Here is a 72089-nt window from a genome sequence, read left to right as displayed (position 1 = left end):
GTCTTCAGCCGAGGGGCCGTGTCAGCCTGCGGCGACCAATAAGCAAGCGGAGAGACCGGGCTGGAAGGCGTAGCATGGTGGATGTCCCTCTTTTTCGGCGCCAGGTGCCCATCATCTTCATCAGAGATCTTGAGACGAGCCCACGGGTCTAGCCCTAGAGCAGGTCGAGCCTTGTTCAGCCACAAGTGATCGCCAACGGTTTTTGGAGGGATCTTGTTAGGGTTTCCACGAAGCTCATCAACTTGTCCTTGTCCGATCCGGAGGAGAGAATCGCCCAGTTCCTCACCATGTTCCTGATCAACCTCAAGACCTGCGGAATGGAAATCCAGGAGGTGTTACTGAAAATCATAGCATTTCTATATTTCCAGAGGCACCAAAGGACAACTGAGCTAATAGTGTTTAAAACTGAGCACTTTTTGGTAGCAATCCAGAATCTGGCGATAGATTCAAAGGATGAGCCAATCTGACTAGAGAAATATTCCTCAATGTGGGCCCATAGATGTTTAGCAACTATACATTCAAAAAATAGGTGAGAACGAAACTCTTGTTCCAAGCAGTAAACACAATCAAGGGGTTTGATGATGTGTCTCTTCCTAAGGTTATCCCTAGTCATCAATTTGTTTTTGGAGAGAAGCCAGAGAAATACATGAATTTTAGGGGGAACTCTCAATTTCCAGACAGCAAGGATAAACACAGGTTGAACCCCTCTAAAGTTGATAACATGATAGAGGGAGCTGGAGGAATACTTCCCCTTATTGTCCAGCTGCCAAATCAGGGCATCCGGCTCGGCAGTAAAGGTAATGCTTTTGTTAAAGAGAGTTTTAGGCATTGACCATCCCAAACTTCATTGACACTTTTGTTAAGCTCATTGCGGACAAAGTAAATAGGCCAAAATTGGACTGCTAGGGGGGATGTGCCAAACTAACTATCTTCCCAGAATCTGGTTCTGCTCCCATCCCCTATGTTCCATCTGTAGCCAAATTTCACAGCATGCATAATAGATTTTAATCCTTTCCAGAATCTAGAGGTCTTAGGGTTGGAGGAAGGGACAAAAATATTAGGTTTATTTCCTAGGTGTTTATGGGCAATAAGAAGCTTCTAGGGTTTCAGGTCTTCCTCATAGAATCTTTTAATCCAAGACCCTAGAAGACATATGTTAATTTCTTGGAGGTTAGGTATGCCTAGGCCTCCAAAATCTTTTTTCATAGAGACTAGGGCCCAATTAGCAAGGTGTAGCTTCCTATTTCCCTCAAAATCATTCCACAAGCAATGAGACATCTGAGAATTGATGAGGTTCACTGCCCATTTAGGGAACTTGAAGAAGGAGAGGAGATACACTGGAATTCTAGCCAAACAAGCTTGTATGAGGATCAATCTACCTCTGTAAGAGAGAAGTTTGCCCCTCCACCCAGCAATCCTTTTAATGATTTTATCCAGAAGGGGTTGGATATCCTCTCTCCTCAGTTTATCATAGTGGAGAGGGATACCTAGGTACTTAATGGGGAAGTTACGTTTATTACAGACTAGAATAGAGAGGAAGTCAGCTAACTCCTGATCATCCATGTTGATAGGGATGAGTTCACTTTTAGAGTAGTTGATTCTCATGCCTCAGACTTGTTCAAACCAGGTTAGAACAATTTTTAGATTGCTAGCATGTGTGGAGTCATTGTCTAAGAAAAGGATGGTATCATCTGCATATTGAAAGTAGATGATGCCACCAGGGCAGACCTCAGGACAGAGCCCTGCAATCAGACTATGATCAGCAGCTTTGCTCAGCATTTTAGTAAGAACGTCCACTACTAAATTAAACAAAAGCGGGGAGATGGGGTCACCTTGCCTAAGGCCTTTACCAGCAAGGAAAAAAATCACTTCCACAGTTATTTAACTTGACCCCAACAGACCCCCCATGAGTAAGTTGCTGGATCCAACTCTCCTCTATGAAAGGCTTGGAAAAGATCTAAGAGATCATTTTTCACCAAGTCCCAAAAATGCTGGTAAAACAAGAAGGGAATCACATCAGGACCAGGAGCCCCATCATGATAATAGCTAAAAATGGCTTCCTTCACCTCTGTCTCTGAAAAAGGGGCTTCTAGCAGCTCATTTTCAGCAGGAGGGACTTTTTCAGAAGCAGAGAAAAAATTGTTTTGTAGAGAGAACCCAGAAGAGTTTTCTTTCTTAAACAGGTCTTTGTAGAAGTCACTAGCCACTTTCAGCATCTCATCTACCTCAGTAACAGGGCCATTAGGGCCATCAAGGGAGTGAATGAGGGTTTTGCTCCTCCTCTGGTTAGCTACTGCATGGAAGTAAGCAGTATTTCTATCACTTCCAACATATCTAGCAGAACTGTGGGTTTTCCTTCTGACAGGGCAATTCTCAACTTTATGGGTAACCATTTTGCAGATAAAACAACACTTGGGCTTGACACATTTATCCAAATGATGCCCGGGTTCCCCACAGTTGTAGCAGATCACCTCAGAGTATGCCATAAGGCCTGAAGCAGGGGCAGGAGCAGTTTTCTGGATGTCCTATCTCTTCTTTTGCTGATTCTTGCCTTGAGATTTCCCACTGATCTGAGAGTCAGAACCACCAGCACATTGATCTTGGGCAATTACAGGAGCCTGCCCAGATTGTGCCCCCATTTGGGGTGGAGGTGGGCCGTACCACTGCCCAATCGGCGCTCCCCCATTGTGATAGGGGAAATTCATCGGAGTTCCTGGTTCCTGCTCATCCTCCAGCCAGATGTTGTCTCTCAGGAAGCATAAATAACCACCAGACAGCTTAATTGAAGCAGATTGCAAGCCTAATTTCAATCTTCTGCAGGTTTAGGGAAGAGATAAGGTAGGGGATCTACCTGCTCCGGCTCCGGTGGCGTGCTGGTGGGCAGGAGTCCAGTCAAGCATTCCCATCTTGTAGCACGACATGGATCTCCTGAATTCACTTCTCCTTTCGCCCATCGAACGAACGCAATCGGCGGCTCACTAGGGTGGGCCATCCTGTGCTTCTCCGAGAAATCTCCTTCGAAGTAGATTCGCAGGGCTAGATTCAGCAGCTCCCAATCCACATGATCCTTGCACATCCGAGCATACCTGCGCGAGTGAGAGAATGGATTCGGTCCCTCCTCGGCTTCCTCCCTTGCAGCTTCCTCCTTGGCTTCCCTCCATTCGCGCGTGCACTGGGTCCAGAAGAGAGCATCGTTGCGGATCCGCATCGCCTGCTCCCTCCATCTCCTCCCTCGAGTCTCCCGCAGCACCGCCGGCGCGACGGAGTCGAGCGGCTGGAGCATCCGCGGGAAGGCTTTGTAGACATGTGGGAGATGCATCTTGTACATCTGCCTGTCTTCCAGCCATTCCCCCATGGATATGGCCGGCGACTCCATGGGGCGCGCGAGCGGACTTGCTAAGGGGGGCAGGCGCGCCCGGTGTTAGGAGGCGGGGGGTGGCGGCGAGATCTATTTGCCAATTACTCCCTCCTTTTCGGTTTATAGGGCTCAATTCAAAAATCTCACCAACCAAGGTAGATGATGAATGGTGGAATACTTTTTGTAGTTTGCAAAAACACCTAATTAATGCACTTGTTTTCCTCAAAAAATTATGTTTATCAATGCATAAATTGCAATGCATGCATGCATAAAGTACATGCATTGGTCAATTTTCTCTTAATACTTGCATGCAATGATTTAATGCACCTTGGAATCTGAACATGTGATGGGAAACAACAAAATTGAGCCTTATAAAATATTAAAACTAAAATTTTGAGATAAGCCCTATAAACCGAAAAGGAGGGAGTATGTGAACTAAACAGTCAACATATAAAATAATTTAAATATATATAATATAGTTAGAAGGGAAACATAAGTTGGACATGGCGTTCCTATTCTGATATAGAAAAATAGAACATACCTCTGCATTTTCTTCAAAAAAATACATAAATTGGGCTGCCAAAAATAAAACCTCGGATGGGAGGTCCATAGGCCGGTCGATACATGACGGCCCTAAGAAAATACAAACAGGCCTATGGACCTCCCATCCGAGGTCGTGGGCTGCGCCTGTTAAAAATAAAAGCCTAGACGAGGCAGCCCAAAACCACGCCCAACACTTGCCAAAACTTCGTCCCTCGTTTTCTCTGTGTTTCGCACATTTGACATTGTGTGGGCATTTTGACTGTGCATCATATGAAGATGTGCTATGCATGAATGTTAATCAGCATGATGTTAACTGGCTGGTAGTTCCATTTTCGACCATGAATAAAACTTCCAACATGATGTTAACCCTGTTTGAAAAGGCCGTGTTAATATAAATGCTCTACCTCTGAAAGTTGCAGTTTCTTATCTGAAACTAAACTTGCAGTTTCTAATCTGAAACTAAAACTTGTAGTTTCTTCTCTAAGAATCACATTGTCTGCACTTTTATACTCCTATGAAACTACATTTTTAAGTGCTAAAAATAGATCTCTAGAATTCATAAAACATTTCATATGCTCAATACTGCAAATCTGAAATTCAAAAGACATTCATATCTGAAAGTACTCTCAAAATACACAACACAAAACACAATTCACAACCTGCAAATACTGACAACCCTAAGCTCCTCCTGACAATTCACAACCTGCCCGACCATTGGGCTGGGGGGGGGGGGGCAGCCCCCTCCTATTCCTCGGCGGCAGACAGCCGCCCTGTGAGACGATGTGAACGGCGAGGGAGACGATGGCGGGGAAGCGTCGTTGGGCCAACTGCCTTTCTCCTCTTGCAGTTGGGTTCGGTCGACGAAGACTCCACCGGCTCGCTCTGGCAGGATACCCTCACAAACGGCACCCTGTAGATGCTCGATCCTTCAATCTCTGGTGGATGCTCCATCTGGGATCGATACTCCCACCACCGCTCCCTCACGATCGGATTCGGTGAATCTGTTTGCTCCATGGCCCAGAGGAGCAGCTCTATGTACTCCGGCGTGACTCCCTCCGGGAGTATCGCCGCCTTTTCGCTCTGTTGCAGATATTTAGCCATGGATGTCGCCGTCGCCGCTAGTTGGTCCTTGTTGTGAAACCAAGACTGTATCTCCAACATCCTAGCTAGCTTCACAGAGTCGCCGTCTGCAATCCTCACGTATTGGTTGTACTCCTCCATCGATCTACTTCTCCACAGCACCTTCACTCGCCGGCGGTGGTTTTTGAATGGAAGAGGAGAGGAGCAGCGCTGGTTTTGGATTAGAACGGGAGAGGAGCGACACTGGTTTTGGACTGGAACAAGAGAGGAGGGGCGGTGGTTTTGAAATGGAAGAGGAGAGGAGCGGCGCTGCATTTAGATTGGGAGACTAGTTAATGTGGGGTCGCTTTCTTAATTGAAGGGTAAATTGATTTTTATTTTGATCCAGTCAGAGCGCGCCGGCCCTCTCGTCCAATCCTAAATCGCTGCCGCACGCTCCTCTCCCTCTTCTCCATTGCAAAACCACCTCCTCTCCTCTCCATCATCTCCATTCCAAAACCACCGTCTCGCCTCTCCCTCTTCTCTATTGCAATACCACCGTGTCTCCTCCGTTTTCTAGATGCTTTGCTCCATGACGCGGGCGCAATTCATGGATACAAAATTAGTATACTGTATACTATTTAAAAGTCGAGGGCGGGGCTTTTCCTGCGTGGTAGGCGGCGGGGCAGTTCCGCCTAGTCGGTTCGACAGAGACGCGAGAAGACAAGGGAGTAGGCTGCTGCAAACATAGGGATGTGTGATTTGACAGCGAGTTACTGCTAGACAGGTGGGGCCCCGTGATTTGACTTGCCATTATCATTTTAACTGTGGCGCTATGACCGGCGTGAGTCTCCCAGATTCCTGACCACCTCCATATAGGTGCCTCTCCCAATGCTCCACCATGTAGTAGAGGCTGGCTCTTGCATGAGAGCCCACTTCTCCACTTTTTCCTTGCCTCTCTTTCCTCCACATATGCAAAAATGCCATGTAAAGCGCACTATTGTACTTACTTTTACTTGCTCCTACAGGTGCTTAAGCTTGCCACATAGGCATAAAGTCTGATGTGGCAAGTTAATCAAGAAGAGAGAAACTAGTTTGGTGACCCAAGGAAGAAACGGTGCTAAGCGCGTGTACCTAGGTGAAAAGACAATTTTGAGTCTATAGCTAATTAAATGAAGCAAACTTAGCAACACCATTTCATTAGAAGAGGTCACTCCTTGGCAAATGCAATAAATACACACACTTACTAGCACCGTTTCTTCCTTGAGTACGAAGAAAGAGATAGAGAGGAGTAACAAAAAATACACTTATAGCCAACCTTGTTGTAGTATGAGTGACTAAGTGATGACTATGTATGGCATGCCAACATCAGATAGCCTAACGCACCGTGTTAAATCTCCAAGGGCGCGACTGCGCGAGCGACGCGACGGTCGTGGTAGGCGCGAGCATGATACGGGCTGCTGGCAGCCCTTGGATCTGAGATCAAACGGTCGCATGCTAAGTTGCTGAAAATTTGCAGAATAACCCTCCAGGATAGGATATTCACCCATAGGTCTAGAATCACGCCATGCAACCGTTTGATCTCAGATCCAAGGGATCTTGGAAGCCCGTATCATGGGAGAATGGAAAGCCACTACCCTGCCGTTCGCACGCTGGCAGTTCGCTCCTACTCGTCCCCGCACGTCCTTCAATACTACGGCGGTTCGCTCCTAGTCGTCCTGTCCATTCACATTACGGTAGTTCCACTAATCCTAACCCTCCTCCCAAATCCATGACGTCCCAAATCTCCATGATCGGCGGTGAGTACAAGGTTAGAACCATCACCGGCGATGAGTTCGACGTCATCTACACCCGTTCTTCCGCGACGGTGAAAGGATGCCTTTCTCGCTTCAAACGCATGTTTGAAAACTCAGATGATGAGTGGGTCACTGGGCTAGATGTTGAGTACACCACAGTCCTGGGACGAGAGAAGGATCTAAAGGACGAAGAGAGGAAGAAGCCCGCCGTGATCCAGGTTTGCGTGCATGACTTATGCTTGGTCTACCACATATGCCATGCCGACGTTGAGTGCCAGGATTTTAAGGACTTCCTCGGGAGCAACCTAGTCAAATTCGTTACTGTAGACTTTGGTAACGACAAAGAAATCCTAGGTCGGATAGGCCTCGTTGTAGGCAACCCCTTCGACCTCCAGAAGAATCGGCTGGTGCCCTCTCGTCAGCCTTCAATGCTGACCCTGGCAGGAGCCATGGTTCATCCTTCGTACGGTAAACTGGTGAAACCTCCATACACGTTTCACCGTCATGCATGGCAGCGGAATGTACTAGATATAGACCACATCCAGTACGCTGCAATGGATGGCTACCTTTGCTTCAATATCTACAAGGGTTGGATGAAGAGCAACAACCAAGTGTGTAGTTCAAGCAAAGAAGTATCGGCCAAGAGGAAGAGGGACAAGGACGAAGTTGAGGACGTGTCACTGTCGTTGCTCATGGTGGTTCTAATGAAGTGTCTACCGGAACAGTTGCAAAGTTTAATTTCAGGTGTGCTTAATTTAATTTGAGGGGTGTGTTGTGCTGAGCCCCAGCAGAACTATGTTATGTTTCTTCTCGTTACTTTAACTCTTCAGTACGTACATACTAGTATTTCTTACATTTCATCTTTTAGTCGGTATAGTACTACCACTCGTTTCTTCACATTATATACGTACAATATATATGGCCAACATCATATAGCCAGCAGTTTAGTTGTCAAAGAATTTCAGGGTGCTTAGTTTTGTCAAAGAATTCCAGGATGCTTAGAGGGTGCTTGGATCCAAGGGACTTATTTTAGTCTGACTAAAAATACTCTCTATAAGAGGCTAAAGTTCCAAGCACCCCTGACTAAAGAGGGGCTAAAACTAGTCTTGAGACTAATTTTTTTAGTCAGGGGTACCCCTACTAAAATGTGGATTAGTCCTCTCTCTACTCATTTAACTCCTCTCCTTTAACACAGGCGAGTTCTGGATTGGAGGGTTTGGAGGATAATAAATGCTCATTAACTTGATTTTAGCATTTTTAGTATTTGGATCCAAGCATGGGTGAGGCTAGCATGTTTTAGTCCCACTACTTTTAGTCATGGGTCTAAAACGTATCCAAGCACCCTCTTAGTTTTATTTGAGGGGTGGGTTGTGCTGGACACCATTATTGTGACTAGCCTTTTTAATAGTACTATATGCATAATTTGGCAACGAGCGCTCTCTATATGTACCACCTTTTTTTAATTTCAAGTTTTGCTCCATGGCACAATCCATAGATACTACTGATGTACAAAAGTATACATTTTTTAAAAGGCTAGAGGGCGGGGCAGTCTAGCTTGGTCGGTTTCACGAGAGGCGAGGGCCTTTGTGATTTGACGGCTCATTACTGCTGGAAGGCGGGGCCTTGTGATTTGACTGCTCGTATAAATGCGCCGACGACCTGATCGAGGAGGAGCAAAGAACCGTGCGGTATACTCAAGTTTTCCACTGGAGTAGTACTGCGACGGAGGAGCACGAAACACGGCAGCCCAGTGCCATATGGCGATAAAAAATGATATAATTTGCTAGTCATCTCATTGTTAGCATTGTTCTATTCATTCCCTCAAAAAAAACATTGTTCTATTCATGCCTCGCAGAGAACGTGACACGTGCGGCGAAACACCCGAAGCAAAAGGTGAAACACAGGAGCAAAAGAAGAAGGAAGATTATCACCCCAAATGATCTAATTCGCCGCGGAGTCGTAACTGCGTCTTCATCGCCTACACGACCTCCATCTCCTTGCGTGTCTCCTTCGCCATCTTCATCATTGTGTCCATGACACGGCATTTCTCAACGCGAGCCTTCATCATCTGTTCCACGGCCATATTACGTACCTTGACAGCAGCCGGGTGCTCGATGCAGAGCTTCGCCAACTCTTCCTTTTGTTCCATGGCGAGGGCCTGCAGCATCTTCATCGAGGAACTACTATTCTCATGCAGCTTCTTCCAGCCGACGTTCTTCTCCTTCAACAGGTCAATCTCGTGGCAGAGCTTCGCATTGTCCTCCCAAAGTCGCAGGATTTCGCCGGTCGCCTTCTTCTCCGAGGCAATGCTCTTCTTCAGCAGCATCACCAAGCCGGCGGTCAACTCCCCCAGCTGATTGAGCTCAGCGGGCATGTCATCGAGGCTCTCCTTCATCAACTCCATCAAGCTTTGGATGAACTCCTTCTGCTTATTGAGCTGATCAGGCATGCCGTCGAGGGATAACGACTCCAGCTCCGCCGGCTCGGCATGTTCGCCTCCGCGGCTATGGCGCTCCTAGGGGCCATCGCCTGCCCGTGAGAGATCTTTCGAGGTCTCTGCGTGGCGGCGAGCCCTCTTTTTTTCCGCAGCCTTGGTTGCCGCTCCCTTGTTACGAGTAGTTCTCGACCTAGAGCTCCGCTCACCGGCCATGGCAACGACGGACGAAGAAGAAGCACTTATGAGGAGGAAAGGTAGAGTGATTTTCGGTTAGGTAGTTCCCCTTTTTATAACCTAAGTACTAGCACTAGTACTAATACCTGCATAGTGGGAACACGTTCAGGTTTGGTACGTACTACTAGTAGGTGTGAGCAGGCTTTCGAATGTGATGGGAACAAGGTAAAGATTAATTGATGGTTTTGGTTCAAGGCCTGAAATGGCTCCCGGTGAGTTTAGCGGAACATAAATTTCAAGTACTACACTGCTCAAATACGTAAATATTGAGTAGTATGTTACTGTCAAAAATTGGCACAAAATATGAAGGAGACCAATGGAAGTACTACTAGCAACCCACGATTTAACTACTCGCATGCGCGCAGTGGAGTAACAATGTCTTTCTTCTGCCCTCACGTCCACTCAATTTGCATGCGCTGTATTAATCGACCATCAATGAAGTGAACGACTTTACACGCGTCAAATTATCACATGGGCTGGATCTTGGTACAAAATTGCGTACGCCCGTGTACCCACGTGTGCGTGCGAGGAATGAGTGCTTGCATGACGTGCGTGCACATCTTCGCTTCGTGCATGTACCGCCAGTATGGCTCAGGGAGGACGAGTACATTCTTCTGGAACCAGCAGCACGTCACTGTGATCAATCCATGCAAGGAGGTCGTGACAACGCCTACACATGTGCCACGTGGCTTCATGAACTGTAAGAGAGACACTGTGTAGCGTGCCATTGGTATTCTAGTTTACGTGTTTTGCACAAACTCGAAATACTAGTAAGGTACACGTGCATTGCACGCATCAGATTTTGCAACCAAATTATGAATAAATACCACACTATAGCATGTAAGCTCCGAGTCATATATGCCTAATGTAGCCCTTCGTTTAATTCTTATAGTTCATCTCATTCAAAATCAATTAGTTTTTATAAAAAAGCTAAGAACGTGGGAATAGGAAAAACATGGGATTATAGTGGAATGTCGTCTTGAATCCTACAGGATTGTACGAGTGTTTGATTGTGCATAGAAAAAACGCAGAATTCTTTCAAAGAGGTTTGAGTGGATGGGATGTTTCCTATGAAATCTAGTGCAAATGAATCATATGGAAAAATTCCTATGGTTTACAATCCTACGAATCAAACAACCAAGATAGGAAAAATTCCTAATGATTAGAATCCTCCAAAATTCCTTTGAGAATCCTTTGAATCAAAGAAGCCTTATATTTTATGATTCATGGAATTGTGCGTTGTAAAGCATAAAGTAAAAAACAAATAATGGCAATTCAACTAGAAAAAAAGTTTGGGCAGTTATGATACGGAAGAATCTAGAACAAAAGAGAACCACTGTTGTTTTGAGGTTTGTGCATTATGCTTAAGTTCAACCATGGAGTCTGCTAGATTGTACATGTGGCAAAATCCGGTGGGTGGGCTAGAAGATGGTGCGAGGGGCCGAGTGGAGGGAGACTATGAAGGAATGCACAAGTGGAGATCGATATTTAGAGAGAGGGGGCGAACACGTGCGCTGATGCGCGCAGTGGCGGAGCCATGAAAAATAAATGAGCTAGGGGGCCAAGCATTGCTAATCCTTTACGAGGAGGGTCAATTCATGAACTTAAACCATTTTTAGCAGCAATTGTCTAATGATCACATTCATATTAGCCTTGATATATAGTGATGTTAGGGGGGGAGGGGGCAGGGCCCTTACTGCCCCCTGTCTTCGCCATTGTGCACGCGTCTGAGAGATGAAGAGGAAGGCATGGATGATGAGAGGGGAACGTTGGATACATAATTAATGTGGGTGTATTAGCTATATATGTTAATCCTATATAGAGAGATATAGATTGATCGATGTGGACGTGGGAAAGAGGGTGAGACCTCACTGGATATATCGATTGATCGATTTGTGTGGAAAACTATGAAAGACCTAGCTATATACACACATACATAGAGGAATATCGATCGTTGCGCATGCACGCGTGAGAGATAAAGAATGCCCGATATGATGGAGAGGGGGATGTGTGTTGGTGTGTGCCTTCATGGGAGACCGACCTGAAGAAAAAGATTGCATGCGTGCGATGGATAATGCCGACTAGTAGTGTGTGTGCATGCATGCACGAGAGAAAGTTAGTGGTACAATTATAAATAGAAGACTACTGCGTGGGTGTAAAAGAATAGCTGAATAGATGAGGCACAATCAATGTAAAGTTGAATTCAAATATTTGAATAAGAGATCCTGATGTTTGAAACCCATGCATGCATGAATATAACGGAGATCTGCGTGGTGTGGTTTGGAAACGAGCATGTTGTAATGTATACACATTGAACAAGGTCAGACTGATTTGAATTTGAGATACCGATGGCACACATCATTTGGCCATGTCGCATCCGTGCATGGACACACTATTCTAATTGGAGATGATGGGCGGCTTTTGCATCACATATCTATATCTATACCCCTATATATATTACATATTTTTTATTGGGTGCGGGTAACTTTAACTTTGAAAGATGGTCGTTGGATGAGGCGAATCCGATGGTCCAAAGATGGCAAATTTGAGCACTACTGGCCGTTGGATACCATCTAGATTCCACCAGATTTCACCACATGTATAATATAGAAGACTCCATGGTTGAACTTAAGCATAATGCACAAACATCAAAACACAAGCACTTCTTATTTGTTCTAGAATCTTCCGTATCAGAATTGCCCAAATGTTTTTCTACATGATTTGCCATTATTTGTTTTTACTTTATGTCTTACGACGCATAATTCCATGAATCTTAAAATAGATTAGCTTTCTTATAAAAACTAGATGATTTTGAATGAAATGAACTATAAGAATTAAACGAACATCTACATCATGCATATATGACTCAAAGCTTGCATGCTATAATGTGGTATTTATTCATAATTTGGTTGCCAAATCTCATGCGTGCAATGCACGTGTACCTTACTCTAGTCTAAATGGTGTTTGTGTGTGTGTTGTGCGTGTTGAGGTGCAAATTGTCTTTTTTTGGGTACACGTTAAGCTTGTTCTTCCGAAATTTCAAGCCGCGCCTTGTTCTGCCGAAAATTCAAGCTACCGTCTCTGTCTATCGTGCTGCAAAACTCCCGCCTCTTCAACCCGCGCCTTGTTAGCCCGAAATATTTAAGATATATCTTTGTCTCGTTGTGCTCCGGCAACTCCCTCCATGTCAACCCGTGCCTTGCTATTCCGAAATTACAACGCGCGCGAAAACTCCCACCTCCTGTGAAATCCAGACACGCGAAATGCCCATGGTACCCCTGAACCGAAAGAACCGTCTCAAATCGGTGGGGGTACTTTCGTAACTTACCCCACATTTCGGACAAGCGCGTCTCTAAGCCATGGTTCCCCACTGCCATCCCATCCGCCCACCCATTTGTACACCGAGGCCGTGAAAACCTGCGACGAAACCCCACACCCTGCTCCGTCCGCCACCCAGCCGGAGCCTCTTCCCCGACGACGTCATCCACAGCAACACCTCGACGTCCCTCATCCACCGTACCAGATGAGGATCCGTCGTCGATCTCATCATCCCGCCGGTTCAGCCACCCTGTCCTCCACCTCCAAGGAGCTGCCCCGACGTTCCCCTCGTCTTTCGTGCCACCTCCATTCCCACACCGCCGTCTTCACCTGCACCACCGGAAGAGCATCATCATCACCGTTTCCTCGGATGAAGCTGCGGCCTAATCGGCGCCACCAAAGAGGTTGTACACTAATCGCCGCATTTTCTTCTTGATTCGATCTCATGGTGTTGCCGGCGCTCGGTCCCGAGCCGACATGGCGCGGCTCCATCCACGGCGGTGGCGCCAGCCACTTCCTCCACGGCGTCGCTCCCTCGGCGGCGACATCCACATCAGTAGGACCTGCTGCTGCTTTAGCTCTCGCTCGCGCTGCTGCTCTGCTCTTGCTCTCGGTCCCCTGCCTGGTCTGCTCTTGCTATTGCTCTTGCTCGCGCTGCTGCTCTCACTCTTGCTCTTGCTTGCGATGCTGCTCCGATTTAGCTACACTTCAGTCGACTGAATCGACTTTTGGGTCAGTCGATTTTTAGGTGGTGGGGGGGCTCGCCGGGGTGAAGGAAGAACCAGCCGCAGCGGGGAGGGGGGCTCGCCGGAGAGATACCCCACTATCTATCTTAGGGTTCAGGATGGGGGCGGTGGTCATCGGCGGTGGCGGGGCATTGGCGGGATGGTGGCGTGGGGATCGCCGGAGAAAAAGCTCGGCACGGGGTGGCCTAGAGGGATGGCCGGGGCGGCGGCGGACCGGCGGTGGGGAGTGTTTTCGGGGCGGGCGGGGCGGTGCACCGCCGGCCGCGGGCGGCGGGGGGCTGCTGTTTGGCCGGCTCAGGGGGGTGGAGGTTGAAGATGAACTGCAGGCCCTTGATTTCGTATCCAACGGCTGCAAAATCGACTGACCAGAGATGGAAAAGTTAGTCGACCGACGTGTAGCTTCACCTTGCTAGTGCGTTCAGTTTCGACAGCAAAATTCAGTTTCGACAGTTAAGTTCAGTTTCGACAGTTAAGTTTAATTTCGACAGTTAAGTTCAGAGATGAGCGGCTGATGTATTTTACATCTAGCACTTTGTGGTTATGTATTTTATGTCATGTATTGGAGATGCTATTAGAATTCCACTCAGGTTAACATTGTTTGTTGTCTGTCTTGTCCTGCTTCAGCCTCGGCATCGTACAACTCACCGGAGCTGCTCCAACGATGAAACCCTCCATCACAGCGGAGCAGTACCTCGGGCTCCATCTCCAGATGCCTAAGATCTTCTTCCCCTCCTCCGACAGCCAAGTCAGTCAGAGCATCCTCACCGGCCAACCCAATCACGCTGAGATCGACATGGCTTCGCCAAAGAGGTTCTACACTTGTTGCATCTCTTTTTTACTCTACATGTTATATATATTATCCACTGAGCACTCGTAGTAACGGGAAATACGATTATTTTATCCTACTATATGACAAGCAGTGTGGTACCAGGCAACTTAGCTATCCGTGATGGACTCTCTTGAACGCCATCATTATTTATCTCTGCGCGTTTCAGCTGTGCATTTGTCGATGGGCCTGGGAGTTGAGCTAGTATGGCAGTGGCCTAGGTCCAAAGTAATAGAAGTAGCACAAAAACATTTTTTAGTGTAGGATTTGCCTTGCTCAAGCCTGCCTACTAGAATCGCCAGTGCTTGAAAGGAAAAGTGAATGAAAAACATCGGAATTGGAAAGTTTCCTATGGTACTACTTTTCATGAATTTGGTGCAAAGGAATGGAGCAAAGGAAAACTGTAGGATTTGTTCCTTTAGTGTCTCCTTGAAAGATAGTAGCATAATAGCATTATAACCGTACATTTTCTTGTGGTTTGACTTAATCTCACCATGCTTTTTTGCATCCTGTGATCTTCCAATTGTTGTGAATCAAACACCCAGATTGGCAGAAATCCTGTGTTTTTAAATTCTCTATTTTGCACGTGCATTCCTATCCTATTCCTGTCTATTTCCTATCCCTGCATTGTTAGAATCCTCAAATTGAAACAAGCCCTTACTCAATTACTTTTGTTACAGATATGTGTCAAAGAAAACCTTGTGTGATTTGTCCTGCTCCTGCGGCGCTGTGTTCCACCCCAGCTCAGCTGCTCCAACAACGGAAGGGTTCACCACAGCAGGGATCCCGCTCTCCAGACTGTCTTTCGCTGCCTCAGATCTTCTTCCCCGCCGCCGGCAGCCACGACAACTGCATTACCATCATCAACTAAGCAGATGACCTTGAGGACTACACGGGTCCGCAAGAGAGGTCGCACTCTTCCGTGTCTGCTTACGTTATGCGTCGCTTAATATGATGACATGCTACATTATCATCGTGTTCACCTATTAGACTCCAAGTCAGTTCCAAACTAATGCTGAAACTTGAGTCTTTAAATGGTTGTGGGGTACATATTGGGGCAGCAATCAGTACTATCTGTCTACTATCTAGTTAATCTCCGGTGTCTACTATGAGTTTCATGTTGGGTGCAAACAAACATTAAAGGAGCCATTATCTATATATTTTAACTAAAGCTATTATCTGCCTGCTATCATTGATTTTGGGTCTATCCATAGTTTGCTACCATCACTCTGGATTTGTGCATGCACTCCTTACAAAATCTCACTATGTTTTATTCCTATGCATGCAAGTTATTGTACACAATGGAACTGATCATGTAGAGCAAAAGAGACGAGCCTTGCGTGGCAATAAAATTTCATGCAGACGTCATTCCATGGTGGGCGCAAAGGCAGCCCCCCCCTCCACCCATTTCAGATCGTAATCAAGAGGAAGATAACTGTTATGAGGGGGACTCAGAAGGAGAAGACCACTCCTATTTACCCCATGAGGTCTTCGCTCTAACTTGGCATGCTAATGTTGGTAATATCATGCATATGGTGCCTTGCATTGCTTACTGTATACATTAAAGATGTCATCTGCTTAGTTTAGACATGCTTTGTGTCAATGCCATCTGTTTAGTTTCTTTATCGTATATGTGAATCATGCAATGCCATCTTGTCTAGCCAGGCATCATATATGTGAATTTTTCTAATGCCACCCTGGTTAGCCAGTCATCTTATATGTGAATTATATCATGCCATCATTTTTTATTACGTGTTAAATCTGTCAACAATTTTAGTACATTCAATTACTCTTCCTGTGCATCAGCCATTTGGCACGGTCATGGAAAAATCTGGAGTGGAAACAAGGTCTTCAGAGCAGACAATGCTATCTGACGAAGCACATGTCTTGCTGGTTACCGGTAGCTCCTCAGAGGAGGATTCAGAGATAGATGACCAGTCATATTCCCCCCCCCTGAGGTGCATGCCCTAACTTGGCAGGGTTATGTTGCTCATATCGTGCGTATGGTATCTTGCATTGCTATGTCATTTGCTTAGTTTAGACATGCTTTGTGTGAATGCCACCTGTTTAGTGTCTAATTACCATATATGTGAATTATGCAATGCCATCTTGTTGCAAGACATTATATATGTGAATTATGCAATGTTATCTTGTTGCAAGGCATTATGTATGTGAATTATGCAATGCCATACTGTTTAGGCAAGCGTCATATATGTGAATTATATCATGCCGTCCTTTTTTGTATTTCTCATTGCTTTTGTCGACAATGTTTGTATATTCAACTGCTCTTCCTGTGCATCAGCCATTTGAATTGGTGATGGAGAAATCTAGAGTGAAAACAAGGTCTTCAGAGCAGACAATGCTACCCGCTGAAGCAGATATCTTGCCGGTTACAGATAGCTCTTCAGAGGAGGATTCAAAGGCACATGACCAGTCCTATTATCCCCCTGAGGTGTATGCTCAAACTTGGCAGGGTTATATTACTCATATAATGCATATGTTGTATTGCAATGCTTAGTTTTTACATCATATGCACAATATTGAATGCCATCTCCTTAGTTGACACATCATATATGCGATTGCCCTCTGCTCACTTCCTTAGTATAATCATATATTTGAATTATGTCATGCTATGATGTTTACATAGACAGCATGTATCTGAATTATGGCATGCCAACCCATTTTCTAAAGACATAATATAGTTATATCATCTCATCCTGTTTACATAGTCATCATATTTAAATTATGTCATTATATCCGTGAATTATATCATGCCATCATGTTTCCATCGATGACATGTTTGTGATTTATGGCATGCCAACCACTTTAATAGACACATCGTATAGTTATATCATGTCATCCTGTTTACATAGTCATCATATTTTGAAGTATGTCATTCTATCCTGTTTAATTAGCCATCATATATGTGAAATTATGTCATGCTATTCTGTTTTCTTAGACGACATAAATGTGAATTATTTCATGCCCTGTTTTCTTCCCTACTATCCATTGCACCTGTCTATCTTACAATGTCTGTACATTCAATTACTTTTCTTGTTTATCAGCCATTTCAATTGGAGGGAGTGATGGCAGTATCTATGGGAGTAAAAACACGGTCTTCAGAAAAGATTGTGCTACCTGTCGATGCAGGTAGAACCACGGTTGTACTTGCCCAAGAACCAGCCCCACCACACATAACCCACACTCATGCAGATTGTACCACTACCCAGTTGGACAGAGAACCAGCTACACCCCTTTAACCCAAACCCCAGCAGGTAGACACCCAGTTCCCTTTGACACAGCACCGTCTCCACCACAGAGCACCCAAACACGAGCAGTTAATAAGGCAACTGCAGTGCCCAAATCATGAGGACCACCACTCCGAACCTGAAGTCAATGCTTAAAGCAAAAGAAGAATTGTTCTCAGGTCAGGTTCCGTAGCTATGGTTCATACTACTTTGCTCTTGCATCACTGTATTTACTGATACCAACTAATTTCAAATTTGAAGGATGCAATTGAAACTCCAATGGCGCAACAGGTATGTTTTAAACCTGTTTCTTCAACGTGTTTGGCTGTTTGCTGTTGTAACTTGCTCTATGTTGATTTCAGTTTCAATTGAATAAACAGTTATGTTCTCATGCCATGCACATTACAAGTGTTGTTATTGCTGTGTAGTTCCCCACACTTATATTCTGTCTATGCTGCTTTGTCTTAAATAGATATGATCCGAACTGTATCTATCTTGATTTGGCAACATAAACTAGAATGATATAGACCATACAGTGACCATACTACATAGATATATGTTTGTTTCATGCTGTTATCTTGTCCACCTTACTACTAAACTGGTAAACCTGAGATGTGTTTGTTTGTTTCTCTTTTAGAACGCGGATAAAATATTGGAGAAGAGTACCCTGTTATGCAATGGTAAAGGAAGTAATGCAGATAAGGTTCAAGATAGTGAGACATCCTTGTTGGTCTCCAAGAAAGCTGATAAAAACTATATTGAAGACACTGAGACAACCCCAAAGTCCTGTCTTGATGTAGTGTTCGAGTTACTGGCTACCACTGCTGGCACCAGCTCTTCGAACTCGTTGCCTGAATTAGTTCGGCTTCTTGAGTCTCAACTTCAAGTTGAAAGACATCGATCAGATGTTATGCGACAGGAAGCCGAAGGACTGAGGAAGTCCCTGCAAAATTCAGATGCATACTTTCTAGTGCAACAGCAAGCGCTGGAGGACTTAAGCGCCAAACAAGAGAAAGTTAATAAGCTTGCTAAGCATCTTGCCAGCATTATGGGTACACATGATATTGTTTCTTAAGCTCTTCTGAAGTGGTTTCAGTTCTGGACTTGTTTTGCTGCGGTGTTTATATGCTGCTGTGTTCCCTATATTTGCACTGGTGGCGAACTTTGATGCCCAGTGGATGTAATATGTGTAATAGCCGTGATAGCCTAGTGTAAGTTGCTTGCTTATTTATTTCCTTGTTGTCTTGTTTATTTGTTTGCTTGTAGTCAGTGCAGTTCTTTTTCTGCGGTTTGCTAGTGGCTGCAATAACCTATTTTTTAAAACTAGGCCATAATAACCATGGGCTAATATTTACTGTAGTGACACTGGGCCTCCTACGGGCCATAGAAACTGTGGGCCTTCTACGGGCCGTATAAACTGTGGGCCTTCTACGGGCCGTAGAAACTGTGGGCCTTCTACGGGCCGTAGAAACAATGGGCCTTCTACGGGCCGTATCATCAATGGGCCTTCTACGGGCCGTATCATCAATGGGCCTTATATGGGCCGTATGATCGATTGGCCAAACATGGGCCGAACAGACCGCATTCTAGCCATAAACGGGCTAGAGTTGGAATCGTCCATTCATGGGCCGACCATAACGGGCCATCGTTAATAGGCTGTATTTGATGACGCTATGAAAATGACCCAACGTATTAACGGACCACAAATAGGCCGACTGTAACCACGGGCTGAATTTGGCCCACAAGCAGAAAATGACAGTAACAGGCCGTAAGTAAACGAATGCTGGAAATGAGCCCAAGAATAAATGGGCTCTGAAGAAGGCCGGAAGATAACATGGGCTGGAAACGGCCCAATGGTATAACGGGCCGTTAATGGGTATAAAGTGATACATTGTTCATCATGGGCCAGTTTCACCACGGGCCGTTAACGGGTGTAAAGTGATACACTGTTCATTACGGGCCAGTTTCACCACGGGCCGTTAATAGGCCAAGAGTTACATAGGGCCTCATATGGGCCGAAAGACGTCATGGGCCATACATGGGCCAGAAGTGAAAACGGGCTGGAATCATATTGGATGGCCGAGATGACGCTACTGGGCCTAATTCGGATAGTGCATAATGGGCCTTGGGTTAGCGGGCTGTAAATGGGCTATATTCGAACATGCCGTTAACATGCTTTCCGTGGGCCGGCCCGCCAGCTTTGACCAAGTCAACCAGGCCGGCCTTTACATAGGAATGGGCCTCTGTTGGGCCGTGCCACGTGTCGACGTATCATAGGCGCCTATCTGACCCACTGACGAGCTGACACGTGTTTCGTCCGGCCAATAAGAATTTTACACGTGGAAATTTCCCATTGGTTGGGGCTGTTAACGGGTTATCAGATCCAAAACCCGACCCGATAGCTTAACGACGTTCCGTTACGGTGGATGCCACGTGTCGGTCACCCTTGACGAAAGCACTTCTGTGACGCACGATTTATCGTCATGGAAGTGGACACTTCCGTGATGATAATTTTGGTAATGTCATGGAACACTTCTACGACAACACAGGTATGACTATCTTGATTCTGTCATAAATTTGTCGTGGATGTACATGCATGACAAAAAAAGTGACCTACTGTGACAAACACGTATCATCGCAGAAGTGTATTTTTTTTGTAGTGCATTGTCACCACAGATAAGCACATGCAAGACATACATCAAGTGTTCTCAAATCCTTAAAGACTCAATCCGATAAGATAACTTCAAAGGGAAAACTCAATTCATCACAAGAGAGTAGAGGGGGAGAAACATCATAAGATCCAACTATAATAGCAAAGCTCGTGGTACATCAAGATCGTGCCGAATCAAGAACACGAGAGAGAGAGAGAGAGAGCAAACACATAGCTACGGGTACATACCCTCAGCCCCGAGGGTGAACTACTCCCTCCTCGTCATGGAGAGCGCCGGGATGATGAAGATGGCCACCGGGAGAGGGATTCCCCCCTCCGGCAGGGTGCTGGAATGGGTCTAGATTGGTTTTCGGTGGCTACAGAGGCTTGCGGCGGCGGAACTCCTGATCTAGGTTATGTTCTGGAAGTTTGGGTATATATAAGCGGTTTTGGCGTCGGGAACAAGTCAGGGGGGTCTCCGAGGCGGCCACGAGGTAGGGGGGCGCGCCCAGGGGGGTAGGGCGTGCCCCCACCCTCGTGGTGGCCTCGGGACTCTTCTGGCCCATCTCCGGTACTCCGTGGGCTTCTTCTGGTCCAAAAATGATCTCCGTGAAATTTTAGGTCAATTGGACTCTGTTTGGTTTTCCTTTTCTGCGATACTCAAAAAGAAAGGAAAAAACAGAAACTGGCACTAGGCTCTAGGTTAAGAGGTTAGTCCCAAAAATCATATAAAATAGCATATAAATGCATATAAAACATCCAAGGTTGATAATATAATAGCATGGAATAATAAAAAATTATAGATACGTTGGAGACGTATCAAGCATCCCCAAGCTTAATTCCTGCTCGTCCTCGAGTAGGTAAATGATAAAAACAGAATTTTTAATGTGGAATGCTAGCTAACATATTTATCCATATAATTCTCTTTATTGTGTCATGAATATTCAGATCCATAAGATTCAAGACAAAAGTTTAATATTGACATAAAAATAATAATACTTCAAGCATACTAACCAAGCAATTATGTCTTCTCAAAATAACATGGCCAAAGAAAGTTCATCCCTACAAAATCATATAGTTTGGCTATGCTCCATCTTCGTCACACAAAATGCTCCCATCATGCACAACCCCGATGACAAGCCAAGCAATTTTTTCATACTTTAGTATTCTCAAACTTTTTCAAATTTCACGCAATACATGAGCGCGAGCCATGGACATAGCACTATGGGTGGAATAGAATATGATGATGGGGGTTGTGTGGAGAAGACAAAAAGGGAGAAAGTCTCACATCGACGCGGCTAATCAACGGGCTATGGAGATGCCCATCAATTGATGTCAATGCGAGGAGTAGGGATTGCCATGCGACGGATGGACTAGAGCTATAAATGTATGAAAGCTCAACAAAAGAAACTAAGTGGGTGTGCATCCAACTTACTTGCTTACGAAGACCTAGGGCATTTGAGGAAGCCCATTGTTGGAATATACAAGCCAAGTTCTATAATGAAAAATTCCCACTAGTATATGAAAGTGATAAAATAAGAGACTCTCTATCATGAAGATCATGGTGCTACTTTGAAGCACAAGTGTGGAAAAAGGATAGTAGCATTGTCCCTTTTTTCTTTTTTTATTTGGCCCTTTTTTTGGCCTTTCCTTTTTTCTTTTTTTATTTGGCCTTTCCTTTTTTGGCCTTTCTCTTTTTTATGGGACAATGCTCTATTAATGATGATCATCACACTTTTATTTATTTACAACTCAATGATTACAACTCGATACTAGAACAAAATATGACTTTGTATGAATGCCTCCGGTAGTGTACCGGGATAGGCAATGAATCAAGAGTGACATGTATGAAAAATTATGCATGGTGGCTTTGCCACAAATATGATGTCAACTACATGATCATGCAAGGCAATATGACAATGATGAAACATGTCATAATAAACGAAATGGTGGAAAGTTGCATGGCAATATATCTCGGAATGGCTATGGAAATGCCATAATAGGTAGGTATGGTGGCTGTTTTAAGGAAGATATAAGGAGATGTGTGATAGAGCATATCATATCACGGGGGTTGGATGCACCAGCGAAGTTTGCACCAACTCTCAAGGTGAGAAAGGGCAATGCACGATACCGAAGAGGCTAGCAATGATGGAAAGGTGAGAGTGCGTATAATCCATGGACTCAACATTAGTCATAAAGAACTCACATACTTATTGCAAAAATCTACAAGTAATCAAAAACCAAGCATTACGCGCATGCTCCTAGGGGGATAGATTGGTAGGAAAAGACCATCGCTCGTCCCCGACCGCCACTCATAAGGAAGACAATCAAAGAAACACATAATGCTTCAAATCTGTCACACAACGGTTACCATACGTGCATGCTACGGGACTTGCAAACCTCAACACAAGTATTTCTCAAATTCACAACTACTCAACTAGCACGACTCTAATATCATCATCTTTATATCTCAAAATAATTATTAAGTATCAAACTTCTCATAGTATTCAATGCACTTTATATGAAAGTTTTTATTATACCCATCTTGGATGCCCATCATATCATGACTAAATTCATAACCAAATCAAATTACCATGCTGTTCTAAAGACTCTCAAAATGATATAAGTGAAGCATGAGAGTTCATAATTTCTATAAAATAAAACCACCACCGTGCTCTAAAAATATATAAGTGAAGCACTAGAGCAAATGACAAACTACTCCAAAAAATATAAGTGAAGATCAATGAGTAGTTGAATAATTATGTAACTATGTGAAGACTCTCTAACATTTAAGAATTTCAGATCTTGGTATTTTATTCAAACAGCAAGCAAAGCAAAAGAAAAAAAATGACGCTCCAAGCAAAACACATATCATGTGGTGAATAAAAATATAGATCCAAGTAAGGTTATCGATGAACAAAGACGAAAGAGGGGACGCCATCCGGGGCATCCCCAAGCTTAGGATCTGGGTTGTCCTTGAATATTACCTTGGGGTGCCTTGGGCATCCCCAAGCTTAGGCTCTTGCCACGCCTTATTCCATAGTCCATCGAATCTTTACCCAAAACTTGAAAACTTCACAACACAAAAGTCAACAGAAAACTCGCAAGCTCCGTTAGTATGAGAAAATAAATCATCACTTAGGTACTGTTGTGAACTCATTCTAAATTCATATTGGTGTAATATATACTGTATTCCAACTTCTCTATGGTTCATACCCTCCGATACTACTCATAGATTCATCAAAATAAGCAAACAACACATAGAAAATAGAATCTGTCAAAAACAGAACAGTCTGTAGCAATCTGTATCATTCGAATACTTCTGTCACTCCAAAAATTCTGAGATAAACTGGTGGACCTGAGGAATTTGTCTATTAATCATCTGCAAAAAGAATCAACCTAAGCGCACTCTCCAATAAAAATTGGTAGCTAATCTCGTGAGCGCTAAAGTCATGACCTCTCCAAATCCACTTTCATAATCGATTGAAACCTCTTCCAAGATAGTAGAATCATTACTAAATAAAGTCATGACCTCTCCAAATCCACTTTCATAATTTTCACAATAAGATTCAACACCCTCCAAAATAGTGGGATCATTACTTCCTAAAGTTGACACTCTTCCAAGCCCACTTTCATCAATATAATCATCATAAATAGGAGGCATGTTATCATCATAATAAACTAGCAGGTGCACCCACGCATTTGCGCAGCTAGCTTTTGATATATTTATATTGGGTATTGATTTTTTTCCCGTACAAAAGTTTATAATGAACTCCTCTATATGCAATTTTTAGCTTCATGCATTTTTTGTATTTCACGTATTCCCATAGATTGATATTACTTTCTTTTATTTGTTTCAGGTTCTATGAGGTTTATAGTACATTGTACAATAAAAAAGTCACTTTTGTTGGACGGGTGCATTGGAGCCCTATATTTTAAGTAGTGCCATGAAGTTTCAAAAATTTCCAAAAACAATTCCACATTTTCATATGGATGTATGTTAAACATGTGCAAATTCTGATGATGAAATAAGTAACATGTGAGTTATGCACAAATGACAAAATCATGATTCTGGAAAGATGAACAGTGCATGCATTATTCACTATTTAGAAATTGTCATTTTTTCATTTTTGCATAACTCACATGTTTGTTATTTCATCACCAAACTTTACACTTGTGTAATATCCATCCATATGATCATGGGGAATTCTTTTTGGGTTTTTTTGAAATTTTAAATGTGATTCCTAAACTATTTAAAATAAAGTCCTTCAATGCACCCACGTTCCAAAAATCCACTCTCATTATACAATGTTTTATATATAAGTATCATTCATAACAATTTTTTTCTTTCGTGTGATTGAAGGTATTTCATTTGTGTTTTTGTGAAATTAATTTTTTCTAACTTATTTTTTCACTATATGATTTGTATCCATTTGATCAAGCTCTGTTGAAGAAACATGCCTTTGGATGGCTTCATGTGTGTATATTTTTTATTTAAAAAATGAATGTTACATTATTGTGTGAGTTACCATTGGTCTAACATTTCACGTTTTCTGCGTCCTTACCTTCTGTGCAGCTACTGTTTTTATCTTCATTTGGTTACCATAGTAAAATGCAGGAATAAAAAAACTACCGTTTTACCCAAATCGCGGAGACAACCAAAATCCCCTTTCTCTACCTTTCTCTCCTCTCTACAGCTGTGGTTTGGATAGGTGCGACCATGGGTTAGGCAAGGGAGAGCACTGGAGAACACGGCAATCTACTGAACCTCGTGATGTACGGCAGCTAGCTGTCGTGGCGATGGGGCTGGAGGTTGGTGGCGCGGAGGAGGCGGTGACGCATCTGACGGAGGGCGCACTGGTTCGCTGAGTTCCCGGACGAACTCGTGCGTGCTGATCTTCCAAGCCGGTTGTACCAAATCGAGTGGGCTGCAAGTGCGTTGTCTTGGAGGCCATTTCTGACCGAGGCATGGTCCGCGCGGTCAAGCTACTGCTGTTGCACCGGCCACCAGGGAGACCGCATCTCGCGTCGCTAATCTGGAAAGGCAGATGCCGGTCACCGGGGAGGAGGGTGCGGGGACAAAGAATTTTGGCGTTGCATTGAAAGGCCTGTTGTTCCTTTTTCGTCCCAGGCTAAGGAAGAGCAACAGGTATGATTCTCTTTGTAAACTCCCACATCATTTGTTCTTCATAAGGTGATTTACTTATAGTTTGTTAAAGTAAATTGAAAAATTTGGTTTCTTTGACCCCTTACTTATTGGCTTGCTTTTGAACTGAATGAAGTAATATTTGACTGAAGACCGGCTTATGTGGTTGATGTGCTATATTTCTGTGTGATACAGTGTGTTAATTACCGTTCCTTGATGTGCTTGAGATGCAAAGTTTTCTGAAAGTGTTGATGTAGTGCTGGACGTGGTAACTATCTAAAGGCTTAGCCGTTTGCAGGTTTTCTTTTTGAAATAACCGTTTGCAGACTATTTAATAGCACAACAGAATGGAATCTTTATATCTCGTTGATACTGAGTAGAAATTGTATTCTTATCGATTAAGGTATTAGAAAAAGGAAACTGAACCAACTCTGCGTGAACCATGTATATCAATCCTAATGGAATGGTATAGGCCCTAGGGTCGTGATGCTGGACCATTTTTGTCACCTAGAAAACTACCGGTTCGTATCATTTTTCTCAAGTGAAACATCCTGTACATGTCACCTACATATAACACTAACGGGCTATTGGCTAGGTCTTGTCGCCGGCGAACTTCAATCTTGTTGCCGGCGACCACACAATTGATCCACGATGAACCTCCGCTCCTCTTCTCGATTTCGTTCATCTCATTAATCCAGGATGTAGATTGAGGCGCTACTGCAGTTGCAGCGCGGACTACTTGGCGCGGTGGTTCTCATGTGAGCTGAGCCAGAGTAGGAGACAGGGATTAATCCCTTCATATTCTCTAATCATTTTATCCATTCTCCTCTTGGCAGTATATACGCGTGTTATAAGTTGATTTATTGAGTTCCTCTGTAAAATGTATTCAAAGGTAACGTGCTGGTTTTAAACTTTGATTTCTGAAGCGTCTATTTTTACAATGAATCACTAAGTATGTAACTGAAATTATAATTTAGTAATTAGTACATATCCTCGTACATAATTGTTGTTGTATGGATTATTTAGAGAATGTGGATCATAGAGTTACCATTTCAAACTTCATTGATCTCTCTTCTGATTTTGTAGGGGTTAGAGCATACGTTATTTTCTTCAGTGGACATTCAACCCAACTTAAAATATTGTTCCTTCAGCACTTCTGTAGCATGCAGGATCAATCAGTGAAGAAAATTACGAATGTAGTTATTAATCTTAGAGGATTAGATGTGCATTTACCTTCTCAACTTCTCGGTCAATTACAACATCCCAAGCCCATCATCAGGCACAATTTATAGCATAAGTTTTGTGTGACGAAGCTGAGATTATTAATTTTTGAGATTGAATCTAAACATAAGTCTTGTGCCACATATTTGGTCTATAATCTTTGGGTTTCTCAAGATCTCTCATCCAATGAGCGGTGAGGGGTCTCACCGTATGGAGTACTGATTCATGAATTTCCTGGACAAAATCGTTCTACTGGGTTTAACCTTGTTGGTGTCGGGGCATCAATGCCAGGGCGGGGACTGGCAGAAAGTAATGGCTGGCTAATGGAGAATGGTTGGATCTGAGGCACATGACAAAACGGGCACTGCGTCTATGGTCCATGTGAGGTATGTGGTAACGGAGGCAGATTCATATGTGGAGATCATGGGATAAATAAATAACAGCAAAATGTGAGCAGCGTGTGCAGGCGGCCTCTGAGTTGTTGCCCTCATTGCTAGTGATGTTGGACTCCTACCAAATGTAAGTGCTGATGATAAGCATCATTCCTAATGCATATTATGCCTTGTAATTCCTCCAATATAGCATTGGAAAGTATTCTATTATCTGTTGTTACCATGTCGTAGCAAAAAGGCATTAATTTGTTAATTTTAATTTGGTTCATATGTGTCAGTTGACATACAATGGTTTTGTATATGTGTTGTAGGTGGTGCATATGATACTGAAGATCTATACATGATTACTGGAAAGGTTGTGTGAGATATACAGGTTTTAGTACCCAGAACAATAAACTGACAAAAGTGCATGTCTTTCAAAAAATTACAATGTGAACTGCTTTTGATAGTGCTAACATTCACACCCTTGTAATCAACTCCCTCCATCCCATACTATAAGATCGTTTCGCAAGCTGTTTTAGCCTATAAAACGATCTTATATTATGGGATGGAGGGAGTAATAAATATCCTTCTTGTCATGGACATTCTCAAGCAGTGTTACTATACCTTCATAAATATCCTTCTTATCATGGACATTGTCAAGTAGTGCTGATGTATCTTTGTAAATACATATAGTCTGCCTTATTATTAAATGATAAGCTACTAATGTACTAATTTTCTATTTAACTTCCTCATCCTCCTTGTTTTTGTTTCGCCTGCTCGTATATTGGAACTTACCTGGAACCTCTTCATTGTGGTAAAGTAAATATAAATTTTAAAAACACATTTCTAGAAATCTAGAAGTGTACATAATGATAAAATTAATCACCTTTATATCTGGAATGTTTTGCTTGTTTATTTAATTATTTAACACGGTGTCCACCTCATCATCCGTCAATTCCTGTGCAATATATGTAAGATGAATTATATAGGGAATTCTATAATTAAATGCACCTTTACTTCCTCAGCTTTACCCTGCAAGTAGAGTATCTCTAGCCTACCATCATGCATAATTGTTCTTTTAATTGCCAAAAGGTTATATTACTATCATTTAGCTTTAATCCAAATATAAGTCTCCTAGCAAAAAGTTGTATCATCCAGCGCTTCATCAGATTTCCCATTGACTGAGTTCAATAAGCTAGATGTACTAAGCAATATTGCAGCCTCCTCGTAATATAAATTGCAGTTTGTAGTAGCTATGTTGTCACTGATTTGGAGTCAAGTATGGTACCTACTGTACCATTCATGTTAATCAAGAGTAAGTATGATATAATAGTTGTCCATATGAGTGATATGCTTACCTTGGTGTTACCCTTTTCTGATATATACCACAACTCTTGCAATAGGATGTGTCAGTTTTCTTGGTAGCAAGTTTGTGACAATCTTCACATCACATGTACCACCATTGAATATCATCTTGTAACTGATCTATTGTAGCTATTGTTGTGAACACAAAATTCTAAATATCTTAAAAACTCAAGAAATTGAAAGACACAAATAAGTCAACTAAATCTCATTATAACTAACATTACACGTCTCAGAGACTCATTATCCAGGAAGAGTGGTGATAGCATACATTGGAACTCGTACCTGATTTCTCCGGATTCATGTATCACTCTAGTAAGTTCTTGTAATGTTCTCCTCCTATAAAACATTTGTTCTTCTAGTGTTCCTTGAGTACTATATCTATGCTGATCATTTTTAGTAAAGTTTTTTCTGCCGAATGCCTATGCATATGTGGATTAAATAAGAATGATTGATCTTTGCTTCAGCTTGACTTTGATGCAAGTACACTTAAATTTTGATCACAATCATTATAAATATAATCAGCGGTGCAGATTTTTTTGTTAGCATTGATGGATGTCATGGATCGGTTGCCTTCCTGGACCTCACAATGTTGTTGCCTTCAAAACTATCTTAAAAAGTATTTTTTTATTGACAGTGTATGTATGAAAGCTTATTACAAATTTAGACATTTTTGTGGGAGATTAGAAATCAAGACTTGTTCAGATGGAAACATCTAAACACACATGAGTCAGCAAAGATATTACCTAAACTAATTTGATGGCTTGTTATCTGCCTTCTTTTGATGCTGGGTGCCAAGACGGCAAGACGTCACAGGAGTGTACTGGATGCATCGTGTCTTTGATCCTCCGGCATGACGGACTGGATAGCCTGCAGTCATGGTTTCGATCTACCGGGCGTTCAAGCATCACTTGTGTGTTCAAACCCATCATGTTTCAACGCACGCATTGGGTGTTTTCTCACCTTCATGTGTTACGACATCCTTGTGTAATTGTGTTTGTAGATGCCTATGCTTGAAAGAAATCAATCAGGCCATATGAAAATCAAGTAGAAAATAATTGACCAGATTGTACTTTGCCTTTGATAGACGTGCACGTGACGGACTTGTATACATCTATTTAGGCAGGTTGACTGGTTCTAGTACATGGATCCGTATATGACGATGAGTCCTGGCTTGCATTGTAGTAGTACTTCTTTTTGACCTGCGTATATGTTGTAGTAGTAGTAGGATAGGGTTCCATATCTGATTCCGATTGTAACTAAAAAATGATTGTTTATTCCCCTTCAAAGAAAAAGGATTGTTTATTCTTGTACATGCATGTGTGCATGCGTGGTCATGCATGACTTGTTATCCTTCTATATCAGTGGCGGCGCCAGGTTCTAGAGGGTGAGTATTCATTTTGGAGGGTATTCATTTTGCCCAAATCATCACCGTTTTGCAAAAAAAATCGCTTGTTTTATATAAAATTTCAATGGTTTGTCAAAATCTTGGGTATTCAACCGAATACCTAAGAAGACCCCTGGCGCCGCCCCTGTCTTCTATCATCACATCCGAATCACATCGTCTTTTCTATTGCAATAGTTTTTTTATTCTATATTATGCATACAACGTGACAACATAAGAGTTCAATATTGCCGGTACATATATTTTTACATGTTACGTAAGAAACTTTAAATCTAAGCCATTGTTATTCTAATCAAACGATGTAAATAAGATTAGCGTATGTGGACGAACGTGATGGCTTGTTTGACTCTTGTCTTATAATTATATAATAGAAGATTTGCATATTAAAACTTAGGAGATTAAAAATATCATCTTCATAAAACATATCATCCCCAAGCTTGGGACAAACATTAATTGCAGTAAATAAATTCTCAAACATGTCATTTTCATCAAACATAGCATCCCCAAACTTGGGCCTTTTCATATTATAAGCATAATCACTTTCATCATTAATAGTATGGATAGCACCAATATTATAGCACAAAGAACTTCAAAGAGTGCCCCAAAGTTTCTAGTGGAGAGTCAAGACAAAAACGTGTGCGAACCCCTATGCATAAGTTCACGAGGTCACGAAAGTCGCAAGTTGATCACCAGAACATACATCAAGTGGATCACGTGATCTCCCATTGTCACCACAGATAAGCACATGCAAGACATACATCAAGTGTTCTCAAATTCTTAAAGACTCAACTCGATAAGATAACTTAAAAGGGAAAACTCAATTCAGCACAAGAGAGTAGAGGGAGAGAAACATCATAAGATCCAACTATAATAGCAAAGCTCGTGGTACATCAAGATCGTGCCGAATCAAGAACACGAGAGAGAGAGAGAGAGAGAGAGAGAGAGAGAGAGAGAGAGAGAGATCAAACACATAGCTACTGGTATATACCCTCAGCCCCGAGGGTGAACTACCTCCTCGTCACGGAGAGCGCCGGGATGATGAAGATGGCCACCAGAGAGGGATTCCCCCCTCCGGCAGGGTGCCGAAACGGGTCTAGATTGGTTTTCGGTGGCTACAGAGGCTTGCGGCGGCAGAACTCCAGATCTAGGTTATGTTTTGGAAGTTTGGGTATATATAAGAGGTTTTGGCATCGTGAACAAGTCAGGGGGGTCTCCGAGGCGACCACGAGGTAGGGGGCGCGCCCCTACCCCCGTGGTGGCCTCGGGACTCTTCTGGCCCATCTTCGGTACTTCGCGGGCTTCTTCTGGTCTAAAAATGATCTCTGTGAAATTTCAGGTCAATTGGACTCCGTTTGGTTTTCCTTTTCTGCATACTCAAAAACAAGGAAAAACAGAAACTAGCACTGGGCTCTAGGTTAATAGGTTAGTCCCAAAAATTATATAAAATAGCATATAAATGCATATAAAACATTCAAGGTTGATAAATATAATAGCATGGAACAATCAAAAATTATAGATACGTTGGAGACGTATCACCTATATACATGATCATGCCTAGATATTCTCATAATTATGCACTTTTCTATCAATTGCTTGAAAGTAATTTGTTCACCCACCGTAATACTTATGCTATCTTGAGAGAAGCCACTAGTGAAACCTATGGCCTCTGGGTCTATTTTTTATCATATAAGTCTCCAATCTATTTTATTTCGTAATCTTTACTTTTAATCTATTTCATAAAAATACCAAAACTATTTATTTATCTTATTATCTCTATCAGATCTCACTCTCGTAAGTGACCGTGAAGGGATTGCCAACCCCTTTTATCACGTTGGTTGCGAGGTTCTTATTTGTTTCTGCAGGTACGAGGGACTTGCGTGTAGTCTCCTACTGGATTGATATCTTGGTTCTCAAAAACTAAGGGAAATACTTACGCTACTTTGCTGCATCACCCTTTCCTCTTCAAGGGAAAACCAACGCAGTGCTCAAGAGGTAGCAAGAAGGATTTCTGGCGCCGTTGCCGGGGAGATGTACGCACAAGTCAAGACATACCAAGTACCTATCATAAACTCTTATCCCTCGCATTACATTATTTGCCATTTGCTTCTCGTTTTCCTCTCCCCCACTTCACCCTTGCCATTTTATTCGCCCTCTTTTCCGTTCACCTCTTTTTTGTTTGCTTCTTGTGTGCTTGTGTGTTGGATTGTTTGTCACGATGGCTCAAGATAATACTAAATTGTGTGACTTTTCCAATACCAAAAATAATGATTTTACTAGCACTCCGATTGCTCCCCTTACCGATGATGAATCTTGTGAAATTAATACTGCTTTGCTAAATCTTGTCATGAAAGATCTGTTTTCCGACCTTCCTAGTGAAGAAGCCACTACCCATCTAAACAACTTTGTTGATTTGTGTGATATGCAAAAGAAGAAAGACGTGGATAATGATATTGTTAAATTGAAGCTATTCCCATTTTCGCTTAGAGATCGTGCTAAAACTTGGTTTTCTTCTTTGCCTAAAAATAGTATTGATTCATAGAATAAGTGCAAAGATGCTTTTATCTCTAAGTATTTTCCTCCCGCTAAGATCATCTCTCTTAGAAACGATATTATGAACTTTAAGCAACTAGATCATGAGCATGTTGCACAATCTTGGGGGAGGATGAAATTAATGATTCGCAATTGCCCTACTCATGGTTTGAATTTATGGAGATCATACAATTTTTTTATGCTGGATTGAATTTTGCTTCTAGAAATCTTTTAGATTCGGTCGCGGGAGGCACTTTTATGGAAATCACTTTAGGAGAAGCTACCGAACTCCTAGATAATATTATGGTTAATTATTCTCAATGGCACCCCGAAAGATCTACTAGTAAAAAGGTTCATGCTATAGAAGAAATTAATGTTTTGAGTGGAAAGATAGATGAACTTATGAAATTGTTTGCTAATAAGAGTGTTTCTTCTGATCCTAATTATATGCCTTTGTCTAATTTGATTGAGAACAATAATGAATCTATGGATGTGAATTTTGTTGGTAGGAACAATTTTGGTACCAACGCATATAGAGGTAATTTTAATCCTAGGCCTTTTCCTAGTAATTCCTCTAATAATTATGGTAATTCCTACAATAATTCTTATGGAAATTATAATAAGATGCCCTCTGATTTTGAATCTAGTATTAAAGAATTTATTAGTTCGCAAAAGAGTTTCAATGCTTTGATTGAAGAAAAATTGTCTAAGATTGATGAGTTGGCTAGGAACGTGGATAGAATTTCTCTTGATGTTGATTCTTTGAAACTTAGATCTATTCCACCTAAGCATGATATCAATGAGTCTCTCAAAGCCATGAGAATTTCCATTGATGACTGCAAAGAAAGAATAGCTAGGATGCGTGCTAAAAAAGATTGCTTTATAAAGGCGTGTTCTTCTAGTTTTGACGACAATAAGGATGAGGATCTAAAAGTGATTGATGTGTCTCCTATTAAATATTTGTTTTGCATTATGAATCTTGATAATGATGGGACTGGAGATGAGCCAACTTTAGTTAAAAGGCGTCCCAATGATTCAGAGTTTTTAGATCTTGATGCAAAAAATAATAAAAGTGGGATTGGAGAGGTCAAGACTTTACATAGCAATGAACCCACTATTTTGGATTTCAAAAAATTTAATTATGATAATTGCTCTTTGATAGATTGTATTTCCTTGTTGCAATCCATGATAAATTCTCTGCATGCTTATAATCAAAATAAAGCTTTTACCAAACATATCATTTGTTAGAGTATATATATATATAGCCATGTAACCTTTCGTATTTACCCTATTGTATAAGGGGTTTCCTGCATATATTCCACACATGTACATGTATATATATTGGCCTATGGCCTCCTGGAAATACAAGTTGCATATTTCCTAACATGGTATTAGAGCTAGGTCAATTTTTTGCACGCCGCAACTCATGCCAGTGATCCGCTCCTGCTGCCGGTATCCTCTCCGGTTCTCTGGATTACTTTCGATCCAGCCGCCGACCGCTTGCCCCTCCCGATCGATCAGATCGAGTCGAGCCACCGTCTTCCGTTCGCTCCGCCCCATCCCGCAGTTGGGCTTTGGGCCTCTCCCTATCTGGTCGTCATCGCCCCGCAGTCGGCCTCTCCCGATCGATCGCTCTCGCCCCGCAGAACGGGCCTCTCCCGATCGATCCCCCCCGCCCCCGCACAGTCTTCGTTTGAGGCAGCAGATCGCCCCGCCACCAACCCAGCCACCGAATTCCTGCTGCTGGCTCGATCCATCTGCGGTTGTTCTCCCGTTCTCACGAAGTCAGCATAGCAGCATGCGGTGATTGCCACCCTCACGGGATTTGGTCCCTGCTGCTGTTCTCGTCCAATCCTTCTGATGCCGCCACGAGCGCTGACTGCGGCTGCTCGTCAGGATCCTGCTGTTTGCCCGGTGATTGCAAAAAAAATGTCTACACCGTCAGGATATGTCGCAGTTCCTCGCTGCCCGGTGATCTTTGATGGCACTAACTATATCGAGTTTGCTGGCTTCATGCGCATTCATATGCGTGGCATTCGTCTTTGGGGCGTTCTTTCTGGCGAGGTCCGTTGTCCGTCGTGTCCGGTTTCACCTATGGCTCCTACTCCGCCGACGCCACTGGTTCTTGCTGCTGATGCTGATCAAGCTGCTAAGGATGCAGCTAAGCTTGCAGATGACGCCGCCGTCCATGCTTATGATGCCCAGGTTTCGACTTATGAGGAGGCTCTTCAGACTTATCATGAGGCTCTTTCTGCTTACACTCAGTGGCTTGATGAGGATGCCCGTGCCGCAACTTTCTCACTGCTAGTGTTCTGCCTCAGTTTGCCTCTGAGTTCTTGGGGCTCCCTACCGTATTTGACATGTGGACCTGTCTCCGTCAACGCTATCAACCCTTTGGTGATGCCTTATATCTGTCTGTGGTCCGGCAGGAACATGCTCTTCAGCAGGGTGACTCCAGTGTTGACGATTTCTATGCTCAGAGTTCTGCTATCTGGCATCAGCTTGATTCTCTCCGCACTGCTGGTTGCCGTACTTGTCAGTGTTGCCAGGCTATGCGAGCTGATTTGGAGTTTCATCGTGTCTACGAGTTCTTATCTCGGCTCCGTAAGGAGTTTGAGCCCCGGCGTGCTCAGTTGTTTGCTCGCGGTCGTATCTCCCTCATGGAGGCGCTTTCCGAGATTCGTGCTGAGGAGACTCGCCTACGTGGTGCAGGTCTACTTGAGGTTACCTCTGTGCTTGCTGCTCGAGTTCCTGTTATGTCGCTTGCTACACTGACTCCATCCAGCTCTAGTGCTCCTTCGCTCTTGCCTACTCCTACGGGCGGCCAGGGTCGGTCTCGTCCTCACTGTGGCTACTGCAATATGGATGGTCATGTTGAGTATCAGTGCTTCTAGAAGAAGAAACACCTGCGTAAGGCGCGATCATCAGCTTCAGGGACTTCTTCTTCTACTTCGACATCTTCCACCACCGCCTTGACTAAGCTGGATATTTTGCGACTTAAGCGTCTGCTTGCCGCGTTAGGTTCTCCTTCGACGGGTACTGCTGCTTCTGTGACTGATGCTTCCCGCACTGAGCAACCACCCTCTACACAGTCAGGTACATCCTCGTGGGTTCTGGACTCCGGAGCTTCTTTTCATATGTCTTCTCATTCGTCAAATTTGTCCTCTCTTAAATCGCTTGATTTTCCTGTTCATGTACTCACTACTGATGGTACTCCTCTTTCTGTTGCTAGTCGAGGCAATCTTACCACGCCCTCTTACTCTGTTCCTGATGTTGCTCATGTTCCTCGACTCACCATGATTTTTTTTCTGCTGGTCAACTTACTGATTCTGGTTGTCGCGTCATCCTTGATGTTGACTCTTGTTCTGTTCAGGATCGTCGAATGCACAGTTTGGTTGGGGCTGTCCCTCACCACCGTGATTCTCAGGGTCTTTGGGAGCTAGATTGGCTTCATGTTCCTTCCGCTGCCACCACTATTGCCAGTCCATCCGCTCCTGTCGCTTCAGCTACCGGCTCCTTCCAGCAGCGGCATCATCGACTTGGTCATCTTTGTGGGTCTCGCTTATCGTCATTAGTTCGTCGAGGTCTTCTGGGGTCTGTCTCAGGAGATGTCTCTTTAGAGTGTCAGGGTTGTAGACTAGGAAAATAGATTCAGTTACCTTATCCTACTAGTGAGTCGGTGTCTCAACGTCCTTTTGATTTAGTCCATTCTGATGTATGGGGTCCGGCTCCCTTCGCTTCGAAAGGGGGCCATCGATACTATATTATTTTTGTAGATGATTTCTCTCGTTACACTTGGCTTTATTTTATGACTTCTCGCAGTGAGGTTCTTTTCATCTATAAGCGTTTTGCTGCCATGGTTCACACTTAGTTCTCTTCGCCTATTCATGTGTTCCGTGCTGACTCCGCTGGCGAGTATATTTTGAAGATGTTGCGTGGCGTTCTTGCTGAGCAGGGCACTCTTCCTCAGTTCTCTTGTCCTGGTGCTCATGCTCAAAATGGTGTGGCTGAGCGAAAGCATCGCCACCTTCTTGAGACGGCTCGTGCGTTGATGATCGCCGCTTCTCTTCCACCTCATTTTTGGGCCGAGGCTATCTTCACCTCCCCCTATCTCATCAACCTTCAGCCGTCCGCTGCTCTCCAGGGTGGTGTTCCTTTTGAGCGTCTCTTTGATTGTTCTCCTGATTATTCGAAGCTTCGCTTGTTTGGTTGTGTTTGCTATGTTCTTCTTGCCCCTCGCGAACGCACCAAACTGATCGCTCAGTCTGTTGAGTGTGTTTTCTTAGGCTATAGTGGTGAGCATAAGGGCTATCGTTGTTGGGATCCTATCGGTTGTCGGATGCGTATTTCTCAGGATGTGACTTTTGATGAGTCTCGTCCCTTCTACCCGCGTCCATCTTCCTCGACCTTTTCAGTGGAGGATATCTCTTTCCTCACTTTTCCCGACACACCTATCACCCCAGTTGAGCCCTTGTCTTTACGTCCTGCTCACTCTACTTCTCCACGTCTTATCGATTTGCCACCACCATCTCCCATGGTTTCCTCACCTCGCATGTCACCGGATTCTGCACCTTCATTCCCGGTGATTTCTTCGTCTCCACCTCCTGATTCTACCTTGGCTACTTCTCCTCGTATTCTTCCATCTTTTCCTCAGCATTACACTCGTCGTTCACGTAATGTGGATGCGTCTGCTGATGTGTCGTCCTCCTCGTCTCAGCCTACCTATGGCTTGCGTCCTCGTCCGCTTCCGCCTGTTGATCGCCTTGGTTTTTCAACCGCTGGTGCTGCTGTTCTTGAGCCGACTTCTTATCGTGAGGCTGCTGTTCATCCTGAATGGCAGTTCGCGATGGCAGAGGAGATTGCTGCTCTTGAATGCACTGGTACATGGGATCTTGTTTCTCTTCCTCCAGGTGTCCATCCCATCACTTGTAAGTGGGTCTATAAGGTTAAGACTCACTCCGATGGTTCTCTTGAGCGTTACAAAGCTCGTCTTGTGGCTCGTGGTTTTCAGCAGGAGCATGGTCGTGATTACGACGAGACTTTTGCTCCTGTGGCCCATATGAACACTATTCGTACACTTCTTGCTGTGGCCTCTGCACGCCACTGGTCTGTATCTCAGCTTGATGTTAAGAATGCCTTTCTTAACGGTGAGCTGCGTGAGGAGGTATACATGCAGCCACCACCTGGGTATTCTGTTCCTGATGGCATGGTATGTCGCCTTCATCGCTCTCTCTATGGCCTTAAGCAAGCCCCTCGCGCCTAGTTTGAGCGTTTTGCCTCTGTGGTAACTGCCGCTGGTTTTTCAGCGAGTGCTCATGATCCAGCATTGTTTGTCCACCTTTCTTCTCGTGGTCGAACTCTTCTTCTTCTCTATGTTGATGACATGGTCATCACTGGTGATGATCCCGAGTATATTGCCTTTGTAAAGGCCCGTCTTAGTGAGCAGTTTCTTATGTCCGATCTTGGACCTCTTCGCTACTTTCCTGGGATTGAAGTCTCTTCTATCTCTGATGGCTTTTTTATATCCCAGGAAAAGTATATACAGGATCTTCTTGCTTGTGCTACTCTTACCGATGAGCGCATTGTTGAGACTCCCATGGAGCTCAATGTTCACCTCCATGATACTGATGGTGACCCCTTGCCTGACCCGACATGTTATCGTCATCTTGTTGGGAGTCTTGTCTATCTAGCTGTCACTCGTCCGGATATCTCTTATCCGGTTCATATTCTGAGTCAGTTTGTCTCCTCTCCCACTTCGGTTCACTATAGTCACCTCCTTCGTGTTCTCCGATATCTTCGGGGCACGATCTCTCACCGTCTATTCTTTCCTCGCTCCAGTTCTCTACAGCTTCAAGCCTATTCGGATGCTACGTGGGCTAGTGACCCCTCAGATCGCCGTTCACTTTCTGCTTACTGTGTTTTTCTTGGTGGTTCTCTCATTGCCTGGAAGACAAAGAAACATACTGCAGTTTCCCGTTCGAGTGCAGAGGCTGAATTACGAGCTATGGCTCTTTCGACGGTAGAGGTGACTTGGTTACGGTGGTTACTTCAGGATTTTGGTGTTTCTGTTACTACACCTACTCTGCTCTTGTCTAACAGTACATGTGCTATTAGCATTGCGCGCGATCCTGTGAAGCATGAGCTCACCAAGCATATTGGTGTTGATGCTTTCTATGTGCGTGCTGGTGTGCAGGATTAGGTTATTGCTCTTCAGTATGTGCATTCCGAGTTATAGTTGGCGGATTTTCTGACGAAGGCCCAGACTAGAGCGCAGCATGGCCTCTATCTCTCCAAACTCAGTGTTGTTAATCCACCATGAGTTTGAGGGGGGTGTTAGAGTATATATATAGCCATGTAACATTTCGTATTTACCCTATTGTATAAGGGGTTCCCTTCATATATTCCACACTTGTACATGTATATATATTGGCCTATGGCCTCCTGGAAATACAAGTTGCATATTTCCTAACATCATTGATGCTTTAATGCAATCTTATGAAGAAAAGCTTGAATTAGAAGTTTCTATCCCTAGAAAACTTCATGATGAATGGGAGCCTACTATTAAAATTAAAATTAAAGATCATGAATGCTATGCTCTGTGTGATTTCGGTGCTAGCGTTTCCATGATTCCAAAAACCTTGTGTGATGTGTTAGGTTTAGGTGAATTTGACGATTGTTCTTTAAATTTGCACCTCACGGACTCCACTATTAAGAAACCTATGGGGATAATTAATGATGTTCTTATTGTTGCAAATAGGAATTATGTGCCCGTAGATTTCGTTGTTCTTGATATAGATTGCAATCCTACATGTCCCATTATTCTTGGTAGACCTTTCCTTAGAACGATTGGTGCAATTATTGATATGAAAGAAGGGAATATTAGATTCCAATTTCTGTTAAGGAAAGGCATGGAACACTTTCCTAGAAAGAAAATTAAATTACCTTATGAATCTATTATGACAACCCCTTTATCGTGTTGGCTGCGAGGTTCTTATTTGTTTGTGCAGGTACGAGGGACTTGCGTGTAGTCTCCTACTAGATTGATACCTCTTCTCAAAAGCTGAGGGAAATACTTACGCTACTTTGCTGCATCACCCTTTCCTCTTCAAGGGAAAACCAACGCAGTGCTCAAGAGGTAGCATAGAGCTCCCTCTAACGTGGTTAGAGGTCGCTGTCGGTGTCAAAACCGGCGGATCTCGGGTAGGAGGTCCCGAACTGTGCGTCTAAGGCGGATGGTAACTGGAGGCGGGGGACACAATGTTTACCCGGGTTCGGGCCCTCTCGATGGAGGTAATACCCTACTTCCTGCTTGATTGATCTTGATGATATGAATATTACAAGAGTTAGTCTACCACAAGATCGTAGAGGCTAAACCCTAGAAGCTAGCCTATGATTATCATTGTCCTCGTCCTACGGACTAAACCCTCCAGTTTATATAGACATCGGAGGGGGTTAGGGTTACACAGATTCGGTTACAAGGGAGGAGATCTACATATCCGAATTGCCAAGCTTGCCTTCCACGCAAAGGAGAGTCCCACCCGGACACCGGACGAAGTCTTCAATCCTGTATCTTCATAGTCCAATAGTCCGACCAAAGTATATAGTCCGACTGTCCGAGGATCCCCTAATCCAGGACTCCCTCAGTAGCCCCTGAACCAGGCTTCAATGACGATGAGTCCAGCACGCAGATTGTCTTCGGCATTGCAGGGCGAGTTCCTTCTCCGAATACTCCATAGAAGATTTTGAACACAAGGATCATGTCCGGCTCTGCAAAACAAATTCCACACACCATTGTAGAGAGTATATTATTCCACAAATCTAATCTGCTGACAACTTTTCATAACGTGACGTCCTGTCGTGGCCCGGTCATTACGAACCGTTTTTCCCAACCAACTACTGCATATATTGCGAGGCGGTTTTCTTGGCACGTCTTGTCGAAGCAGAGATTGTGTCCCCTTATCACGGGATTCTCATCAATACGGGTGTGGGTAACCCAACCACGCCATCAATCACGGCGCTTGGGGAATAAGCGAGTTTACCAGGCAGGTGGAGAGGCGCATAGTTTCTTCCGCCCTTATAAAGGGACAAGGACTCCTCCTTTTCACCCATGCCTTCTTCCTCCCTGCCCATCCATTCTCGCGCACTCGAGCTCCAGCGCCCAAGTTCGCATTTTCTCCGCAAAACCACTCCAAACATGTCCGGAGCAGGAGGCAAGTGGACGGTCTCCTCTGTTATGGAGGAGAACATTATGAAGCTCCGGGAAGCCGGATACCTAGCCGCAGATATCGCACACCGGCTCCCAAACGCGGGGTAGATCGTCCCTACCCCCGAACCCAACGAAAGGGTTGTATTCCTTACCCATTTCGTCCGCGGGCTGGGATTTCCCCTCCACCCATTTGTTCACGGGCTCATGTTCTACTACGGGATGGACTTCCATGATCTGGCCCCCAATTTCATCCTCAACATCTCGGCGTTTATCGTCGTGTGCGAGGCCTTCGTCCGCATCAAGCCCCACTTCGGTCTATGGCTGAAGGCCTTCAATGTTAAACCGAAGGTGGTGGTCGGCCAGCAAGCGGAGTGCAGAGGCGCTATGGTGGGAAAAATGCCCAACGTCACCTAGCTCGAAGGCTCCTATGTGGAGACAGTGAAGGGATGGCAATCAGGGTGGATCTACATCACCGAGCCGCGTGACACCAATTGGGTGGTGGCCCCCGAATTTCAATTCGGCATCCCCACGCAGCTCACCTCCTAGAAAGAGAAGGGCCTATCCTGGGGTTCGTCGGTGGAGCTGACTGGACTCCAGAACTGTGTTTAAAACATGATAAGCAAGAAAATCAAGCTTGTCAACGTGGTCCAGGTCATGCTCTTCCGCCGGATCCTCCCGTGTCAAAGACGGACATTCAATATGTGGGAGTTCGACCCGACTAAGCACCAGACGCTGCGAGAGCTCTTCGACACGACACACCAGGACATCTGGAGGATGCTGTTCAAGTCCGCCGAGGTACCTCCTCCCCTTACCGAGGATCGCGGACTCAGAGCAAAGCGCCCTGCCAATCCGGTAAGCTCCTTATATCTCATAAGATGTTTCTTTCCCTAGTATAATCATGTGGGGGATCTAAGCCTCCACGCCATTTAATAGGAATGGCTCGCGACAGCGGAGCGGATCGATTGTCCGGCCCCACTGCCCGAGGATCCAGCAAGGGCTCTCTTAACGGAGATGCTGGTTCCGGCGCCCTATGAGGCACCAAAGAAGAATGCCACGGGGACCAGAAAAGGTCTCCGGCGCAAGGTCGTATCGGACTCATCGTCCGATAACACCGAGGCGCCCTCCTCCCACGAAAACGAGGAGGAGGAAGAGGAAAGTTCTCCCCCCCAGCCAGGGGAGACAAGAAAAGGAAGGCCGTCCATCAGGGGAAGCTGAAGGGTCCAAGAAGGGAAGGACTCTCCTTCCGGACTGCTCCACGGCGGCCGCTTTTAGCGACGAGGAGTGGTTACCCAGGGACGAGCCCCTGGCGAAGTCGTAAGTATCTGGATACCATAATAGTTCTTGGTATGTTTTATTTTATTACTTCTTATCATGCCAAACATGATCATGCAGCCCATCCAAAGCCCGTATCGACGTATCCTCTTTGAATGAGTCTTTGGGCCCGTCGGAGATGAACATCGATTCACTCCCGACCGCCTCCTCCCCCCGCCCTACGGACGACGTCGAGGTGTTGTCTCAAAGGGTATTGAACCAACGGGAGACAGTTCCGGAAGCGCCCCAAGGCGACATTCCGGACGCTGGGCGCACGAGGGGCAAGACTCCCTTGGGCTCTAACGCCGGGGGCAGCAAGTCTAAGGGGGACAAGCCGTCTGTGCCGATGGCCTTTGTCCATCCAGGGGCATCGGACAATTTGCTGGAAGCGCTTTGCGGCACTTCCATTGACGAAGAGCACCGCACTATCATGAGTGCGGTGGCCAAGAAGGTTCAGTCCGCCAAAAGCGGACTGGCTGAAGCCTGTGCCAGCCTCCTAATAGGCTTCGAGGTAAGTAATCAAATTATGAGAAAATCTTACAGCATAGACAGTAGCCCCTGATGCTCTGTTTGGTGTTCGGAAGAAAGGCCGAACGAAGGATCAAATAAAAAATCACAGGAGTCTAATCAGAATATGTCTATGTGAATAAGCAGGCTTCACTGCTAGCCGCTGCCACTCACACGGCGGAGGTCTCCGCACTGAAGCAGGACCTTGAGCGGTCCGAGGAAGAGCTCGGCCTTTGATGTGGACATAGATATCATATATACATCTATGCGTGCGAGACAAATAAATGGCCAGGTACAATCATTTCTTTGTACATATGATTTAACTGACGAGAATAAGATAGTACACTTATATTTTGATTTATTTATATTCAGGAATAAAGGAATCAGAAAAACAATTAAAGAAGAGCATCACTCTTTGCATGCATGCACTTTACTGTCCTTGCATGCATGGACTCCACCACCGAACCATCCATTCCATCCATCATGCATGAGGAGCAAAGGGCCAACGTCACAAGAGTCAGACAATTTTGTTTTGTCTAAATTAACAAGAGAAGTAACGTGATGAGGCCAAAGACTTGCAGCAGGATGGGCCAACCGAAGCAACCGCAGCCGCCGTACAGTGTCAGGTCATCGTACGGCCCAACATCCTATGGAACGATGGACAGACTCGCCGTACGTCCACCTTTAATAAATAGTTAATCTAGGTTAGGGTTTAGACTCGGGTTTTGTTTAGAGAAGTTTAGCTATTGCTACTTTTATTTGTCTTCGCTCGTAGCAGCTAGTGCGACCGTCAAGACATTCTATCGGAACCCCATCTTGTGAGATTAATCTCATCTAGCATATTCGCAATTTTGAGATTGCTTGGCTATTATTTTCTTGCATGTTCTTCGATTTGCTTGCAGGAAAAATCCTTCGTGGATAGGTCGATCGCGCCGTTGGCTCGGTCGATAACGCTGTGTAGTTGGTTCAGCGATTGCCGTGGATATCATCGTGTATGGTTCTTTCTGTACGGTTGGTAGCCGGATCGTGAGGGTCAAGTCCCGCCCAAAAACGTAGTTATCCTCTCTCATCGAAAGATCGGGTCCCAGTTCACATCAAGTGGTATCAGTTTTCAGGTTCATCGGTGAGAGATTTACAGTTTTATTAGATTAGATTGATTTTAGTCCTACAACCCACAAAAAGCCAAAAAAATTAGATTAGTTCATCCGCTGCACCTATCTTTTTAGCCTTTAGCAATTTTTGCATCTAGTATTTGTGTAGTTGAATTTTTGGTTGCATTCATCTAATACTAGTGCTGGTCTAGATTAGTCCGAGAAAAAATTATCTACTACTCCTAGATCGATCTGGTTTTTGTCCACCCTAAAGAAATCCCTTCCACTCAGCAGAAAAACACAACAAGATTGCACCGAATTATTACTGTTTTGCCGATTCTTACGTGCAGTCTGAGTTCGCATCCTTCTCGTCCGCCGTTTCCCTCACGTACAAGTTTTTCTTTCTTTGCTGGCCGTACGCGTCTTGCACCTGTCTGCCGCGTATGTCGTCTTGCATCTACGCTTGACATCAGACACCAGCCCACCTGTGTCTGCTAGACCACACCATTGTGTCTGTCATAGTGCGCTGCTACTCGATCACTGTTTGGAGTTATCTAGCCACATCGTTCCATCAATATCTGATCTCAAGTAGTACACGATCTTGTAGCTTTTGGTAGCACTTGAGTTTGTACGTTTTCTTTTCTCCTGTTCTCTTCATACGTGTGTATACACGTTGGTAACCAGCTTTGTCAAAGGAAAAAGAAAGAGAAAAGTAAGAAAAAAAAGATAGTGAAAAAAAAGAAAAAACAGTGGAAAAAAAAACAGAGAAGGAAAAGTAAAAAAAAACAGAGAAGGCCAGTTAGCATCTTTTGGAATATCTCTTACTGTCCAGAACATTTACTTTGTTCATCTACGTGATATCCGCTGGACATTTTTTTTTCTTCTTTAGGTTTCCATATACTACCATTTATACCTCACTTATATCTAGCTATTTAGAGCATTCATATTTTCATCAGCTTCCACTCATTTGATTCAGTATCTAGGCTTAGATTGTTTTATCTCTTGCTAGTCGACTGCCAGCACTAGTTAGAAGTTTGAGCAATTATTCAACTTGCATTGCTTTTTGCTAAATTGTGCCACTGATATTGTGAGTTGAGAAACCTTTGCCAAGCTACACTTTTTCCTACCAATAAGTACAGGTCCCGACACTACTGATTCCTGGTTATCGCTCCATCCAATCTTCATCGGTCGTTTGAAGCCAACACCAACGCGTCGATCACCACCTGTTGCATTGGTAAGAACAAGTAATAATTTGATACTAAGTTTGAGTGTGAGCGAATTTTGTCCACCACATCCTGTTAGTTGATAGGGATTATACATTGTTTTTTTCTCTTTTGCTAACAATGGCACAGGATCAGCCCACACTTGAGGGTCTCACCGCGGATGTGAAAGTCACTAGCGAGCGTCTTGCCCAAAGGGTGCTCAGATTGCGACCGAAGAAAGGCTCAAGGCCATAGAGGATGCACATGGTGTTGTAAACACACATCTAAAGGACATCTTGTCACGTCTTGACGAGTTGCAGACTGCACCCCCCATCAACAACAATGCTGATCCTCACAACTCCACGGGTGGCGGCGCTATTTCGCGAGCTCGGCGTGTGCCCATGGGTCATCCACAACACCCAGCTACTACCACTGATGCCGCCACCATAAACCAGCACCAACAAATTCCTCCCCGCGTCGAGCAACATGGGGACAACTACAAGGATTATTCTGGTGACACCGAAGACGACCAAATGGTCAACCACCACAATGACCGTGCTCATCGACAACTACGTTTCAACCGTCATGGTATGGCACGAGGTCAACCCAGGTATGATGTTAGAGATTATGAACACTCTAGTGCCAAAATCAAATTTACTATGCCTGCTTTCAATGGTAAATATAATCCAGATGTTTATCTTGACTGGGAACTTTCTGTTGAACAAAAATTTGCATGTCATGATATTCATGAGAACCAAAGAGTTAGGGCAGCCACTAGTGAATTTACAAACTTTGCTTCCATGTGGTGGAGTGAATATTGTCATATTAATGCAAATAATATACCTACTACTTGGGATGCTTTAAAACGAGCTATGCGACAGCGTTATGTTCCTTCATATTATGCTTGTGATAAACTAAATGAATTGCAACGTTTAAAACAAGGTACCAACTCTGTAGAGGATTATTATCAAGAATTGCAAACTGGCTTAGTGCGATGTGGATTAGTTGAAACCGACGATGCTATGATGGCTAGATTTTTAGGTGGTTTGAATTGTGATATTCAGGATATATTGGACTATAAGGAGTACAATTCTATTACTCGTTTGTTTCATTTTGCTTGTAAAGCTGAAAGGGAAGTACATGGACGACACAACAAGGGACGAGATAACTTTTCTGCAGGTCGTCACTCATCATGGACACACTCTCCAACTATCCCACCCACTACCGAGGCAACACCACATAACTCGAACAATGGTGCATTCCCAACAAGTTCAAAATCAGCTCCACAATCCTCTGCGGCTTCGAAAGCAATATCTCTAGCACCCACCACCTCGTCTGGATGCACAAGAGACATGAAGTGTCATATATGCAAAGGTGGCAGGCACTTGATGAAGGACTGTCCAAATAAACGAACATTTATTGTGCGGGAAGATGGTGAGTACTCCTCTGCTAGTGATTTGGATGAAGATACACGTGCTATGCTTGCCACTAATAATGCAGGTGACACCAAGGAGCATGACACGGAGGAGATACATATTAATGTTGAGATGGCAGATCAATACCCAAGCCTTGTAACCATGCGAGTACTTAGTGCCCAGGTGGGGCATACTGAGATGCCTCAACGTCATAATCTTTTTCAAACTGAGTTTGTTGTCAAAGGGCATTCTGTTCATGTGATCATTGATGGTGGAAGCTGCATCAATTTGGCGAGTATTGAGATGGTAAAGAAGCTTTGCCTCACCACTACAAGACACCCTCATCCATATTACATCCAATGGTTCAACGATTGTGGTAAGTTAAAGGTAACGCGTCGTGTGAGAGTACATTTTACACTTGGTTCATATCATGATTATGTTGACTGTGATGTTGTACCTATGCAAGCTTGTTCTTTATTGTTAGGTCGACCATGGCAATATGATAATAGTGTTACCCATCATGGTAGAACAAATTCATATACTCTCGTGTTTCAAGGAAAAACTATTAACTTGCTTCCTATGACACCTACTGAAATAATAAATGATGAGAAAGCTAAATCAACGGACCGTACAATGCATAGTATGCTTGCTTTCAATTCTGAAAAATTTCCGTTGAGTGTCTCAGCATCTGATCTATACATATCACATGCTCAAATAGTTCATTTGCGTCCCCATATACAAACTCTTTGTGGGATAAAATGGCTTTGCCCGTGGCAGCGTATATACCTGTTGCACCTATTTTTGCCCTATCGTATGATAAGTTTCAGGTAGATAAAAGTCGAGGACGACTTTGTTTTCAAGGAAGAGGGGATGATGTGGACATAGATATCATATATACATCTACGCGTGCGAGACAAATAAATGGCCAGGTACAATCGTTTCTTTGTACATATGATTTAACTGACGAGAATAAGATAGTACACTTATATTTTGATTTATTTATATTCAGGAATAAAGGAATCAGAAAAACAATTAAAGAAGAGCAACACTCTTTGCATGCATGCACTTTACTGTCCTTGCATGCATGGACTCCACCACCGAACCATCCATTCCATCCATCATGTATGAGGAGCAAAGGGCCAACGTCACAAGAGTCAGACAATTTTGTTTTGTCTAAATTAACAAGAGAAGTAACGTGATGAGGCCAAAGACTTGCAACAGGATGGGCCAACCGAAGCAACCGCAGCCGCCGTATAGCGTCAGGTCATCGTACGGCCCAACATCCTATGGAACGACAGACAGACTCGATGTACGTCCACCTTTAATAAATAGTTAATCTAGGTTAGGGTTTAGACTCGGGTTTTGTTTAGAGAAGTTTAGCTATTGCTATTTTTATTTGTCTTCACTCGTAGCGGCTAGTGCGACCGTCAAGACATTCTATCGGAACCCCATCTTGTGAGATTAATCCCATCTAGCATATTCGCAATTTTGAGATTGCTTGGCTATTATTTTCTTGCATGTTCTTCGATTTGCTTGAAGGAAAAATCCTTCGTGGATAGGTCGATCGCGCCGTTGGCTCGGTCGATAATGCCGTGGAGTTGGTTCAGCGATTGCCGTGGATATTAGTCGTGTACGGTTCTTCCTGTATGGTTGGTAGCCGGATCATGAGGGTCAAGTCCCACCCAAAATCATAGTTATCCTCTCTCATCGAAAGATCGGGTCCCAGTTCACATCAGCATTACCAAGAGGCAGCTCAAAGAGAACAAAGGTAAGTCATACCTCATATGTTTATTGATAAAGAAAAAGGAAACTGGTTGTTAGATCACAGGATCGTCATGAATTTTGCTAGGAGCCACGACCGAAGTGGCGACCCTGAAGAAGGCGCTGTCCGAGGCCGAAGGCAAAGTGGCCAAGGAGCGCGCCGATCACTAGAAGCAAGAGGCCTGAGTCGGTGAGGTTCAACAAGAGCTCCAGGAGTTTGTCAAGAAGCACGAGTCCTTGGAGTGTGACTCTAGGACGCAAGGGTCCGAGCTTGTGAAGGCCCTCGAGAACGCAAAAAATGCCAAGGCCGAAGCCCAAAAGGCCCTCCAGGAAATTGAGGCGGTCAGGAAGATAGCGGCGGGTAAGGCATTCATTACGCAAAGCAAGCATGTGAAGGAAACTTTCCTTTTACTTACCCGAATTTGGAGCTCTCCAGGAGCGTTTGCAGATCTACCCAGCAGTGTGTTGGATGCCGCGGAGTTCTACCGTGCCGAGGAAGGGAGCTCGACGGAGAGGTTGTTCTGGTCTCATATACTGGGACCGAACATCTGATGCCCTTGAGCGACCATTTGAAGCAACTGGTCGAGATTCACAAGGCGGCCGAACTGGCCATGATGGGCCTCATAGTCCGGATGTGGCCTGGCGAGCCGTGCCTGGTAGCTATTTCGGCCTGGTAAGGCCGGTTGTGAGTGCCTGCCCACGGTTTGAAGTCATAAAGCGGTCCGTCTGCATTGAGGGTGCGCGCTGGGCTTTTGCCCGGGCGAAAGTGCACTGGGCGAAGATGGACGCCGAAAATCTAGTGAAGGAGGGGTCGCCAGTGGGCAAGGAGCATCGCCACCCCGAAAAGTATTATGACAGTGTCCTGAAGGGTGCTCGCCTTGTGGCGGAGGAATGTGCTAAGGATGTAATATTTGAATGAATGTACTCATGTGATCCTGTAATGTGAAACGAGTTCATGTGCGCTATGTAACGCTTGTTGATTTAAAATATTACCTTCTGTGCGGCCGTTTATAAAATTTGAGAGTTGTCTAGTCGTCGGCTTCTGCCCCCATGTAACTAGTACTGAGGTGTTCGGGATAAACCTGATCACTCTTTATCCCAGTTTTGGGTCCTTCGAAGGAGGTGTTCAGCACAATGAACCAGGCAATCGGACTATAAAGCTTTATCACTCTCACTTAGCCATAGAAGTCTACAATTTTAAATTTTGGCGAAGCCCCTAGTATTCGGAAGGCCGAAATTGGGGCGCTATGTACGCCTAAATCGGACAAGGCCGACTCCTCGCCCAAAGCGGAAAAAATCTTTAAGGATTTGAGACCTCTCGAACAGCGACCAGCTCTCGCCGCATCATGACAGTCAGTTTTCGGCTTTCTCTACTGAGGTGCTCATCCGGAAGAACCGGGACACAATCGCAGTAGTTCTCCCAGTGCTACCTTAGCCGATATAGCAGAACGTAAGGTACCAAAACATGGGAGCCGGGTAAACCCAACTATTGACACAAGACATGATTCGGAGCTGATGCATATAATGCTATAAGTTCGGGGTGCCGCACTGTCGAAAATGTTCAGACTTTTCATGCCGTGTTATGGGGTACACTGAAGCCCCTGGTGCACTGGTCGTATCAGAATGTACGGGTGCGACTTGTCGTAAGTAAGCAGACAGGGAAAAAAAGATAAAGGAATGCAATAATGAGCTGATGATGTGCATTGTTATTTAAATGATACGTCAAAGCATATGCATACATGTAGTGCAATAAGTAAAAAATAGGACTATTTGACATGTCCTATCCAAGGTCAAGCTGCATGTGGGTATGCAAAACAGGTATATCGATCGTTATGAGAGACCACCTGAGGATTCCCTTGTACGTCAAAGCTTCTTGCTTCCATGGTGTTTCCTTCCCGTGACGGGTCCGATAATCAGATGATCAGAGAGGGCCTTTAGAGAATAGGGGCCTGAAAGGAAGAAAATGTTATGGGTATACGGGTCCTGAAGCGGTTGAGCCGCATTGTGGGCCGTGCCATGGCCGTGCCTCCGCCTATGGCCATGGTATCTTGAGTGCGTAATTATGTATGCGCGACGCAAATTTCGCCGCTTGACTGGGACTAGGACGGAGGCCGAATTGCTAGGCGAGCTCTAAACGTGCCTGGCGATCCTCTTGCAGGGTACTCCGGACTCGCTTGAAGGTCTCCGGGTCTTTTTCGCCGAATTGGCGGTTTGCCTCATAAGGCTGCTTTGCGCTTCTGCTACGAGGGCCGCAGTGTGCTCCTCCGTGCGGAGCGAGCGTTCTGTGTTTCCATTAACTGTTATAACCCCGCGAGGTCCTGGCATTTTGAGCTTGAGGTATGCATAATGCGGTACCACATTGAATCTAGCAAATGCGATTCGTCTGAGCAGTGCATGATAGCCACTGCGGAAGGGGACGATATCGAAGATTAACTCCTCGCTTCGGAAGTTTTCCGGAGATCCGAAGACTACTTCCAGTGTTATTGAGCCCGTGCAATAGGCCTCTACACCTGGGATGACACCTTTAAAGGTGGTTTTGGTGGGTTTGATCCTTGAGGGGTCTATGCCCATTTTGCACACCACATCCTGATAAAGCAAGTTCAGGCTGCTGCCACCATCCATAAGGACTCGAGTGAGGTGAAATCCGTCGATGATGGGGTCAAGGACCAATGCGGTAGAACCGCCATGACGGGTACTGGTGGGGTGGTCCCTGCGATCGAAGGTGATCGGACAAGAAGACCATGGGTTGAACTTTGGGGCGACTGGCTCCATCGCATAGACGTCCCTCAGTGCACGCTTCCGTTCCCGCTTGGGAATATCGGTTGCGTATATCATGTTTACCGTTTTCACTTGGGGAGGAAATTTCTTCTGTGCTCCTATGTTCGGCGGCCGGGGCTCCTCCTCGTTGTCGCTATGCAGCCCCTTTTCCTTGTTTTTGGCATTCAACTTGCCGGCCTGTTTGAACACCCATCATTTTCTGTTGGTGTGGTTGGCTGGTTTATCGGGGGTGCCGTGAATTTGACACGAACGATCGAGTATGCGGTCCAAGCTGGACGGGCCTGGATTGCTTCTTTTGAACGGCGTTTTCCGCTGACCGGATTTAGAGCCACTGAATCCGGCATTAACCGTCGTGTCTTCGGCGTTGTCGCCGTTGTTACGGCGTTTGTGTCTGTTGCGACGTGGCCTGCCATTGCTATCTTTGGCATCTGAATTGCCAGGGTTTCTTGATGTGTTGTTGCTGCGAGCCAGCCAGCTATCCTCGCCCGCACAAAAGCGGGTCATGAGTGTTGTGAGGGTCTCCATGGACTTCGGCTTTTCTTGGCCGAGGTGTCGGGCGAGCCACTCGTCACGGATGTTATGCTTAAATGCCGCTAAGGCCTCGGCATCTGGACAGTCGACAATTTGGTACTTTTTAGTTAGGAACCGATTCCAGAATTTCCTGGCTGATTCCCCTGGCTGTTGGGTTATGTGACTCAAGTCATCGGCATCCGGTGGTCGCACATAAGTGCCCTGGAAGTTGTCAAGAAATGCGTCCTCCAAATTTTCCCAACTGCCAATGGAGTTTGCCGGCAGGCTATTGAGCCAATGCCGAGCAGGTCCTTTGAGTTTTAATGGGAGGTACTTGATGGCATGTAGATCGTCACCGCGGGCCATGTGGATGTGGAGGAGGAAATCTTCAATCCATACCGCTGGGTCTGTTGTGCCATCATATGACTCAATATTCACGGGTTTAAAACCTCCTGGGAATTCGTGATCCATTACTTCATTAGTGAAGCATAGGGGGTGTGCGACGCCTCTGTGCCGGGCAATATCACGACGTAGTTCATAAGAGTCTTGTCTGCTATATTCGGTCCGGCCGGATTTGCTTTTAGTATATCCAGCGTGACGGTCGTCGTCATGCATTGGGGTGCGCCCCCATGATCCATAGATTGATCTTGTATGTCCTGCTTTGTTTTCCAATACGTCTCGCAGGTCCTGCGTGTTGCCCCGGGCCTTGGTGTTTTTGTTTGACTGGCGATGGGGTGCGGGCTGGACTTCGGGCTGATACGTCGCTTTGTCTCGGCCAGGAGGTGGCCGGTCAACCGCATCATACGCTGGTAGTGTAGGCTTTAATGCTTCCTCCTCCAGTTGGGGTAGCAACCTGTGCTTTGGGTAACTTTTGGTTGGGCGCTCGAGTTCGTATTCCTCGGCTGCCAGCACCTCGGTCCATCTATCCGCTAGCAGATCTTGATCAACTTGAAGTTGTTGTTGCTTTTTCTTCAGGCTTTTTGCTGTGGCTATAAGCCGACGCTTGAAGCGCTCCTGCTCGACGGGACCCTCAGGCACGATAAATTCTTCGTCGTCGAGGCTCACCTCATCATCGGAGAGGGGCATGTAATTGTCATCCTCTGATTCTCCGTCTGCCGCCTGTTCCTTAGGGCTAGCTTGCCCATCCTCCCGCTTGAAGCCTGGCTGGAGGGGATTGTCTTCGTCTTCGGCACTGTCCGCAGCGTTATTGTCTCTTGTGTCGGTATCGCTCTTTTGCTATGGCGGGGCTTAGAGCGGCGCCGATGACACCGGTGCTTAGATTGCTTCTCGAGGGGATTATCCTCCGTTGCCTTATTGCCATCACTTTCTTTGGGCGTGTCCACCATGTATATATCATATGATGAGGTGGCTGTCCAACGCCCTGTGGGCGGTGGTTCCTGTTCTTCTCCTGCATCGTCGTCCATACCGTCGATGTCTTCGGAGCCGAAATCAAGCATGTCGGTTCAGTCGTCGCAGTGGCTATTAAGTGGGTGGTGGGTGGGGAATGAATTTCTTCGTCGTCTGCTTCCCACTCAAGCCGGACATAGTTCGGCCAAGGGTTTCCTGACAAGGAGAGAGACCTCAATGAATTTAGCACGTCGCCCAAGGGCGAGTGCTGAAAGATATCCGCCGAGGTAAACTCCATGATCGGTGCCCAATCAGATTCGATAGGCACGGACGCAGGCGGTTCGGAGCCTGTAGCCGGGGATGAATCCAAGGGTCCGGCAACATAGGTCTCATAGGAGGTGAAGTCAGTATTCGGCTCTATTGCCGCTGGGTGTGCGGCCTCGGTGGCGGGGTCCATCCACCCGTCCTCGGATGGCACGATCTGCTCCGGATTGAGGGCCGGAGTTGCCATAGGTGTGATCTCCTGAACACCGCCCGGCGGCAGAGCTAAGTCATGCTCGTCACGACTGTGCAGCGCACCTGACATGGGCTCGAATCCGTCGATGATCAAGTCTCCGTGGATGTCGGCAATATAGTTTAAGCTTCCAAACCTGGCCTGATGGCCAGGGGCGTGATACGTCTCCAACGTATCTATAATTTTTGATTGCTCCATCCTATATTATCTACTGTTTTGGACTATATTGGGCTTTATTTTCCACTTTTATATTATTTTTGGGACTAACCTATTAACCGGAGGCCCAGCCCAGAATTGTTGTTTTTTTGCCTATTTCAGTGTTTCAGATAAACGGAATATCAAACGGAGTCCAAATGGAATAAAATCTTTGGGAACGTGATTTTCTCACCGAACGTGATCCAGGAGACTTGGACCCTACTGCAAGGAAGCAAAGAGGTGTTCACGAGGGTGGGGGGCGCGCCCCCCTAGGGCGCGCCCCCTACCTCGTGGACCCCTCGGTGCTCCACCGACGTACTCCTTCCTCCTATATATACACACGTACCCCCAAACGATCAGAAAAGGAGCCCAAAACCTAATTCCACCGCCGCAACTTTCCGTATCCACGAGATCCCATCTTGGGGCCCGTTCCGGAGCTCTGCTGGAAGAGGGCCGTCATCACGGAGGGCTTCTACATCATCATAGCCTCTTCGATGAAGTGTGAGTAGTTTACCTCACACCTTCGGGTCCATAGTTAGTAGCTAGATGGCTTCTTCTCTCTCTTTGAATCTCAATACAAAGTTCTCCCCCTCTCTTGTGGAGCTCTATTCGATGTAATCTTCTTTCTGCGGTGTGTTTGTTGAGACCGATGAATTGTGGGTTTATGATCAAGTCTATCTATGAATAATATTTGAATCTTCTCTGAATTCTTTATGCATGATTGGTTATCTTTGCAAGTCGCTTCAAATTATCCGTTTGGTTTGGCCAACTAGATTGGTAGTTCTTGCCATGGGAGAAGTGCTTAGCTTTGGGTTCGATCTTGCGGTGTCCTTACCCAGTGACATAAGGGGCAGCAAGGCACGTATTGTATCGTTGCCATCGAGGATAACAAGATGGGGTTTATTTCATATTGCATGCATTTATCTCTCTACATCATGTCATCTTGCTTAAGGCGTTACTCTATTTTTAACTTAATACTCTAGATGCATGCTGGATAGCGATAGATGAGTGGAGTAATAGTAGTAGATGCAGAATCGTTTCGATCTACTTGTCACGGACGTGATGCCTATATACATGATCATGCCTAGATATTCTCATAATTATGCTCAATTCTATCAATTGCTCAACAATAATTTATTCACCCACCGTAGAATACTTATGCTCTTGAGAGAAGCCACTAGTGAAACCTATGGCCCCCGGGTCTATTCTCATCATATCAATCTCCATCACTTTTATATTGTTTTGCTATTTTCTTTGCTTTTACTTTTTTACTTTGCATCTTTATATCAAAAATACCAAAAATATTCTATCTATCAGATCTCACTCTCGTAAGTGACCGTGAAGGGCTTGACAACCCCTAATCGCGTTGGTTGTGAGTAGCTATCGCTTTGTGCAGGTACGAGGGACTTGAGCCTGGGCTCCTACTGGATTGATACCTTGGTTCTCAAAAACTGAGGGAAATACTTATGCTACTCTGCTGCATCATCCCTTCCTCTTTGGGGAAAACCAATGCAAGCTCAAGACGTAGCAAGAAGGATTTCTGGCGCCGTTTCCGGGGAGTCTACGCAAAAAGTCAATATACCAAGTACCCATCACAATCCCTATCTCTCGCATTACATTATTTTCCATTTGCCTCTTGTTTTCCTCTCCCCCCAATTCACCCTTGCCATTTTATTCGCGCTCTCTCTCCCTATCCTCCCTCTCTATTTGCCTCTTGGGTAGCCATACTTTTGATTCTTATAATGCTATGCTAAATTTATTTGGCTCACCACCTCTTTTGATTAATGGAACCACGTTAACTTTGGAGCATGTTATGCAAAGACTTGAAATTATCGAAAATAAAGTTGCTACTATTGAATCAATTGAAAATCTAGATAAAAAGATCCACAATCAAATTACTCAATATGGATCTAAGGTAGGAATGACTTTGAAAAATATTAAGGAAAAATAACCCATAGTTAATGAGAGAATGAACTTAGATTCTACTAGAAATGATAAACTTGAGGGTATCATTACAAACTTGGGAACCGCTTTTTCTTACGTAAAGAATACTCCAAGTCCTCCTACTAAAATTGCCAAGCTTATGTATGTTCCTAAAAATAAGGGTGAATCATCTAGTAAGGAAACTGCGGATCTTAAATCTATAAGTGTTCATCCCAATCTTTTTGCTATCATTAAGGAACCATTTATTACAAATGAATTTTTCGATCTTGTGCCTAAAAGTTTGATAATCAATAAAGAGAAAGAAATTCCTAAAGATGGTAGATGCCTAATTGAAGAATTGCCTACCAAAGATGGCAATACCTAGATCTATCCTTGCTTGTTATGCCTAGCTAGGGGCGTTAAACGATAGCGCTTGTTGGGAGGCAACCCAATTTTATTTTTATTCCTTGCTTTTTGCTCCTGTTTAGTAATAAATAAATTATTTAGCCTCTATTTTGGTTGTGTTTTTTGTGTTTAATTAGTGTTTGTGCCAAGTAGAACCGTTGGGAAGACTTGGGGAAAGTCTTGTTGAACTTGCTGTAAAAAACAGAAACTTTAGCGCTCACGAGAACTGCTATCATTTTTATTTGAAGAGTGCTATTGTGACGCCCCAAGACCGGAGCTTCAGATGCCTTCCAGGGTTTCCGGGTTTCGTCGTGTGTTTTGTTTGGTTCTTTGCATTCATCATTGCATCATGTGCATTGCATCATGTCATCATGCCATCATGTCATTTCTTTTCTTAACTCAACTAAATAAATGGCATGGACCTTTGATCCATTTAAACCGAGGGAATTCACCTGGTGACTTCTCTTTATAACATACCCTCCCGATAGTAGGGAGCTATATTAAATATTCCATTTGTTGGAATTCACCGGAACACACTTGCAAATATAACCCCATGCCTTCTCTGCTTCGAGTTGATCTCCAAACCTTGCCCAATATTTCTTTTCCCTTTTACCGGGGCTCCTCCAAAAATCCAAACATTTTTGGACCTTCCTTTTACCAAGTCCCAGTTCAAACCCATTTGAATTAAATTCAAATGAGTTTGAATTTATATCTTTCAATCTTGACGTTTCTATTTTTATTGGGTCAAACTCATTTTTGTGAGTCCGGGAAATTTATCCGCGAGTCCAACTTCGTTACCTAACCCCCCCTCTTTCTTTCTTTTTCTTCTCTTGTTTTCTGATAAAGAAAATAAGATGAGAGAGAGGGAGAGAGCCCAGCTGGGCCTCTCAGCAGCCATCCGTGACCTTCTAAGGCCCAGCCGGCGCCCTCCACACTGGGCCTCCAAGGCCCACTCTTTGCTAACCCTAGCCACAGGTAAGGCCTCTGCTCGATCCCATCGGCTCCTCCTCGTTTCCTTTCCGCCGCCACCAACCACGCACGCGCTCGCAGCCCTCTCCTCGACCTCCCTCTCGATCTCCCTCCAGCGCATGCCCCATGCTCAATCCCTCCTGCCTCGATGCGCCACTAGAGAGGAAGAGATAGCAGCGCCGCTCCTCCCTCTTCTTCCCCTGCTCCGGTCAACACCGGACCCCGTCCTCGGCAACCCCGTTCTCGCGTCGCTGCAGCCCCATCTTGCTCCCTCCTGCCGCGAGCTCCACCTCCCATGGATGCCGCTGCCGTCCTGCCTACCCCACTGGAGCACCCCGCCGCCTCGGGTCTCCTCCGCCTGGTTCCTCTCACGTCACCACCCGCAGGTTCCGGCCCTGCCTCGAGCGCCCCCGCGCCCCTACATCGAGCCGCCAGGGCCGTGGGTCGCCGGATGCCGCCTCCTTTGCTTCGAGCCGCCTCCTGCGCCTCGATCTCCTTCAAGACTGGCCGGGTCCATCTTCCTGCACCCGTTCCCCGTCTCCGGCGCCGCGCTAGACCTTCCTCACGCCTCGCTAGCTACTGCTGCGCCGCCGTGTTCCTGCTTCAAGCAGGCAGAGGGTCGATCCACCACCAGCGCTCGCCTCTGCCATGGACCTCCCCAGCGAGGCCCATCCGCGTCATCCGCCCCGGCCTCCTGCACTCGTGCCGGACCACGACGCATCGCTGTCATCATGCACCTCCAATTGTCGTTGCTTTTGACGCCAAGTCCAACGACCACTGAACAGGGAACAACACCAAGTACCACGATAGACCGCCAAGTACCCCTTTGAATCCTTCAAGACCATCAAGTGAACGACTACCATCGCTCCAAGATCCGAACGGCTACGACGACATGAACATCTACGGAACGTTTATGACTACACGATGAACCGCCAAGGCCGGCTACAACCCTTGTACCACTACTATCGCCAAGTACCACGACGACCGAAGCATAGTACCTCTACATTTGCCATGTACATCGACCGTCACCGAAGACCCGTGTAGCACTAACGCCAAGTTCCCCTACCGTCCCCTCGGAAACATCGAATGCGTCAAGTCCTTCTCCGAGACATGTACCACTACTTCCTCTACCGTCGCGAGAATGCCTACTTCCGCTACGAACTTGAACTGTCCTGCTTGCACGCTTTGAAGGTATAACCTCGAGACGACGTCCGTGAATGAATGCTTGTGATGTTTGAGATGCTCGTGTCTGCACCGTGTCCTTTGTCACTCGTTTCCTTGCCGCCAACTCGTGGGACACCCAGAATCTGGGAGCGCCCCACCATCTTTTGCACGCATCCGCACACTTCTCCTTTGCATCGGTATCTCAATCGAGTTACCGGAACCGGAACGTTGCCGTGGCACCGTTTTTGTTACCGTTGCCGTTGCACCCCTTTCCTTTCCACCATGGTGACAAATGCTTCATAATTATCTTGTCAACTTTTAATAAAAATTGTCATGTCATCCGCATCATGATAACAACAATTAAAATGTTTAAATTGTTGTTGCAATAAATTACTAAGGCATATGGGGATTTACCGGATTTGTTGTTTGTTATATCCGGCCCCATTTAAAATTGTTGAGATAGATAATTCCTTTATGATTCACCTCTTGCCATGTTAACCAACATTTAATATTGTTGAGTACCTAACCGAGAGAGAACTAAATAAGTCATGTGGTGTTTTCTTCAATATGCTACTCCGTTGCATAATGAGCTCCACTTAATTTGTAGGATTGTTTGTGCACTTTGCCATGCCATGCTTCTTTAAACCGGACATGCATCATACTGGTTGTGCATCATGCCATGGTCATGTGTTGGTTGTTTACTATGTTGTTTGCTCCTTTCCGGTGTTGCTTCTTTGGTTTGGTTCCGATAATGTTGCGTTTGTGAGGATTCATTCGTCTACGTCCATTTGTCTTATTCATGGAATCGTTCTTCTTCCTTGCGGGATTTCAGGCAAGATGACCATACCCTCGAAATCACTTCTATCTTTGCTTGCTAGATGCTCGCTCTTTTGCTATGCCTATGCTGCGATACCTACCACTTGCTTATCATGCCTCCCATATTGTTGAACCAAGCCTCTAACCCACCTTGTCCTAGCAAACCGTTGTTTGGCTATGTTACCGCTTTGCTCAGCCCCTCTTATAGCGTTGTTAGTTGCAGGTGAAGATTGGAGCTTGTTCCATGTTGGAACATGGATATTTTGTTGGGATATCACAATACCTCTTATTTAATTAATGCATCTATATACTTGGTAAAGGGTGGAAGGCTCAGCCTTATGCCTGGTGTTTTGTTCCACTCTTGCCGCCCTAGTTTCCGTCATATCGGTGTTATGTTCCCGGATTTTGCGTTCCTTACGCGGTTGGGTTATAATGGGGAACCCTTGACAGTTCGCCTTGAATAAAACTCCTCCAGCATGGCCCAACATTGGTTTTACCATTCGCCACCTAGCCGTTTCTTTCCCTTGGGTTCTGCAGACTCAAGGGTCATCTTTATTTAAACCCCCGGGCCAGTGCTCCTCTGAGTGTTGGTCCAAACTGAGCGATGTCCGGAGCTACCAGGGGCAACTCTGGGCTGGCCCACCCGACATCTTGCTCATCCGGTGTGACCTAAGAACGAGATATGTGCAGCTCCTATCGGGATTTGTCGGCACATCTGGGTGGCTTTGCTAGTCTTGTTTTACCATTGTCGAAATGTCTTGTAATCGGGATTCCGAGTCTGATCGGGTCTTCCTGCTAGAAGGAATATCCTTCGTTGACCGTGAGAGCTTGTGATGGGCTAAGTTGGGACACCCCTGCAGGGATTTGAACTTTCGAAAGCCGTGCCCGCGGTTATGGGCAGATGGGAATTTGTTAACGTCCGGTTGTAGAAAACCTGAAGTTGACCTTAATTAAAATGCATCAACCGCGTGTGTAACCGTGATGGTCTCTTTCCGGCGGAGTCCAGGAAGTGAACACGGTGTTGGAGTTATGCTTGACGTAGGTTGTTCTAGGATCACTTCTTGATCATAGTTGTTCGACCGTGCTTTGCCTTCTCTTCTCGCTCTCTTTTGCGAATATGTTAGCCACCATATATGCTAGTCGCTTGCTGCAGCTCCACCTCATACCTTTTACCTTACCCATAAGCTTACATAGTCTTGATCGCGAGGGTGCGAGATTGCTGAGTCCCTGTGGCTCACAGATTACTTCCAAACTAGCTTGCAGGTGCCGTTGAACTGTGCAGATGTCGCAACCAAGCTCAAGGAGGAGCTCGATGAAGATCTTGTCCTTTGTGTTGTTTCGTTCTAGTTGATCAGTAGTGGAGCCCAGTTGGGGTCGATCGGGGGACCTTGTCGCATTTGGGGTTCTTCTTTTATTTTGGCTCCGTAGTCGGGCCTTGATTGTAATTGGTTGCTGTAATGCTTTATTCATGTAATTGTGTGAAGTGGCGATTGTAAGCCAACTATGTATCTCTGTCCCTTATGTATTACATGGGTTGTGTGAAAATTACCTCACTTGCGACATTGCTTTCAATGCGGTTATGCCTCTAAGTCGTGCTTCGACACGTGGGAGATATAGCCGTATCGAGGGCGTTACAGCTATTTAGTTAATTATTTTTGCAGATGATTAATAGATAAATTCCTCACGTCCAGCAATTTATTTTAGAATTTTTGGGGTTCCAGATCTTGCGCTAGCTACAGATTACTACAGACTGTTCTGTTTTTGACAGATTCTGTTTTTCGTGTGTTGTTTGCTTATTTTGATGAATCTATGGCTAGTAAAATAGTTTATAATCCATAGAGAAGTTGGAATACAGTAGGTTTAACACCAATATAAATAAATAATGAGTTCATTACAGTACCTTGAAGTGGTCTTTTGTTTTCTTTCGCTAACGGAGCTCACGAGTTTTCTATTTTGAGTTTTGTGTTGTGAAGTTTTCAAGTTTTGGGTGAATTATTTTGATGGATCATGGAACAAGGAGTGGCAAGAGCCTAAGCTTGGGGAGGCTCATGGCACCCCCAAGATAATCCAAGGACACCAAAAAGTCAAAGCTTGGGGATGCCCCAGAAGGCATCCCCTCTTTCGTCCACTTCCATCGGTAATTTACTTGGAGCTATATTTTTATTCACCAACATGATATGTGTTTTGCTTGGAGAGTCTTGTATTATTTGTGTCTTTGTTTGTTAGTATGCCACAATCATCCTTGCTGTACACACCTTTTGAGAGAGCCATACATGCATTAAAATTTGATAGAGTACTCTATGTGCTTCACTTATATCCTTTGAGCTAAGTAGTTTTGCTCTATGTGCTTCACTTATATCTTTTGAGCTAAGTAGTTTTGCTCTATGTGCTTCACTTATATCTTTCGAGCTAGATAATTTTGCTCTATGTGCTTCACTTATATCTTTTCAGCGTTACAATTTTGCTCTATGTGCTTCACTTAGATCTTTTAGAGCACGGTGGTGGATATGTTTTAAAGAAACTATTAATCTCTCATGCTTCACTTAAATTAATTTGAGAGTCTCTTAATAGCATGGTAATTTGCCTAATAATAATATGCTTGGTATTCAAGATTTGTGAAACTTTCTTTTGAGTGTGTTGAATACTAAGAAAAGATTGAAGCATGATAATTGTTTTGAGATATGGAGGTGATAATATTAAAGTCATGCTAGTTGAGTAGTTGTGAATTTAAAGAATACTTGTGTTAAAGCTTGTGATTCCCGTAGCATGCACGTATGGTGAACCGTTATGTGATGAAGTCAGAGCATGATTTATTTATTGATTGTCTTCCTTATGAGTGGCGGTCGGGGATGAGCGATGGTCTTTTCCTACCAATCTATCCCCCTAGGAGCATGCACATAATACTTTGCTTTGATAACTTCTAAATTTTTGCAATAAGTATATGAGTTCTTTATGACTAATGTTGAGTCCATGGATTATACGCACTCTCACCCTTCCACCCTTGCTAGCCTCTCTAATACCGCGCAACTTTCGTCAGTATCATACACCTACCATATACCTTCCTCAAAACAGCCACCATACCTACCTATTATGGCATTTCCATAGCCATTCCGAGATATATTGCCATGCAACTTTCCACCGTTCCGTTCATGACACATTCATCATTGTCATATTGCATATCCCGGTACACCGCCGGATGCATTCACATAGTGTCATATTTTGTTCTAACTATCGAGTTGTAATTGTTGAGTTTTAAGAAAAATAAAAGTGTGATGATCATCATTATTAGAGCATTGTCCCAGTGAGGAAAGAATGATGGAGACTATGATTCCCCCATAAGTCGGGATGAGACTCCGGACGAAAAATAAAAAAAAGAGAAAAAAAAGAGGCCAAAGAAGCCCCAAAAAAAGAGGCCATAAAAAAGAAGAAAAAGCCCAAATAAATAAATAAATAATGATAGAAAAAGAGAGAAGGGACAATGCTACTATCCTTTTACCACACTTGTGCTTCAAAGTAGCACCATGATCTTCATAGTAGAGAGTCTCTCATGTTATCACTTTCATATACTAGTGGGAATTTTACATTATAGAACTTGGCTTGTATATTCCAATCATGGGCTTCCTCAAATTGCCCTAGGTCTTCATGAGCAAGCAAGTTGGATGCACACCCACTTAGTTTCTTTTTGAGCTTTCATATACTTATAGCTCGAGTGCATCCGTTGCATGGCAATCCCTACTCACTCACATTGATATCTATTGATGGGCATCTCCATAGCCCGTTGATACGCCAAGTCGATGTGAGACTATCTTCTCCTTTTTTGTCTTCTCCACAACCACCATTCTATTCCACCTATAGTGCTATATCCATGGCTCACGCTCATGTATTACGTGAAGATTGAAAAAGTTTTGAAAAAGTTAGAGTATGAAACAATTGCTTGGCTTATCATCGGGGTTGTGCATGATTTAAATACTTTGTGTGGGGAAGATGGAGCATAGCCAGACTATATGATTTTGTAGGGATAACTTTCGTTGGCCATGTTATTTTGAGAAGACATAATTGCTTTGTTAGTATGCTTGAAGTATTATTATTTTCTATGTCAATATAAACCTTTGTCTTGAATCTTTCTAATCTAAATATTCATACCACAATTAAGAAGATTTACATTGAAATTATGCCAAGTAGCACTCCGCATCAAAAATTATCTTTTTGTCATTTACCTACTCGAGGACGAGCAGGAATTAAGCTTGGGGATGCTTGATACGTCTCCAACGTATCTATAATTTTTGATTGCTCCATGCTATATTATCTACTGTTTTGGACTATATTGGGCTTTATTTTCCACTTTTATATTATTTTTGGGACTAACCTATTAACCGGAGGCCCAGCCCAGAATTGCTGTTTTTTGCCTATTTCAGTGTTTCAGATAAACGGAATATCAAACGGAGTCCAAATGGAATAAAATCTTCGGGAACGTGATTTTCTCACCGAACGTGATCCAGGAGACTTGGACCCTACTGCAAGGAAGCAAAGAGGTGTTCACAAGGGTGGGGGGGCTCCCCCCTAGGGTGCGCCCCCCTGCCTCGTGGGCCCCTCGGTGCTCCACCGACGTACTCCTTCCTCCTATATATACACACGTACCCCCAAATGATCAGAAAAGGAGCCAAAAACCTAATTCCACCGCCGCAACTTTTCGTATCCACGAGATCCCATCTTGGGGCCTGTTCCGGAGCTCCGCCGGAAGAGGGCCGTCATCACGGAGGGCTTCTACATCATCATAGCCTCTCCGATGAAGTGTGAGTAGTTTACCTCAGACCTTTGGGTCCATAGTTAGTAGCTAGATGGCTTCTTCTCTCTCTTTGAATCTCAATACAAAGTTCTCCCCCTCTCTTGTGGAGATCTATTCGATGTAATCTTCTTTTTGCAGTGTGTTTGTTGAGACCGATGAATTGTGGGTTTATGATCAAGTCTATCTATGAATAATATTTGAATCTTCTCTGAATTCTTTTATGCATGATTGGTTATCTTTGCAATTCTCTTCGAATGATCTGTTTGGTTTGGCCAACTAGATTGGTAGTTCTTGCCATGGGAGAAGTGCTTAGCTTTGGGTTCGATCTTGCGGTATCCTTACCCAGTGTCAGAAGGGGCAGCAAGGCACATATTGTATCGTTGCCATCGAGGATAACAAGATGGGGTTTATTTCATATTGCATGAATTTATCTCTCTACATCATGTCATCTTGCTTAAGGCGTTACTCTGCTTTAACTTAATACTCTAGATGCATGCTGGATAGCGGTCGATGAGTGGAGTAATAGTAGTAGATGCAGAATCGTTTCGATCTACTTGGCACGGACGTGATGCCTATATACATGATCATGCCAAGATATTCTCATAATTATGCTCAATTCTATCAATTGCTCAACAGTAATTTGTTCACCCACCGTAGAATACTTATGCTCTTGAGAGAAGACACTAGTGAAACCTATGGCCCCCAGGTCTATTCTCATCATATCAATCTCCATCACTTTTATATTGTTTTGCTATTTACTTTTCTTTTACTTTTTACTTTGCATATTTATATAAAAAATACCAAAAATATTCTATCTATCAGATCTCACTCTCGTAAGTGACCGTGAGGGCTTGACAACCCCTAATCGCGTTGGTTGCGAGTAGCTATCGCTTTGTGCAGGTACGAGGGACTTGAGCGTGGGCTCCTACTGGATTGATACCTTGGTTCTCAAAAACTAAGGGAAATACTTACGCTACTCTGCTGCATCATCCCTTCCTCTTCGGGGAAAACCAACACAAGCTCAAGAAGTAGCAGGGCGTAGCTCTCGATCTGCTCCAGATGGCCAAGCAAGTTGGCCCACAGTACGAAGCCGCCGAATACGAAGATCTGTCCGGGGAGAAAAACCTCACCCTGGATCGCATCGTTGCCGATGATCGAAGGAGCCATCAAGCCTTATGGTGATGACACAGTGGAACTCTCAATGAAAGCACCAATGTCGGTGTCAAAACCAGCGGATCTCGGGTAGGGGGTCCTGAACTGTGTGTCTAAGGTGGATGGTAACAGGAGGCGGGGGACACAATGTTTACCCAGGTTCGGGCCCTCTCGATGGAGGTAATACCCTACTTCCTGCTTGATTGATCTTGATGATATGAGTATTACAAGAGTTGATCTACCACGAGATCGTAGAGGCTAAACCCTAGAATCTAGCCTATGATTATCATTGTCCTCGTCCTACGGACTACATCCTCCGGTTTATATAGAAACCGGAGGGGGCTAGGGTTACACAGAGTCGGTTACAAGGGAGAGATCTACATATCTGAATTGCCAAGCTTGCCTTCCACGCAAAGGAGAGTCCCACTCGGACATGGGACGAAGTCTTCAATCTTGTATATTCATAGTCCAACAGTCCGACCAAAGTATATAGCCCGGCTGTCCGAGGACCCCCTAATCCAGGACTCCCTTAATCGCAGTGCGTCACGGTGGACGCAGCTTTCGCCGCCGCCCACGCCATCGGAGGCACTAGCGCGCGTACAACTGCTCCTCGACTTTCCTCCTGCCGCGGAGAAGCTCGACGAGTGGAGTGCCACCATTCGAAGCCTCAACAACATCGCCAACAAACATGACCTGCGACTAATAGGGCCCTCGTATCGGCGCTCCATCGAGCCTGCGTGTGCCAGTGGAGGAAGACTGGAGGCACCGCAACCACGGTGCACTCCCCTCCTCCACACCCGCGGCCGCGGTCACCGGCTCGTTAGGTCGACGCCTGTGATAACATTTCCACAGAGTCATCTGACCCACGAACGCACCGCGACTGGCGTCAAGTTCTTTGAGAACGAGTGCATGAAGATGGTCGAACCACCATTGAGCGGCGGCGTGAAGCGCGCCATCAGTCAGATAAGCAGGCAGGGCCCACTATGGACCACCCAACGCCGGGAGGCTCTGGTGGCCTACCTTACGAGGTGGGTTTTCCGGCCTTTACCTGCGAGCTGTGGCAGTTCCAGTGGCCCACTCACCGCATGTTCAAGCATGATGTCGGCGAGAAGTACAACGGCAAAACTCACCCGCCAGAGTTCCTCGGCATCTACACCATTGCGATGCAAGCTGCTGGAGCTCGCGATAACAATGTCCTTACCAATTACTTCCCGTTGGCGCTTAAACCCAACATCATGTCATGGTTGATGCACTTGCCAGTGGATTCCATTTCTTCTTGGTCGGATTTGTGCCATGAGTTTGTTGGCGCCTTTACTGGAGGCCACCAAGCTCATGGCCAGGAAAGCGATCTGCATGTCGTCCCCCAAAAAGAAGGTGAAAACCTACGCAAGTACATAGAGAGGTTCAGCTGGGTGCAGTACAACATCCCAGATGTTCATCCCGCTGCTGTCATCGACGCATTCCATCAAAATGTGCGCAACCAGAAGATGCGCGAAGAGTTGGCGATGAACAAGGTCAAGGATGTGGCCGAACTATATGTTCTGTCTGACAAATGCGCTCGAACTGAAGAAGGAAGTACCACAGCGAAGATGGCGGCGCGGAAACCGATTCCACAGATGAAGACGACGTCGCCCCAGCAAAGAAGGGCCGACGCCACAACAGAAAGCGTAAGGGAAAGACTGTACTTACCGTCGAGGGATCCGACGACCTCGGCGCCACCCAGAAGGCCAAGGCTCACAACCTCGGCAAGGAAGTTGCCGGGTGCGCCGCCTGCCGGGCCTTGGCGGCTGCCGACAAGCCGGGAGGCTCCGACAAGCAGTACTGCAAGATCCATCGCACCAAGGGTCACGACCTCCAGAACTGCCGGCAGGTTGAGCTGCTCGCGGAAAAGCAGAAGGCTGAGTATGAGAGGCGGGACAAGGAGAAGGGTCAAGATGGTGCTGAGGGGTCCGGCAAGAAGCATAGCGGCCAAGGAAAATCAACAAGAGAGTCCCGCTCGGGGCCGAGATAAGAAGGAGGGATATGGTGATCATGATGAAGGTGACGAGTCCGGCGAGCACGAGTTCCAGAAAGCTACGGAGGCCATGTGCGTCCATGGTGGGGCCTCGTTGCATACCTCTCACCGCCAACTGAAGCAGTGGGCGCGTGAAGTCACTTCGCCAGAGCCATCGTTTGACACCGAGAAGCCACTGAAGTGGTCCCACACGCCTATCATTTTTGACATCAAGGACCACCCTGATCGCACAACTGTGGTCGGGTGCTTGCCATTGTTGGTTTCACCAACAATATGCAACCTCAAGGTGACAAAAGTACTAGTTGACGGTGGGGTCGGTCTGAACCTAATCTCGCCTGTTGTGATCAAGAGGCTGCAGATTCCTGATGGGGACCTCGAAGAGACGGGCACGTTTCAAGGGGTCAGCCCAGGAAGGAATCAACCGAAAGGTAAAATTACGCTGTCCGTCACATTTGGGGGCGAACTGAACTATAGGATGAAAATGATCGTTTTTTATGTTGCTCAGATCCCCTTGCCCTATAATGGGATCCTTGGCCGCCCAACGTTGGCCAAGTTCATGGCAGCATCACATTATGCTTACAACACGTTGAAGATGCCCGGGCCAGTGAGCATCATCACCGTCCCCTCCGACAAGAAGGACTCACTCATCTGCGCCGACCAACTCTACTGGGAGGTAGTTGCAGCGGATGCCACCAAGGCACTTGCTCCTGCCACTGGAGCCCCGGGAGGAAAGAAGACCAGCAGGACCACCTCCTGCACCCACTCCGGCAAGCGCACCTCCTTGGAGTGTTGCGTTCCCGTCGAGGACGTGCTAGAGACCTCCACCAGCAAGAGCAAGAAATCTAGAGTGTCGGAGTAATAGGCCACGGGCAGTCCAACCCGAGGCTCATGACCTTTCAAGACATCGGGGCAGGCTGCGCCCCTCAAAACCACAGGCCGAAGAGCCACCTCCTGGGGAGTCTACGGCAAGGCGGCCGACTGCTCGCTCACGGCCGAGTCCCAGGGGCGACTTCCAGAGAAGCCGGCTTTGGGGAATCGGCCGGCGACTCCAACAAACCGTGACCTCATCGAGGGGGACGGGGCAGGGGCGTGGCTACAATGAAGCCCACTCCCCGCCCCTTACCAAGGGCAGCCATGGCTACAGCGCGCCGTACTTGGGAAGATCTCCCTGCGGCGTGGCACTGTTGCCCAGCCGGCCCTGACATCAGCACCACTGTACCTGGTCCTGCGCCCATGACGGCTTGTCTGTACGGCCCGGAGGCAGCAGGGCCCACCGGTCAGCGAGACCTCGGGAGACGGCGGGAGAACCGCCTGTCGGACCCAATGGGAGTCGGCCCGGGGGAGTCGGCCGAGCCCTCCCCCGGGGCCCACGCGCCATTAATTAGGAAGAGATGGGGAGTGGCCACAGTGATCACCCGCCAGGCGGCGGGGCTGTTTCCATGACCCCATGACCAAGCTTGCATCATCAGGAGCACGACTACAGTAATCAGCAATCGGCAAGACCCGCCCGCGGCGGACGCGGCCTGTCAGCTCCGTACCAGACCAGTCGGCGAGGCCCACCAGTCGGCGGGGCCCACCAGTCGGCAGGCCCCAACAGTCGGCGGAGAAGTCGGAGGTCGAAGACACTGATGGCTGGGCCCGCGCCCAGTCATCTTACCATTGTACCCCTGGGGGGTAGGCCTATATAAATCCCCCAGGGCACCCATGCAAAGGGTTGGATCCCAGTAGTTCTATACCTCACCAGATAGAGGGAGAGAGCTAGCCTTGCCCTCTCCTACCACCATACACAGCTCAAGGAGCAACCGTGTAAATCCTTGACTATAGTGATCATGCGGAGACCCCGTAGAGCAGCAGTAGGGGTATTCTCTCCCCGGAGAGCCCCGAAGCTGGGTAAGATTCGTCGGCGTGCATGTCTTCGCCTCATCCCGTTTCTAGGTACCGGCGACGTTCTACTCACCCCCACCATGATAAGCCATCCGTTGGCATATGTAGCACCAATCCCCCGACATTTGGCGCCCACCGTGGGGCATGGTGCACCGCCGTCCGGAGATCTGTTCTGGACGGGAACCCTTTTGTCCCTGGCGAGCACAGCTAGCCAGGCACGCCAGACGAAGCTTGCGTCAACACGCTGCGCGGCGTGGAGATCGCCTGCGCAGCCAGCTCCTTGGCCGAACTTGTCGGCAGGTTCTGCCTCTCCGACAAACCTGCGTCCGACGCAGGCGCAGGCGGCCCCGAAAACCTCCTCGCAGGCCTCCTCGATCAACTCCATGTTTCCGGCGAGCCTGCCGTAGACTTGGAGTCCGTAGGCTCCACCGACCCGATGCTGGTCGACTCCGACACCGCGTCGGTCGACGCGTTCCCCTCCAACATGGTGATCTACGACGAACCTCTCCCCCACACGGAGAGCGACGGGAACACCGTCACTGAGGTGCTGGTCATCAGTCATGACGAGTTCCCCGGTGGAAGGGCGCCCGACTCACTCGGCGCGGCACTGCAAGACCTAGCCGCGCCCATTCCGGAAGAAGCTGACGCAGAGACGTTAGAAGCGCGCCGCCTTCAGCTTGTTGAAGGCGCGAAGAAGCTAGCCAACATGAGACGCTTGTCAGAAGCTTACCAGCGGGAGATGGATCGCGCTGTTGGCGGCTCGCCGGCTCTGGTAGGGCCCAGCCGCCTTGGCGCGGTTCAGCAACGCGGTGTAGCCATCGCTAGCCTGTTTGGGGCTAGCCGCCCCGTGTATGCCACGCCAACGGAGAACATCCGAGCCGCCCAGGCAGCGGCGGATGAGCTGGACAATTTCGAGGGCGAAGAGCGCCGCCTCATGATGGAGCGAGTCCAGCGGCTCCTTGACGCGGCCGCCACGTAGAAGGAGGCCGGCTGCCGCACGGAGGCACCACAACGGCCAGACGACGACCCGCACCGAGATCAAGGCGCGACGTCTCGGACGCCGACTGGCGGTGCCCGAGGAAGGAAGGACAAGGAGCCGGCTGTCAGCCACAGTCGGACTCGGATTACCATAGAGCGCGACCGAGACGGCCGCCCGAGAGCAGTGGAACGACGGGACGACTGTCTGCCTCCCCCTCCCCGGAAGGAGAGGCGAGTCTCCCCACCGCCTGTTGACCATCCGACTCTCGGTGACTGCCTTGGCCGCCGAGAGGGGGTCGGAGAGAATGACGCCCGCCACCGGATCGACCGACTTCACCGGTCCCTGGTGCTGGAAGAAGAAGACGAGCTGGGTCCGCCTTGTTTCGGGCCCCGCATTCGGGATGAGCCCTTTCCCAGAGGGTTCACGCTCCCAAGAGACAAGCCCAAGTATACCAGCTCTGTGAAGCCGGAAGACTGGCTAGTCGACTACTCCACGGCTGTCAGCATAGCAAATGGCAACAAGCGTGTCGTCATAAAGTACGTTCTGCTCATGCTCCAGGGCACGGCCCGGACATGGTTGAACAGCCTGAAGCCCCGCAACATCAACAGCTGGGTCGACTTCACCGAAGCATTCGTTCGCAACTTCACCAGCACGTACAAGCGTCCTCCCAAGCCTCGTCAGCTCTCCTTGTGCGTGCAAGGTCCTGACGAGTCGACTCGCGACTACCTCACGCATTGGGCCGAGCTCCGAAACTCCTGCGAGGGCGTGCACGAAGTGCAGGCCATCGAGTACTTCACAGCCGGGTGCCGAGAAGGCACCCTCCTCAAGCACAAGCTCCTCCGCGACGAGCCAGAAACCCTCGACGAGCTGCTGATCATAGAGGACAAGTACGCTACGGCCGACTCCTCCATGAAGACGGAAATTCAAATCAGCACGACTGGCAAAGTAGCTCATCAGGCTCCAAGAACTCCGGAAGTAGATGCCGGCCGACGACAACAGCAGGGCGACAACAAGCGCAAGGCCCCGCAGCCGGCTTCCAGCAGCCGGCAAGTCGTGACCGTCGAAGCCCAACAGCCAGAAGAGCAGCCTCCGCCCAAACGACAGAAAGGCGGCAAGCCGAACTGGTTGCCGGCCTTCTCCTACGAGCAGACCTTGGATGGACCTTGCAAGTTCCACAGCGGCGCGAAGCCATCGAATCACACCACCCGGAAGTGCCACTGGCTCACCAGGATCGCCAAGGGAGACGGCCTCCTGCCACCCCCGCCTGCTGGGCAGCCGCCTCCGCCTCCGCCCCAGCAGCCGGCAGTCAGGCCAGTCGGCGCAGTACAAGACGAGTACCCTGAAGAGCATGGAGCCTATGTGGTGTTCACCAGTGTGGCTGATGATCGACGCAGCAGGCGGCTGCAGCGACAAGAGGTGAACGCAGTAGCCTCAGAGGTGCCAGAGTTCATGCACTGGTCAGAGAGGCCCATCAGCTAGAGCAGGGCTGACCACCCAGAAGTGATGCCGAGTCCGGGCTCCTACGCCTTGGTCCTGGACGCCACCTTTGCCACGGACAAACGGGCCGCGCGTTTCTCGCGATTTCTGATAGATGGGGGCAGCAGCATCAACATCCTGTACAAGGAGACCATGGAGAAGTTAGGAATCAAGCAGAGACAGCTTCAGAATAGCCGGACTGTATTCCACGGCATTGTTCCTGGGCTTTCCTGTTCACCAATCGGCAAGATCCTGATTGACGTCCTCTTTGGGGACAAAGATCACTTCCAAACAGAGTCTGTTTGGTTTGAGGTGGTGGACCTTGAGAGCCCATACCATGCGCTACTTGGCCGGCCCGCCTTGGCCAAGTTCATGGCGGTCCCCCACTACGCCTACCTCAAGATGAAGATGCCCAGTTCCAGGGGAATTCTGACTGTGGCCGGCGACTACAGGAAGTCGTCCGCTTGCGCGGCTGAGAGCAGTCGACTGGCCGAGTCCCTGGTGATTGCGGCCGAGAAGTGACTCCTTGAGCGAGCTGTGGCGATGGCCGGCAAGCAACCGGAAATATCGCTCGACCCGAAGGAGTCGGAAGCCGAAGGTTCGTTCAAGCCGGCCAAAGAGACCAAGAAGATACCCTTGGATCCGGAGCACCCAGAGAGGTACGCCGTCGTAGGTGCAAACCTCGACAGAAAATAGGAAGGCGAGCTCGTCGATTTCCTCTGTGAGAATCGGGACATCTTCGCATGGTCTCCCAAATACATGCCAGGTGTGCCGACAGAATTCGCCGAGCACAAGTTACACGTCCGATCTGATGCAAAGCCGGTCAGGCAGCCCCTGCGCCGCTTATCGGAAGAAAAGAGAAGAGTTGTTGGAGAAGACATAGCCCTACTCCTAGCAGCCGGCTTCATTATGGAAGTTTTCTTCCCGGAGTGGCTGGCAAATCCGGTCCTGGTGCTAAAAAAGAACAAGCAATGGCGAATGTGTATTGACTACACGAGCCTCAACAAGGCCTGCCCCAAGGACCCATTTGCTCTACCGAGAATTGATCAGGTGATAGACTCCACAGCCGGATGCGAGCTGTTGAGTTTCTTGGGTGCGTACTCAGGATATCACTAGATCAAGCTGAACCCGGCTGACAGATTTAAGACCGCCTTCATCACGCCGTTTGGAGCATTCTGCTACCTCACGATGACGTTCGGCTTGAGGAATGCCGGCGCCACCTTTCAGCGTTGCATGCAGAAGTGCCTCCTCAAGCAGCTCGGCAGGAACGCCCACGTTTACGTGGACGACGTGGTGGTGAAGACGGAAAAGCGAGGAACATTGCTGGAAGACCTCAAGGAGACCTTTGAAAACCTGCGCTGGTTCCAGATCAAGCTCAACCCCGAGAAGTGTGTCTTTGGAGTACCAGCCGGCCAGCTGCTAGGTTTCCTGG

General features: G+C 46.2%; 1 long non-coding RNA gene across 5 annotated transcripts; it reads left to right on the top strand.

Moving 5' to 3' along the window:
- Positions 1-24879: 24879 nt before the first annotated feature.
- Positions 24880-29631, top strand: LOC119330334. 5 transcript variants are annotated; one of them, XR_005160053.1, is made up of 4 exons: positions 24880-25364; positions 26874-26968; positions 27040-27101; positions 27286-29631. It is a non-coding gene; the product is annotated as an uncharacterized LOC119330334 (long non-coding RNA). The 5 variants fall into 5 exon arrangements; XR_005160050.1 differs by having other exon boundaries at positions 27040-29631; XR_005160051.1 differs by having other exon boundaries at positions 26874-27101.
- The last annotated feature ends 42458 nt before the right edge of the window (positions 29632-72089 follow it).

The sequence above is a fragment of the Triticum dicoccoides genome, chromosome 7A, assembly GCF_002162155.2.
Source record: "Triticum dicoccoides isolate Atlit2015 ecotype Zavitan chromosome 7A, WEW_v2.0, whole genome shotgun sequence".
In the NCBI taxonomy this organism is placed as follows: Eukaryota; Viridiplantae; Streptophyta; class Magnoliopsida; order Poales; family Poaceae; genus Triticum; species Triticum dicoccoides.
The sequence above is the reverse complement of the archived record's forward strand: the minus strand, read 5'-3'. Positions and strand labels throughout refer to the sequence as shown.